The sequence below is a fragment of the Loxodonta africana genome, chromosome 13, assembly GCF_030014295.1.
Source record: "Loxodonta africana isolate mLoxAfr1 chromosome 13, mLoxAfr1.hap2, whole genome shotgun sequence".
NCBI classification, from domain to species: domain Eukaryota; kingdom Metazoa; phylum Chordata; class Mammalia; order Proboscidea; family Elephantidae; genus Loxodonta; species Loxodonta africana.
Genome location: NC_087354.1, coordinates 38545899 through 38617987, shown reverse-complemented (window position 1 = coordinate 38617987; position 72089 = coordinate 38545899). Strand labels below are relative to the sequence as shown.

At 40.2% G+C, this 72089-nt stretch overlaps 1 pseudogene; it reads left to right on the top strand.

The window, feature by feature from the left end:
• Positions 1-33381: 33381 nt before the first annotated feature.
• Positions 33382-68386, top strand: LOC135233035 (NADH-ubiquinone oxidoreductase chain 5-like; annotated as a pseudogene).
• The last annotated feature ends 3703 nt before the right edge of the window (positions 68387-72089 follow it).

Here is a 72089-nt window from a genome sequence, read left to right as displayed (position 1 = left end):
TGCTAAGTGGAAAGACAGGAAGCAGAAAAGGAGATTTTCTATCAATAAATAAGGCATAGATCTTTCACGAGGTAAAGTTAGATTGTCCACATAGCCTTCTCCTCTTCATTGACAGGACTTGGTGAAGAACTTATGTGTAGGCAAAATACAACCTCAATTTCAAAATATATGAGAATCCTAAGGATCAGGAGACTGAGATCTGACATTCTTACTTACCTAAGTCTCAGACTTTTAGTCTGTTTTGAGCGCAAGAGTTATGGTTTGATTCAATTTGGCCGTTCTCAGTTCTAGACAAGCGCCAGGCATGTGGAAAGTGCTGGATAAATGTTAGCTGAATTAATGAACCAATAAAATGAAGGAGAATTGGATGATTCAGGAGTCCCTAGCTAGTCTGTATCATCAGTTAGATACAGACCCTAGTCACAAGAACTGCATCTCAATACAAACTATGGCCTTCATATTACTAAATATAAGGGTTCAGTTCTCTGTCTTCAGCTTGCCCAATCTCTCAGCTGTATTAGACACAGTTGATCACTCCCTCTTCATTGAAACACTTTATTCACTTGGCTTTCAGAAGACCACACCATCTGGTTTTTCTCTCCCCTCATGGGGTGTTCCTTCTCACCTTCCTTTGCTGGATCTTCCTCCTTCTCTTGACCTCTCAGTGGTGACCTACACCAGGGATCATTACTCAGACCTCTTTTCTTCTCCATCTATTCTCTATCCCAGGGCCTAGGTGAGATCACTCACTCTTATGGCTTCAAAAGCCAACCACACACGATGTCTCCAAAATTTCCATGTCCAGCCCTTTCTTCACCTCTCAACTTAGACTTATGTATCCAACTGGCTACTTGACATCTTCAATTAGACATCTAATAGACTGAAACTTAACATGATTAAAGAAGAGCCTTTATTTTCTCTACCTAAAATCTGCTCTTCCTCCATCTCCACTCCAGTAAATGGCAATCTCACCCTTCTGGTTGTTCAGGCCCAAAACCTTAAAGTCACTCTTGACTCCTCTCTTTCTCTCCCATCTAATCCATCAGCAAATCCTATCATGTCTACCGTCAAAATATATTCAGAATCCAACCACTCACTTATTCCTGCTTCCACTGATAGCACCCTGGTTCAAGCCACCACCATCTCTCACCTGGACTATTGAAATAGTCTACTAAGTGGTGGTCTCCCTATTTCCTCCCCAGGCCCCTGAAGTCTGTTTCCATACAGCAGCCAAGTGAACCTTCTGAAACAAACTAAATGATGTCACTTCTCTGCCCTAACCCTCCAAAGATGTCCCAGTAAATTTTAAACAAAATCCAAACCCTCACCATGGTCTACAAGGCCCTGTAAGCTACCTTCTCCATCTTTATCTCCTACCCCCTTAATCATGGCACTCTGATCACACAAGCCTCCTTGCTGTCCTCAGGAAATTATCATGCCAAATTTATAATACAACCCTATATTTAAAAACCATTCATATATGTATATATGCATTTAAAAGTATAGACACAAAATATGAATAATTTTCTGAAGATAGTAGGATTATAGACACTTTGCTTGTGCAAAAAGTATTTCTAATTTACGTATTACTCATGTGTGATTTTAATGTATTGCTTATGTAATAAAATATATAAAAAGCTGTGTATAAAACCTCTTACACCCAATGTAGCAATAGTATTTAGCTACACACAAAATCTAGAAATAAACCATGTGTTTTACCAGCTTCAGGCTCCAAACTTCCCATTGAGTATAGTCTATTCGAGGAGAGTCATCTCCACAGTACCTGGACAAGAGGCCCTTTAATCTAAATATAGGAGTGTTCAGGAATTCAAATGCATACTCAGTTGAAAGAGTGGACGCTACCTGCCTGACCCAGGCCAACCACACCACAGATGAATGAGCTGTTGCAGAAACTCTGATATCTCTACAACGTGTCATTTGATAATGCAGTGTCTTTTGACACAGACCAAGCTACAGAGCTGCCTACAGTGTATAATTAAGGGTTTCAGATGTACTAAGGTTTTCTCCTGCCAAATGCCATTCATCTGTGCTTTACTCTTCCAGCAAATATAACCAAAGTACAATTTGTAAAGCCAGCTCGCTGTGTGAATTATTTTGTCCTGCTGTTCGAAGGCCCTGTGTGGTTTAGAGGAGTAGAGAAATTATTCTAGGATACCTGAGCCACGAAATCCAATCCTAGCATTTGACAGAAGAGGAAACTGGGACCCATAAAAGTGAAGTGACTCACCCAAAGTCACACTCCTGGTTTGTGGAAGAGCAGGGGCTAGACTTCAGGAATCCTGATGCCTCATTCCAGGGTTTTTTGTTTGTTTTTTTTTTCCAGAACTTAGAATGCTATCTTTGGAAAACGAGAGTAACTAGTCACAGACTGAATGTGGGTACAACTAGAAACAGCTTTATTTTTTTTCAACTTGGGTCTTCAATCTCGTCCCACTAGTACTCTTGTGCCTGTCCCTCGATGACATCTTTGACAGTCTCCATAACGGTCTGGTCATGTACAATTTCATGAACCACCTCATTGCAGCAATTAAGACTTTTTCAGATGTTAAAAAAAAAAATCTCATCTGGTCTAATTTCTCCAAAGAAGATATACAAATGGCCAATAAGCACATGAAAAGACGCTCAACTTCACTGTCACCAGGGAACTGCAAATCAAAACCACAATGAGATACCACCTTACATCCACTAGGATGGCTATTATCAAGAAAACAGAAAATAACAAGTGTTATCCGGCGGCGGGGGGTGCCTCAGGCATTGCTGGTGGGAATGTAAGACCAGGCAGATGCTCTGGAAAACAATTTGGCAGTTCCTTCAAAAGTCGAACATGTAACCATGTTACCATGTAACCCAACAATTCCATTCCTAGATATATACCCCAAAGACTCGAAAGCAGGTACTCAGACAGATACTTGGACATCAGTGTTCACTGCAGCATTACTCACAGTTGTCAAAAGGTGGAAACAATGTAGTGTCCATAAACAGAGGAGTGGATACACAAAATAATAGTACACAAATACAATGGAATATTACTCAGCCATAAAGAGAAACGAAGTCCTAATATATGCTATGACATGAATGAACCTTGAAAATATGTTGAGTGAAGTAATGCAGACACAAAAGGACAAATCTTGTACGATCCCACTCATACAAAGTATCTAGAACAGGCAAACGCACAAAGACAAGTTTATTAGTGGTTACCAGGAGCTGGGAGGAGGGGAAAACAAGGAGTTATTACTTAAGGAGCAATGAGTTTCTGTTTGGGGTGATGAAAAGTATCTGGAAATGGATAGTGGCGATGGTTACACAATGTGGTGAGTGTCAATGAATTGAACACTTAAAGATGGCTAAAATGGCATCTATCTTTGGCATACATTTTACCACAATAAAATTTTTCTAAAAATCTCATCTGGTCTAAATCAAGTTTTCAGTCTCACGTCCAGCTCAAAGTTCCTCCTCTCTTCCTGCTTTAGGCCTGACCCACAGCTTAGTCCTGCACTTGGGAAGGGGACAGTTGGCTTTTCACTCCCCCCTCCCCTTTCTCCCCCTGCTTCTTGTTTCCCAGGGTCTTTGGTGTGCTTGGAGTGGGAGGCAGGGGCAAGAACTGGAGCAAGATTGGTTAAAGTCTTTGTACATGATTATATATAGACCTCCCTTGGCTGACAGAGTTCTCTGGATTGCAAGTAACCAAATGATGCTCTTCAGTGGGATACAGTTATAGGTTCTCAAGAAGCCTATGGGAGTCTCCACACTGCCTGGATCCCTCTCTGTTGGCTGGGAGGAAACAATCCTCTACTAGTCCCTCTAAGGAGAGGTAGGGGCAAGCCACTGCACTTTCCCTCACACTCTCCCTTGTTAATTAACTCTCCTTGAATATCCAGTCTTTTTCTTCACACAAGTTATAGGTGGGTGATGAGGTGATGTTTGCCAGACCAGTTTAGCTACCTTTGTATAAGTTTTGACGTGGTTGTGCCTGGATGTTTCTCTTTAGAAGGTGAGGATATGTGCAGCCAAGTGTCTTCACAAAAAAGGAGTCCTGGTGGTGAAGTGGTTAATTGCTTGGCTGCTAACTGAAAAGACGGTGGTTTGAACCCACCAGCTGCTCTGTAGGAGAAAGATGTGGCAGTCTGCTTCCGTAAAGATTACAGCCTTTGAAACACTATAAATGGGGCAGTTCTACTCTGTCCTATAGGGTCGTTGGAAACACTGGTGGCGTAGTGGTTAAGAGCTACGCCTGCTAACCAAAAGGTCAGCAGTTTGAATCCACCAGGCGCTCCTTGGAAACCCTATGGGGCAGTTCTACTCTGTCCTATAGGGTCACTGTGAGTTGATGGCAATGGGTTTGTATAGGGTCATTACGAGTTGGAATCAACTACAAGGCAACAGGTTTGGTTTTGGTTGGTTTTTGTCTTCACAAAATATCCCTTTCAATACCCTGTTATAATAGGAATTCTAAATGATTTTTTTGTAGACAGGAGGTACTTCTTATTTTTGGAAAGTCTTGAAATTATACAAGGAAGAAGTGGCTGCTGGGAAGATCCTGTGGGGAGAAAGGGACCACTGAGAGAAGGAGAGGTTGCTTCCAAACACAAACCTCCTCACCCTATGGAATGTCAGAGATCCTGAGGGAAAGGCTCCGAAGGCACTGCTTCCCTGGAGCCAACTGGATTGGACATGTGTGGTAGAGGACAGAGAAAGCCAAAATCCTGGCTCTGCCTATCACCTACTAGGTGGTGTTGACTTTCTTCTTTCTGGGACTCGGGTTGCCCATCTGTAAGATAGGAGGGTGGCGAATATTTGTCAGTTTTGGCTGCCTAGCATTGAAGGATCCCCCCTATTTGGAGAAATTCCAAGATAGCCTCTTCCCACCCTCCATTATGGTACTCTAAGAGGGTGGTGACGTGTATTCTATTTCCCTGCCCCTCCCATGCAGCTACAGCATGGACATGTGATCCAGGCTCAGCCAAGGACTTTGAATCCTTAATAAGAATGCAAAGGTCTAGCCAAGGTCAGGGTAACACTGGTCCAAGGACCTATCAGTGAATGACTGGGAGCAGTCAAGCTCAGAGCACAGCAGGAGCACCCACTGCCCAGTGCCCCTTTAGCTGTGCCTAGCCACCCTGCTTATATTCTGAGCCTGGCTCTCTAGCCATACTGATTCTGAAGAAATGCCCTGTTCTTCTGTCATAGATATTTTAGTTTGACTCACAACCCTCATTTCAACCTCTTTCCTCTTATCTCCCACTGATCTACATGCCAGAAAGGAAAATACTAGAATTCCCAGGCTCCTTTTTATTAAGCAGTGGTCCCATGATACAACTCTGATCAATGAAATAAAGGAATAAGTCCCTTCCCCAGTATAAAGACAAAACCTAGAAAGGAAAGGCTTTTACACTTCATCTCTGTCCTTTGTTCCTGCCTGGAACACAGATGAAATGCCTGGAGGTGGAGCACCCAGCCCTAACTATGAGGAACAAAAACCTAAACAGAATCTCAGTTTCTAACGACATCCCTGAGCAGCATGACAAGCTCTGGACTCTGCTTCTAGATTTGTTAGATAAATAAAAATAAGTTATCTATTTAAGCCACTGTTCCTTAGATTTTCTGTTACGCTCAGATAAATATATTCTTTCTGAATATACCTTCCAAAAAACTCAATAAAAGCTAACTGAGGATGGTATTTACATTTGTAAAGTATTTTGGAGCTCATCAACTGTCCTAATTGCTTAAGTTTGTCAGGGTAAGTTTCTGACCCTGACTGGTACCACAAGCACTCCAGATCTCCTCCCCTTCTGATATCTTGTCCTTTTAAGAGGAAAATTCCCCTTACTATGCAAACCCATAAAAAATAGCACCCACAAAAAAAGAAGAGCAATCCTCTTGCTCTCAGTCGTAACTTGAGATGGTAAGCCACTGAGCCCTGTCTCCTCCCTAAAGGCAAGGCCAACTCTCCTACCTGAGGTCACCTAGCCTAGTGCTACCTCATAGAAGTAACTATTGGCTTACACCATCAACTTCAGAATTTTCAGAGGCAGATTCTTGCTAACCAGGGAAAATCTGAACTGAATAATAGTTACATTTGTAAAACATTTTGTTGTTTGGAAACAGAAACTGTCTTTTTGTACTGCATCTTGTGCCTTCATAATAATCCTGAGATCAACAAGGAAGGGATAAGGACCCTGTTGCTTACAGAAGGATGTTACCACAGATTCTAGATATAATACGTAATATCAGAAAAGAGAGCTATAGGACCAGAAGCAGTGCGGAAAGGAGCCCGTATACTGAACTGTGTTCTGTGGAACCTAGGAACACAGAACATAGACCAGGAACATAGAACATAGTAGCTTGACCTCCAGCAAGTCGTTTCTCTCTTGGATCCAGTTTCCTTACCTGCACGATGAGGATGCTAGACATGATCTTTGGAGTTCCTTCCAGCTCTGAGCACAAACCTGGCACACTGAAGATGCTCACAATTGTTTAATTCTAGAATATTGGATTGAAAATACCTTGGGGGTCTTCAGTGTACACTTTCCCCTTCCAGAGGCAATTAAGTCAAAGGTGATCTCTGGCCAAAACAGGTCTCGCCCAAGATTGGAGCCTTAACATTTTCTGCAAAGTACTGCTTTCACCCGCCACTTTCAGCCTTTGGGTATGGCATGCAATTTCTGCTATTGCATTTAGAAAGAAAAAATGGTGACTGTCAACTGAAAGGTGGGCTCTAAATCACAGCTATATTTCCTAAGAGCCACGAAGATGACTGAAAAAATTATGGCCTTTCACCAGGGCACAAAGTACCTTGTCATTCTCACTTCACTGTGAAGCACCCGAAAATATTGTCTTAGGGTGCCTTTGTGGCCAGAAGCAGCTTCTGGTGGGAACAGTGAGGCCAAATATCACCTCCTCTAATGATAATCAACTAAGACTTCCCCAGGAATATTATTTTTGGTTTAATATACTTATTGTCAAAGGCCTACAAGTATTTTGGCCACTTAAATACAATTCCAACCAAAATATTCCAAGAATGATTGTAACACTCCCAGAATGCATGGTTGCATCCAGTCACAAGATCTTTAAGGGAGTAAGATTGTCTGAATTTCTTTAACTATTTGTTTACATCCTCCTTATTTAGGATATAGTCCATAATCGCTTATAGACACTACATTTTCCCTCTGAAATGTTAGAAATTTTAAACCCAAATTTACCTTTCATGTCTATTATAATCTTCACTTGCCCCAAACTATCCAAGTTCTGGTATTGCATAAACTGGGAAGATGCTGAGTTTTCTGGATCCTTAGAGCTGTGGTTCTTATTGAAGAATGATTTTATCCCCCGGGGGATATTTGGTAATGACTGAAGACATTTTTGGTTATCACAACTTGGTGGGGTGGGGGGCAAACTACTGGTATCTAGTGGGTAGAGGCCAGGGATGCTGCTAAACATCCTACAATGCATAGGACAGTCTCCACCACAAAGAATTAGCCACCTAAAATATCAATAGTGCTGTTGTTAGGTGCTGTTGCTGTATAGGACAGAGTAGAACTGCCCTATAGGGTTTTCAAGGAGTGGCTGGTGGATTTGAACTGCTGATCTTTTGTTTAGCAGCTGAGCTCTTAACCACGGTGCCACCAGGGCTCTGTCAATAATGCTAAGGTTGAGAAACCCTGCTATAGAATCTCAAGATGCAAAGAACACGGCCCTTAATGGCTTCCAGGGTTAGAAAGGTTATACGGGTAGCACAACTCTATGACTCTTCATGATCTCAGAGACACAGTAGATACTGAGGAAAATGTCGGCTGCCTTTGCTATGCCAACTCTGAATACTAGTAATGGAAATAATTTCTTTTTTTTTTTAAGAAGGCAGCCCCTTCCTTTGATCTTCATTGAACTTCAATGTCCTCTTCACCCAGATCTACAGTGAAAGTAGGACTAGAACATATTGGTACAGGAGCAGGCCTCAGACAAGGTCTGAAAGATGTACAGGTTTGATACTCACACCCCTCAGAGCTCACTTTACTTGGGAGAGATGGCAGAAGGATAGAAAAAATTTCCAAACACTTTTAAAAGAATCCTAACAACTTCATAGATCGGTAAGATTTCAAGCTACTTTTAAAAAGCATTGAATTAGTCTCTCTGCTCTTATTATTCTAATTATTTCTACTCACCCCGCCTCATTTCAAAAAGACTCTGAGGTGACTAACTCTCCCCGTGGTGCTGACTCAATTTTCCCATGTCGCGCTTATAGCAGATATGGGTTCTAGAACTGACAGGTATAAGTTTCAAGTTAAGAGGAAAAAGGATTTTGGAAGGACCAAGGAAAAGTAATATTTGGGTAGTTAACACATATAAGTTAAATTCCTACTATGTGTAAAAGCATTGTGTTAAACACTGAAGGAGATAGTTTTTAAAAGTGTAAATCACAGCTGGCATCTTTAAGTAATTTATAATCTGCTTGAGCGAGATAGGCTCTGTGCCCAAAGGAGGATGTCTTATATTACAAGGCAGTCTGGGCTGGTGCCTCCTGGGCGGGTGAAGCCCTTAGCATCCTTCATCTCTTCTGGCCAGGGAAAGAGGGCAGAGCAGAAATAGATGAAGGTGATCCGCCATCGGGGACTGCAGGAACAAAGGCTCGGAAGTGGGCACACGCTAGGAATAGCCAAGGGAAGTAAGGAAAACAGGGTTAGGTCATAGAGGCCCCGACTGGCAGAGGAGGATTTAGGGTTTTATCATAAGGAGCATCTGACGGTATCTTGAACCTCTTCCCCAACAGCCCTGTTGTCGTTAGTCGCCCTTAAGTCAGCTCTGACTCATGGCAACCCTATGTATAACAGAACTAAACGTTGCTCAGTCCTGTGCCACCTTCATGATCGTTGGTAACTGGACAATGTTCTGTTGTGATCCGTAGGTTTTTCACTGACTAGTCTTTGGAAGTAGATCGCCAGGCCCTTCTTCCTAGTTTGTCTAGTCTGGAAGCTCCATTGAAACCTGTTCACCATGGGTAACCTTGCTGGTGTTTGAAATACCAATGACGTACCTTCCCACATCACAGCAACATGCAGGTCACCACGGTATGACAACCCTATGATGTAGCTACTATTCTTCTCCTCATTTTACTGATGAGGAAACTGAGGCACAGGGGGGCTAAATAACTTACTCAAAGACACACAGTTAGCCAGTGCTACAGCCAGGATTCAAACCCTGGGCAGGGCCCACACTCTTAAATCACTTCATCAGACCACTCCTTGATAGCACAGAAGAGCTAGAGCAGAGGAGAGACCAGAGATGGGTCTCTGTTAGGAAGGAATTGCCAACAGAGAGCATTTCAAGGAGTTGAAGAAGTCAGTAGGGTCAGATGTTGCTGAGCCATCAGGAATGAAACCCGAGAAACGGCCACTGGATTTGTGATTCGGCAATCACAGGTGACCTTTAAGAGTTCTGTTTCAGTAGATCGGTGGGGATGGGAATTCTTTGTAGGGCATCAAGAGGGGAGTGGCGGCAGATAGAACAACAGGCAAAAATTGACCGTAAAAGGAGGGTGAAAGATGGAAGGGAAATTTCCAAGCTTTTCTTTTGACACTATTCCCAAAATAATGGAACATTTTCTTTAGTTGTGGAATTGCATTGTGTTTTGCCCTGTTCTTTTGTTTCAGAGGGTGAAACTAGCACATTTTTGTTTTTATGGTTAAAGGAGAATTATCAAGTGTCATAGAAATTGTTTTGGTTTTTTAAAATGCTACATCGAACTCAGGTGAAATATAAAGATTTAACTATTTCAAGGGAAACCACTGTGGGGAGGAAGTTACTTTACCTTATACGCTGCATCGGCTCATATAAATGGCAGTTTGGTAATCTACCAAGGACTGGGTAGGACAGTGTAAGGGAATCACTGATAAAATAACTCCCTTTTGATGTGTTTTGAGCCAAGGGAGGACACTGTATGCGGTACGGCTTGAGACTGAAATCCAGAGAACAGCTGCCTGATCTCGGTTTGGACTTTCAAAAACCTGGGCTGCAAAGGGCAAAAATACTGATTAATATTCTTTGTTTAAATGAGCTTTGGGAACTGGAGTTATCAGCTCCGTCCTAGCTTTTGAGTACCTTCTGTTACAAATCAAAAGCAGTTTTAAGGGAAGCTGCTTTTTTCTGAAGGCAGAATTCCTCTTACGGCAGGTAACTCAGACTGCCTAGGGCAGTGACGGCTCAGCAGTAGAATCTTCGTCTTCCATCCTAGAGAGCCGGGTTAGACTCCAGGCCAACGCACCTTGCAGGCAGCTACCGCCTGGCTATCCATGGAATCCTGCATGTCGCTATGATGCTAAACAGGTTTCAGTGGTGCTTCCCAACTAAGACAGACTAAGAAGAAAGGCCTGGGGATCTACTTTAGAAATTGTGCCAAAGAAAATTCTATGGATCACAACAGTTCTAGCCCCAACTGATCATGGGGATGGTGCAGGACTGGGCAGGGGTTCATTCTGTTGTGCACGGGGTTGCCATGAGGTGGGGGCTAACTTGATGGCAGCCAACAACAACAACATGGCAGCAATTAGAGCCACAGAAGAGGAAGGGGAGAGGGAGGAGGGAGAGAAAGATGAGAAGAAGAAGGAAGAGGAGGAGGAAGCTTCCCTGAGGCTGAGGAGTAGTTTTGGCAAGACTTCTTCCCAAAACCAATAACGCTCTCTAACATCCCAGGGTACTCAATTCTAATATGTTCTAAGGCTGAATAAGACCCTGAAATGCCAATCATTTTGGTCCAGTCCAAGAACTACTGCAAGCAATAGATGTCTGAAAAGTAACTGGGGGTCTGGGGCTGCTTTTAGGTCCTGGGTGGCACAAACAGCTTGCACTTGGTTACTAACTGAAAGCCTGGTGGTTCAAATCCACCCAACTGTGCCATGGAAGAAAGGCCTGGCAATTTATTTCTGTAAGTCATAGCCATTAAAAACCCTATGGAGTACAGTCCTACTCTGACACATGTGGGCTCGTCATGAGTTGGAATTGACTTGATGGCAATGGGTTTGAGGCTCTGTTGGTCGGAGAAGGCTCAGGTTGTGATGTTGTTGATGTGTGTTTCTTGCTGAGACTTCGCAGACACGTGGAATAACTGTTTGGCAATGAGCTCTCACATCTAGTTCAAATAGGGAAGCAATAAGTTAATGCTGGTGGTACAGAGTTTAAGCTGCCTTTGTGAAGAGCTGGAGTGAGTGTTCATAGATTCCTTTCTAGGGAAAGAGTGGCTCAGGCCATTGGGAAAATGGATAGAGTCTGAAGTGTCCTTCTTTGGAGGTCCTAAAAAACATTATGTACCCCAAAGAGGAACCCACACAGGTCTTTTCTCCATCCCAGATCATCTCCCCATCCCTCTTGCTGTCTTGTCTCACACCCCACCTGCGGGTGACTTTCCTTTCATTTTTACAGGAGCTAACTGGGAGGTTCCTCTCTCCAACACCAGTTCAAGAGTAAGACAGGCTCTCTCCTATTCTTCTCCACTTTCCTTGCTGTTCCCCAAACACACATATAAGCCCTTTGCATTTTAGGGGTTTCACCACTCACTACAGGGAGCAGTAAGGGCAACAAAAACAAAAAGTATGGGGAGGCTGGAAAGAGTCAAGAAGATTCTTCTCTGAGTCAACAGTCTTGAACCACAAAAGAAGTTCATGGTCGGTTTACTTTGAAATACTTGCTTTTCATCAGTCTCTTTTTCACTCCTTGGTGACAGCCTTAGCAAAGGTTTTAATTTTATTTAAAAAGTGATTCACAACCCATGAGTTAATCCATCCCCTTTGCCACAGTGACTTGCTGTCCCCACTCTGTGTGGATCTGTCCTTTCCACAGCACCAGGCGGTGAACAAAATAGACAAACTCCCTGTCCTCTGGAGCTTTCATTCTCACTGGGGAGAGGGATAGTAAACAAAATAGCTAAGTTATATAGTCTGCTAGATGGATAGCTGCCACCAAGTTGACACCAACTCATGGCGACCTTGCATACAACAGAATAAAATGTCGCCCGGTTCTGCGCCATCCTCCCAACCGCCAACGTGTTCAAGTCCATCCATCGTTTAGGCTACTGTTGCAATATAGTATGCTAAAACAAAAAACTCAGTGCCATCGAGTCAATTCTGACTCATAGTGACCCTATAGGACAGAGCAGAACTGCCACACAGGGTTTCCAAGGAGTGCCTGGTGAATTCGAACTACCAACCTTTTGGTTAACAGCTGTAGCACTTAACCACTACACTACCAGGGTTTGCAACATAGTATGCTAGACGGTGATAAGTACGATGAATAAAAGAGAAGCAGCGAGGCAAGGCGTGTAGTTTTAAAGGAGTGGCCAGGGAAGGCCTCACTCAAGAAGTGATGTTTGAGCAAGCTTTAAAGGAGGTGAGGGAGCAAAGCAGGCAGAAACGTGCAGGAAGAGCATTCCAGGAGAGGGACCGGCTACTGCTGAAGGCCTGAGGCGGGAAAACAGCAAGGAAGCTAGGGTGTGTAAAGCAGAACAGGACAGGTGGCCAGAGGACTATGGGGCAGAGCACCATTTTCTACCCACAATCACAGCGGTAACAGAGAAAGAGTCTAGCATTTGAGCCACATCAACCTGGCTTTGAACATCAGCTCGACTCCTTACATCATGTATCTTGGGCCCCCCCTCCTCATGTGTAAGTAGCTGACACAACAGGTGACTGACTGCAGGGGGTTGAAGGAGATATGGAATGTGAAACTGCCTACCATGGAACATGGCTCATGCCAGTTCTTATCCAACAAACATCAGTTCCCTTCCACTTCCCTGGTTATACGGCTCCTCTCATTTAGCGCTCACTGAGGCAGAATAAAAAGTGCCCAGAAGTATGTGTGGGTCCCTGGGTGGTGGAAACAGTTGACGTGCTTGGCTGTGAACTGAAAGGTTGGAGGATTGAGTCCAGCTCAGAAACACCTTGGAAGAAAGGCCTGGCAATCTACTTCTGAAAAAATTAGCCACTGAAAACCCTATGGAGCACATTTCTACTCTGACACACATGGGGTCACCATGAGTCAGAATTCACTTGACAGTAACTGGTTTTTGATTGTTTGTTTGTTATGTTTTTAAAAAGTATGCCATTCAAGGCCCTCCAACATGTCCAGGATATATTACCAAATGTAAGAAAACAAACCACAAAACTATGCATTTATTAAATGTTTTAGTATCTGCATTGAAAAATCTGGAGGAATCCGTACTAAATTGTTAATGGTGAGCACTGCTGAGGAGTGAGATTATCAAAGACTTTGACCATTGGCCTTCTATACCTCTGTACTGTTTGACATTTCCCAGTGAACAGGTATTATAACCACAAATAGAAATCACAACATAGGCTAGTGTTGATGTAGGAGAGGTGATTTCCTGGCCCTACCCCACATCAGTAACATCAGTTCTGAGTAGCCTCCATCCCACTGCCCAACCAAGGCCCGCCTGGTGTGTTCCAACTTTAGGAGCTCTTATGTCTTCTATGTAGCGCTGGTGGCACAGTGGTTAACAGCTCAGCTGCTAACCAGAAAGTCAGAGGTTTGAATCTACCAACTGTTCCTTGGAAACCCTATGGGGAAGTTCCACTCTGTTCTACAGAGTTGCTATGAGTTGGAATTGACTTGATGGCAACAGGTTTGGTTTTGTTTGGTTTATCTCTTCTCCTTGGGGAAAGCAAAACAAAAACAACTAAAGCCATTGTTGTTGACTACAATTCATGGCAACCCCATCTGTGCAGAGTAGAACTGTGTTCCATGGGGTTTTCTTGGCAGTGACCTTTTGGAAGCAGATTGCCAGGCCTTTCTTCCAAGGTACCTCTGAGTGGGTTTGAACCGCCAACCTTTAGGTTAGTAGCTGAGCACTTAACAATGTGCACCACCCAGGGGCTCTATATCTGGGAAAACTTGTGTGCAAAAAGGGCCAAAGGGAGCTATGGGTTTCTCAGATGAGACCTGGACCACAGGAGAAGGTCACATGATGGGTATGTCTGGTCAGCATCTGTGAACTCTGATTAGTTCAGTATGGAAAGGGGACAGATTAATTTGTAGGTTGTGAACAACTTTTTAAATAAAATTAAAATTTCTGTTAAGGCTGCCACCAAGGAGAGAAAAAGAGACCAATGAAAATCAAATATTTCAAAGTAAGCTGATTGAGAATTTCTTTTGTGAATCAAGATTGTTGACAATGAAAAAAACCTCATTATAAAGAATACTAAATAAGAGGTACTATAAAGACAATTCACATTTCAAAACTAAGTAGCTTACAGGGTCAAGGAAAGATAAATATACCAGTTGCCAGTGTCTTTCTCAATAATGTATTCAAATGTGCATTACAACTCGACACGGCTACGTATGTTAATTACAGAGTTCAGGAAAAATTTACCCTCTCCTTCCCCTCACCAAAGAAACAGAAAAAAACCTTGGTGGGGAAAAAAAATTATGTTCATTGAGGGCTTTTCCCAGTTTAAATACATATACATTTCAAGGGGGAAAAAAAATGTAGTCCAGAAATTCTCACATTCCCTGAATTGGCCTTTGAGCCAAAAAGGGTGCTTAGCTCTGCACTAAATGAAATCTTGCTTCAATGGGAGCGAGCTGACTGGTCGACTTCTTGGATGCTTTTCCATTATGAGATTCCTGATTGAAAAAGGGAATGACGCTCCCCATAAGAACACCCATTTCCTCCCCAGAAATGAATCGAGAACCTCTCCCTGTGTTCTGCTTCTTCACCAGAAACATCAGGACTCACCTAGAGGTTATCTGGTCATAGACTGGAAATCCCCAGGGCAGAAAGACTCCATCTCAGCATTTCCATAAGCACTGGGGAATGTGTCCTTCCAAACTCAAAGTCTTTTTTGTGAGACGAGACTGCTACACAAATTGGTTTACTCTCTACAGAACACAGTATAATGAAAAAGTACTTTTAAATACTCATACAGCCTTAGGAAGAAAACAGAGCTTGTAAGGTCTACAAGTGATAGTCTTTGTATTTCCTACCTAATATGATTCATCAATTTGTAACTAAAAGCTGCATTTTCCATGGGATATAATTTCCAAATAATTCCTCATACTTACCTATATCTTTGTCACCACCATCTCAAATATGTGACCTGAGTAAAAAAGCTAATAGCCCCATTGGGTGACTTTTCTATTGATGTAACTCCAGCAATTTCTACTAAATTCACAAGACTGCTAGGACTGTGTAGCAATATCCAACAGCAAACCCGTTGCCACAGAGTAGATTCTGACTCATAGTGACCCTATAGGACAGGGTAGAACTGCCCTACAGGGTTTCCGAGGCTGTACTTTTACAGAAGCAGACTGTCGCATCTTTCTCGCACACAGTGGCTGGTGGGTTCGAATTGCCGACCTTTGGGTTAGCAGCCAAGTGCTTAACCACTGCACCACCAGGGCTCCTTGCAACATTCAATACTTGTATTATAATAATGCATTTGCCAAAAAAAAAAAAAAGATTAAATACATGTACACAGTGGAATGTACAAATTCTAAAAACTTTGAATGAATAACTGTTACCATCATAGAGAGACTGGATGACAGTCCCTGGCTGCTACGGATTCCTTCACCCTGCTCAGGTGCTCCCATGTCAAGTGTGATAGACAATGTTGTTCTCGTGACTAGCAGTGAGACCGAAGGACAGTGTGCGGGGCAGCAAGATGACTGGGGTGGGATGCAATAAAGAAAAATATCAGTGATTTATTCTATCTAATGCTTACATGTTTTAAAGGTTTAAATGTGGAGGGAAATAACCTTTTGCATTTAACTGCTTGTTTGGGAATGTTCAACAGAAGCCCCCATTTTTTTTATAGGCTCAGTACCCAGTGCCGTTGAGTATAGGCTCAGTGTCACCTCAAAAAATTCCACACCCACTCCTTCTAAAGCAACAATTTCTCCTATTGGAAAGCCACAAAGGTTGGTGTGGAATCTATGAAACAGAAAATAGAATCCAAGCCTGTGAGCTCATGTATAAGCTTGATCTTAATGAAAATGCAGACCCCCTACCCTTGGCAATCAGACTTGAATTTGCATCCTAACCCCGTCCCTGACTGTGTGACCTTGGACAAGTTAGCTAACCTTTCTAAGTCTTAGCGTCTTCGTCTTCAACATGGAGATAATTGGTTTGTTGTGAGGATTAAATGAAATCATGCACGAATAGCTTCCAGCTCAGTACCTGGCACTTAAGATACGGGTCCTTCTCACTATTAGATGTGGCATTCTGACTGCATTTTAGAAGTGATTACAGTCTGCTGCCATATTTGATCATCTTGTGACGAACATTTTCATTCTACACTTCTGTTACTATTATTTTACAATATTTTGAAAAAAATGAAAAGAAAGGTAAGTAGTTACGTACATCCCACTCTCGGATTGTTGCTCAAAAGCAAGGTGAAAAGCCAGAGAAACATACACTGAAGAGAAATTCAGTCTTTAGGATATGACGTTATAGGTGTATGGAATAAAAACAAATCATGAAATTTCAACCTACAATATAGGGCCATCAAATCATAAAAAAAAAAGTAGGTTCTATTTCAAAAGAAACAAGCAGCATTAAGGACGCTAGAAGGAACTAATATGGGCCTATTCTTATCTCAGTATTGGCGAATGTTCAACAGGATTGGTGGGCTAGATTACCGGGGGTGGGGGAGGGGGCGTTTATGGGGTCTGATTTCCAACAGGTGGCCAGCTTTAGTCATCTTTAGATGCAAAACCTTAATGAGTTTGAGTACGCAAGTCTTGGGGATTCTATTCAAGGCCTCCTCTTGGCAATCAAGGGGAACAATTTTCTGGGTTTAAGCCTCCCTGGCAAGTTAGCAAGCAGGCAACTGTCTGCTGTAGCTTGCACCTGTCCCCTGAACGGTATCTGGCCTGACAGTGAAAACCCACCATCCTTTCCTGACAGCGCATCCTGCCGCTGTGGCGCCTCCGGGCAAATGGGGGAAGCCCACTAGAAAGTGGTCATGACCAACCAAGCCACAAATCCCCAGGGTGTGGGATTTCCATTTCAAAATCACGTCTAAAATCCCAAAAATAGGCGCTTGCTTGACATACTGCAATGGGATTCCCCCCAGCAGCAACCCCCCCCTCCCAGCTTGCATGTTTTATTAATAAATGCAAGATGGCACACGGAGGCAAAGGATGGGAGGTAAGGCATCTGCAGCTGGACCCGAACCAGGGCAGTTTGCAAAAAATAAGAAGCATGTGACAAGAAGGTCCCCAGTCTGGAGCTGCAGTCCTGGACTGCCCCAAGCACCTAGGCTTGCTCCCCCGGCCGGCGGGGATGAAGGTCAGCGCTAAGATCCCAGCCCTCCCGGGCACGCACCCCGCAAACCTTGACCGCCCGCCCCGGCCACCGGACCTGGGCACCGAGGCGGGGGAAGCCCCAGCCGCGGCCGGCTGAGAGCACACATACCTGCTGCCGGGCTCGGGACTCGCTCCGCTCTGCAGCGGCGCCGGCAGCGGCTCGCGCTCCCGGGGCTCCCCTCTCCGCCCCCCGCCCCCTCGAGGCCCCGCCGCTCCCTCCCCTCCGCCCACCGCGCTTGGGGGCGCGCGCGCGGCCTCGTGCCGGCAGCTCGCCCGGGCCCGCGCCTGCGCCCTCACCTCCCGCCGCCCGCGAGCGCGCCCCGGCGGCTGTGGCGGGGTGGCGCCGCTGTCTAGGAAACGGCCCGCGGGCCGGGGACGGGGGCCCTGGGCCGGGGCTTGTGCCCGAGGCGGGGACCCGCCCTTGTGGCGAAGGGAGCGTCTGCGGTGCCGGCAGGCGGGGCGGAGAAGCAACAAGTGCGGACGCTGACGGGGCCCCTGAAGGAAGCCAAGGGCCCCGCGGGGAGTTTCGTCCTATCGAGACGAGGAGCCTCCTTTCGCGTTGGTGCAGCGCTTTGCAGTTTCCAGAGCTCTTTTCTGGTTGTTCTTTTCGTCCGCTCACAGCTCCCTGTGACGGAACAAACGGCAGCAGGCGTTGCCCTCTGCGCTTTGCCGCACGAGGAAGCAGCTCAGCGACCTGCCCACCGTTTACCTGTCCGCGAGGGGAAGACACCTCGTCCTGACCCAGGTGGTGGCAGACCTAGACAGCCCGGGCTCCCAGGTCTACTGCTGGGAGGAAACACCTGTCCCTGCCTTCGTCTGACCGTCTCAGCTCAGGATCCTTCTAGGGCACAGTCTTTCACAACCTTTTTTTTTTTTTTTTCCCTTCATTATGTCCCTCCTTAAGGAGCCTTTTCGAGCCCTGGTGGCGCGGTGGTTATCAGCTCCACTGCGAACGAAAAGGTTGCAGTAGCTGCTCCTCGGAAAGCCTATGTGGCAGTTTTACTCCGTCCTATACGGTCGCCATGAGTCGGAATCGAAGGCAACGAGTTTTTTTTGTTTTTTGGGTTTTTTTTTTGGTTAAGGAGCTTTTTCAGATTTTCTTTTCCCTAACCCTGCCCCATCAAATTCCAATAGCACATATGTACTCTATAGCTGATTATAAACTGTTGCTTTATACATAAAAAGCGTAAGCTTTCTTTCGCCCCGTTCAGAAGAATTTTTGCCCCTTGGAGCTGATACCGCCCTCCGTTGAGAATGCACATTCTAGGACCACCGTTCCCACAGCGACTTGCCCACAGTTTAGTAACTTTCTTTCGCCCTCCTTTCAAAAGCGATTTTTGCCCCCTTGGAGGTGATATCGCCCGCCATTGAGAAGGTATATTTTGGGACCACCGTTCCCACAACAACTTGCCCCCAGTTTTCTAACTAGAAGGTGAGTTAGTGGAGTTACTGTGAGGAATCTGGATGCATCCACACATATTCTGTGTAGGCAAAAAAAAAAAAAAAAAATCATGTATATAATATATACAGCTTTTTCTAAAGTCCACAGATGCTGCTGTGAGCAACGGAGTACAGTCATTTGAGCAGCTACTGGATTCATAGTAGCTCTTGTCATCTGTAGTCTTCATGCTAAAAATTATAGCCATTTTCCTATGAGAGCCTGATATTTTTATGTTAAAATACTTGAAAAGATTGGAAACCCTCTTTTCTAGGACACTAAGTTCCAGGACAGCCTTCGGCTCTGCAGATTCAACATACATTTGGTTTTCAGATCTCATACCTTGTAAAAATACTTTTGTTTGGTTAAGCCCACTTGGCCCCCCAGGAATGCCCTTTCTCATTCTTGCCTCCCTCTCCTCCCACCTCACCTTTTCTAGCTGAATGATGAAAATGGTGGAGTTGAAAGACTTCAAAACCTAGATCATGGAATTGTCCCATGGGCTTGCATCATGGTCATGCTTTTCTTAGGTACAATAATGTGTAGATAGGGAATGAGAACCTAATTTTGGCAAACCTGGAAGTAAAATTTCTTCAGGCCCTCCGTCATCTTTCAATGTTTCTCAACCAACTCGAATCTCCGATAGTGAAATTTCAGAGGAAACATCTTTTACAGGTGATTTTTATAGAACCTACCTTTGTTGCCAGAGAATTTTTCTTCTTGAACGTTTCTAAAAGGAAAAAATCTGGACTGGAAGGGAGAAAGTGGGAAAAGTTCACGAAAGCTTGATGGAGGATGGGGTGGAGGGGTAAGGGTTGTGTTGACAGGTGGTAGCAACATTTCAGCTGCAGTTCATTTGGAAACAGCCTTGATGTAGCTTGCCGAAGTTGTTATCCACCCCACTGTCCCCCGACTTAGAACTCTTTTAGTTACCACGGAGTTGATTCTGACCCAAACGCTACACACCATTTAGTTAAAACCATTGAAAAATATCCATTTTCGATGCTAGCTAGTATTAGAGGAAGAGGAGATGGAACATGACTTTGGTTTACCTGGAATCTTTGCATTCTAATAAAGTGTTTGGATTCAGGTGCAAAACTACTTTAAGGGAACTCTTTTTCTACAAGGGCAGTCTATAAAGACTCTCCAGAGACAGAAATCTACGTGGAAATTACATGCTAATATAGTTTACCTCTATCTTTTAAGTGTGCTACTTTTTTTTAATGTGAGTTCATGGAAATTGCAGGTGCAACCATTTTATGTTACGTGAAGTCAAAAATCCCCAACAGGTATACTTTGTCAGCTCCATACTGCCCCCTGGTGGTGTACTACTTCATAGCGCATAAAAAACCAAAACCAAACGCTGCTGTCAGTTGATTCTAACTCACAGGGACCCTGTAGGACAGAGAACTGCCTCATAGGATTTTCAAGGCTGTAGATCTTTAGGACGCATATTGCCACATCTTCCTCCTACCGAGTGGAGCGGCCAACCTTTCGATCAGCAGCCGAGCTCTTTAACCACTGCACCACCAGGGCTCCTTTCACAGCACATGCCCATACTAAAATCTTCCCCGTCCTTGGTAGATTCACTGGGGTGTTGAAAACCTAAATCAGAAGTCTAGGCAAGATGCCATTCTGCTTCCTCCAAACTTGGCCTACTCTTGCTTTCAAACACCCGGAGACTAGTAACACCCAGAGGAGGATTAAGCCTAGAGGCTGATCAATCTAGGGGAACTGGGAAGATCGCTGGCAAGACTCTGGCTTTGGCTTGGAGCATTGTACTTAAACTTGCTTGGCCCATAACAATCACTTGGGGACACTTGTTTAAAATCTGATTCCAGAGCCTCACCTAAAACCCACTGAAATCCAATCTCTGGGGGAGCAGCCTATGATTTTTATTTTTAACTGCTCCAGGTGATTTTTATCAATAAGATTATTTGACAAAAACTAGAGCTATCAACAGTACAGGTGCTGCTTCTGTAGACTGTAGGTTACTGAGAAGAGGGAGGTTTGTAGGTGAGAAGCTATATAGCAGGAAAAGCAGGAGTGGAAGAAATTAACTGTGGATTTAAGCCTCATGTATGTCACTTTCTTGCCAGATATACCTGTCTCTAATGTGGCTATAAATTGGCATGGTATCCCATACCCAAATGCCCTTTCAGGTAAGTGAGATTTTCTTTTAATTAAAAAGACTGTGTTTTCAAGCATACCGTGATCACATAATGAGAAAACTTGTGCATGTATGCAGCCGCAAGATTATGGGAAGACAGATTAGAGATTACGTTGATCCTGTGACTGTCTGAAAACGATTGGTATCAGGGTTAAAAAACGTTTTTCTCTTGAGATAGCCACTTATAAAAACAGCGTATGTGAATCTCATTCCACATAATTTGTGAAAACTTAAATAATACCAAGACACCTTAAATTGTTAATGTTTGTGTAAATGTTAATATTGTGAAAGCTCTTCCAAATGGTAGTTTATAACACAAGCTTGCTTAGCTGGAGCAAACAGGGAGAAAGCCAATCTGAGTTGGGGAAAAGCCTGAAAAATAGAGCATATGTGGCTCTTTGTGACATTTATTTTAAAATTTATACACGATAACTGCTAATGTAGCTTTTTCTTTTTTTTTAATCCTGCTGAGCTGGCTTTGCAGGAGAAAGATGTAGCAGTCTGGGTCTGTAAACATTTACAGCCCTGGAAACCCTATGGGGCAGTTCTACTCTGCCCTACAGGGTTGCTTAATCAACTCGACGGCAGTGGGTTTGGTTTGAGAGCTGGCTTTAATGACTAAATATGATTGATTTGTTATTAGCAACATTCATGTGCACACAGTCTAGGGGATAAAACACAAAGCACGGCTCAATGCACTCAGTCATCACTCAAATTCCTTTTAAAAAGATTTTCCCTAAGTAGGTTACACACGGAAACCCCGGTAGCGTAATGGTTAAGTGCTGCGGCTACTAACCACCAGGTCAGCAGTTCAAATCTGCCAGGCGCTCCTTGGAAACCCTATGGGGCAGTTCTACTCTGTCCTATGGGGTCGCTGTGAGTCAGAATCGACTCGACGGCAGTGGGGTTGGTTGGTTGGTTTAGGTTAAACATGCTTAACGCAGCCAACGCATCTTCAACAATACTACTTCAATGGCAGATTTCACCTCAAGGAGTGGCAGACAATGGCGGGACAGTAGGAGCAGTCACCTTGGGTGTAGGCAAAATCATTCTCATTGTCTGCAGAGAATTTAAAAAGTATAATAACCCCACTACAAGTTTGCTTTTTATTACCAGTGATTTTTATGTACCAGTAGTTCCAAACAATGCCAGTGATAAAATACTTCACCCCTGAAAATTATCTCTTGTTGGTCTAAGTTCTAAACAATTTCTGTAGCTATTAAGTTTTACAAATACATATATCTGTATATGCTTCAAATTAATACATTTTTATTATCCTTTAGTAAACACTGTATTCTACGTGGAAGTTAATTTAGAGTACTCCCAGTTATATGGTTAGTCTTCAGTAATATCTGTATAGGTGTTTTTCCAAGCATTCAGACGCAGTTCACGTCTGCAATGCTTTTGCTCCATATTTCTGTGTTTAGAGAAATTACAGATGTTTAACAACCATGATAGTACAGAGGCGAGAAGGATGAAGAAACAGGACTTGATTATGGGCAGTCCCTGTGTTACAAGCATGATCCCTTCCTATGTGTGTCTTTAAGAATTTGTAGGTAAGTTGGAAGAGGTGCATACGATTCTTATGTAGGCTTACTTTAGTTCGAGAAAAGGCTCGAAGCCTGCATGTGGAACAAGGAAAGGTGACTGTGATGAAGAATTTGTTGTGAACAGGGGTTGGTTCGTGGCATGGTGGTTAAAAGCTACAGCTGCTAACCAAAAGGTTGGCAGTTTGAATCCACCAGGTGCTCCTTGGAAACTCTATGCGGCAGTTCTACTCTGTCCTATAGGGTCGCTATGAGTCAGAATCAACTTGTCAGTGGGTTCGTGAAATCATTTCAAAGTGAGGGCAGATTTTCATAACATTAAAGGGCAGGCAAGTACAAGTTGTCCATAAACCTGTAAGTTAGACGTTCCTAACCCAGGGACTTACTGTACATCCGTGCTATCCTTCAATCATTCGTTCTGTGTGTCTACTTGGAGTTTTTATTTGTGAAAATTTCAGAGTGAAACAAAATGCAAACTTTGAAGTATAAGATTTTAATTTGGTATGTGCAAATTTTAATTCATATCTGAACTGTTACTGAATGTAAATATCTAACTTAGAAATTCTTTTTATAATTGGCATTGTTCACTTCGAAATTAAAGAACAAGTCAAGAAAGCAAAAGGTGTGATATTATTACACCTTCTGTTACAAACCAAAGGAGCCCTGGTGGCTCAGTGTTTAAAGTGATCAACTGCTAATCAAAAGGCAAGCAGTTCAAAAGCACCTGGGGCTCTGAGGGAGAAAGATGTGGCAGCCTGCTTCCATAGAGATTTACAACCTTGGAAACCCTATGGGGTTGCTGTGGGTTGGAACTGACTCGTGAGCAGTGGGTTTGGTTCTGGGTTACAAATTAATATGTAGACATAAGTTTTTTCCTTTTTTTTTTCTTTCCCAGAAATGCATTAATGTAATTAATCCCATGACTTTTTTCCTTTTTTGTGCTATAGTATTTTTTTATTATATTGGTATACAGGCATTCCCTGGGTTACGAACAAGATCTGCTCCTAATTGTACCTTTAAGTCAAGTCTATAAGCCAGTAACAGGTGCCTATGGTTCTTATTTAGCCTTACTTTAGTGCAAGATGGAAACCCTGGTGGCGCAGTGGTTAAGTGCTACGGCTGCTAACCAAGAGGTCAGCAATTCAAACCCACCAGGCTCTCCTTGGAAACTCTTATCTGGCAGTTCTACTCTGTCCTATAGGGTCGCTATGAATCGGAATCGACTCAACGGCAGTGGGTTTGGTTTGGTTTTGGTTTTAGTGCAAGACAGGAGCCCTGGTGGCACAGTAGTTAAGAGCTTGGCTGCTACCAAAAGGTCGGGAGTTCGAATTCACCAGCTGCTCCTTGGAAATCCTATGGGCAATTCTACTCTGCCCTATAGGGCCGCTATGAGTTGGAATTGATTAGATGGCAGCGGGTTTTGTTTTTTTTGTTCTAGTGCAAGATACAAAATGATTTAAAAGCTGCATATGCAGCAAGTGAAGGTGATCATAATGAATTTGTGAGTAGGGGTTGGTTCAGTTGTTTCAAAGTGAGCGCAAATTCCCATAACATTAAAGGGCAAGCACAGGTTGTTTGTAAGTCAGACCTTCATAGCCAGGGGCTGCCTGCCTGTTTAAGCAAAGTTGAATAAAAGAATTCTGTGTTTCTTCCCTATTATTATTTGTTTCATTTCACGATTATTACTGAAAATTATCACATAGAAGAGAAAGTGTTAAAAAAAAAAAAAAAAGATCATTCTGGGTGTCAAATATTCTAGTATGTCACTGGGACCAAATGATCATAACCTAAATGGCATCCAAGTTAATTGAGTGTTATTATGTATTTAATAATTGAAATTTTGCATGTACTTCATGAGGAAACCATTCATTCAGCTACATAATTCATGTGCCAAAATAGAATATCAGTAATGACATATATTTGAAAAACACAACTATGATCCAATCTTCCAATTCTAACATAATTAGGCTATTTTAAAACCTAGCAAGTACATATCCTTTCCTTACTGATATAAACCTAGTAATTGTTGACATAATCAAGTGCTTACAACGTGCCAGAAACTATTCCATGTGCTTTGTATGTATCAATTTTTTCATAACGACCCTATGGAAAGGTAAATTATCATCAATCTCATTTTACAGGTAAGGAAAATGTGGCAAAGAGGGGTTAAGTAACTTGCTCAAGATCACACGTCTAGTAAGTGGAGGGACCAAGATTCAGATCTGGGCAGTACAACTCAGAGACCTCAGGTTCCACCTTGGTACATTCTACCTCATATATATACACAAAGTTGAGCCTCAAAAAGTTTGAAGAAACACTGTACAGGGAAAAGCATCCTGGATTCCAGGGTTCCATTTCTAACTTGTTTTGTAACATTAGACATTCTCTGAATTTCTTTCTAGCTCTATTTATGATCTGATTATTTTTGTGTAAGGAAGAAAAATAGGCTGTTCCCTTATCAAACAGACTAAATATGAACCAGAAAAATAACCAGCATGATCTAATTTGAAGGTGTGCATAAATTTTTGATGTTTTGTAGCTGCAAAATTACCCTATTCCTGAACCTTTCACGTTCATTATTTGTATGACTACAGAAAGGCCATAAACTTTGGAGGAATTAATTGCTGCATTCCCATAACCAGCTTGATGTAAAAACTTTATTATTCAGTATATGCCACTTTTATATCATTAAGGTATTCTGAAATATCGCCTTGATCTTCTTTTTAGTGCCATATAAAGTAAAGCTCTTGAGAAAATGAACTTTTAAAGTGGAATATAGATCATATTATATACGTTTTTTTTTTCCTTCTGTCCCATGAAGGTTACCACCTTATTGATATGACAGTCTTTTTTAAGCCTATTTATGTCAACATAATGAAACTTTTTCTCGTAGGAAACATAACACAGAAAGTAGCTTTCATAATAAAAGAAATGTAATTCCTTGTCCTACCCCAAAAATTCCGTTTGTATGGTGTGAAAGAGCTTTTTTTCTTTCTTTCTTTTCCTAAATCATCTTAACATCGTTTCTGTCTTAACCCAACTTCTTCTAGCTTTGTATTTGAAAGTAATAACAATAAATAGTTCTCCTGGGCTTAGGAAAAGAAAAAAAAAATGTTGGGGAAGGCGGAGAAATTAAACATGTTAACACAGTGAAGCTTCTGCTTCCCCTTACTGTGAACTCCTCTGAGGTATCACTGAGTAAAGAAAAAGCTCATATAAAATTTGCAAGCAGATATTACTTTTCTTCTTTCATTGATAAAATTGTTACACAAAATATTTTTCTTTATGGTGAGGACAATTCCTATTAAAGTGGAAGAAACAGAGGTGAGCAATAGAAAGCCAGTTTCCTTGATACTCTGTAGTCTAGGAGAAAAAAAAAAAAAAGCTTTCATCAAAGGACATAGCAGGTAGGTAATTATTCTTTTTTTTAATGTGTCGGGGGCCATATTTGTAGCTCTAATTTGGTAGTTATAACCCTAGACCATCAATTTAATGTAACTAAGAGATAATAAGGGTGGTCTCTGCAATATGGAAAAATTCTATAATTTTTAATTTGCAGAAACCTGGTTTCATTTCTAAAATTTGAGAAACCTGTATGTCTACAACTATGTTTAATTATGTGTTAACTGTTTATAAGAACGTATTAGAAACAACAAAGTGCTCTAAGCCCGTTAAACCTAAGTCCAGTTTTCATGACTTAACAATCTAAGTAGAATTAAAGAAGGGTGAGAAAGTTTTGGAGAACAGGAGTCTGGAGAAAACCCCAACTTGCTTATTGTAGAAACGTGCAGGTGAAGGGTGACAATAATGCTTTCCAAGTAGATGAGATGCTGTCATACCGAGGATGGTACCTGTCCTTTTCCCATCTCCCCAGGGAAAAGGCATCATGAAAGATTTAGAGTAGAAAAATGAAAGAAATTTGAAATTAGAATGTCTAAAATGGAAATGATTTACCTTGGAAAGATATAGATTCATCCTTCCTAGAAAGTCTTCTAAGTAGCCTGATCATCTGTCAGGAATAACTAATAAACACCTGCTAGAAAATTCCTTCAGGAATTTGGTATAGTTTATTTTGAAATGGTGATTTATGTCTAAGGTAGTAGCTAACATACTTTTCCTGCTAAAATTCTTTTTTTATTATAAACATATATATAACACAACATGTGCCAAGTTAACATTTTTCATATGTACAATTTTGTGACATCAATGACATTAATCATGTTGTACAACCATTACCGATATCCCTTGACAAATTACCATCACCATAAACAGAAACTCAGGCTTCAACAGTGACTTCCCTTCCCCTCTCCCTCCCACCTCTGATGACCACTAATAAACTCTGTTCTCTATACATTTGCCTAGTCTAGTTATTTCATGGGTGAGATTATATAATATTTGTCCTCTTGTGATTGATTTACTTCATTCAGTATAACGTTTCCAAGGTTCATCCATGTTACAGCATGTATCCAAACTTCATTTCTCTTTACAGGTGAGTAACTTTCCACTGTATGTATATACCACTTTTTTTTTTCATCCATCTGTTGACGGACATTTAGGTTGTTTCCACCTTTCGGCAACTGTGATAGTGCTGCAGTGGATATTGGTGTATACTAACGATTTAATTTTTAATAATATAATATAGAAACGTACACAACTTGACTTTTAAAATATTATGGAAAATTATAAAGTTATTTTGAGTACAGACGTATTCATGTATTTTATTCAGTTTAATCTATTGTTGACAATGTAACTATCATTAGCATGTATCTTATTTATCCAGTGCCGCTGTAACAAATACCACAAGTGGGTGGCTTTAACAAATTTGTTTTCTCACAGTTAGGAGGCTAAAAGTCTCAATTCAGGGCACTGACTCTAGGGGAAGGCTTTCTCTCTGTGTCGGATCTGGGGCCAAGGTCCTTGTCTCTTTTCGACTTCTGTTGCTAGTTCCTTGGCAATCTTCAGGTAGCATGTATCTTCCCTTCTATTTCTGCTTCCTTCTCTGTGCCTAATCTATTCTTTTTATATCTCAGAGGTGACTGATTTAAGGTACACCCTACACTGATACAATTTCATTAACATAACAAAGGAAGTCTTATTCCCAAATGGGATTACATCCACAGGTATAGGGGTTTAGTATTTATAACACGTATTTTGGGAGAACACAATTCAATCCATAACATGTTTAGTTTTTCTAGTTTATATAATACTCTCCAAAAATATCTTTGATAATGACAGAAATTAAATTGTGGACCCTAATGAATCACCTCTACTGAAAATAAGAGGATGGGAGGATTAAATTTAGAGAGAAATATGTGGGATTATTTATTTTATTTTTGTGTTGAGAATATATACAGCAAAACATATACCAATTCAACAGTTTCTATGTGTACTATTTAGTGACACTGATTATATTCTTTGAGTTGTGCAACCATTCTCACCCTCTTTTCTGAGTTGTTCCTCCCCATTAACATAAATTCACTGCCCCCTAAGGTTCCTATCTTTTTGTTGTTGTTGTTATGCCTTAAGTGGAACTTTACAGAGCAAATTAGTTTCTCATTCAACAATTTATATACAAATTATTTTGTGACATTGGTTGAAGTCCCTGCAATGTGTTGTTACTGGGGTCTCAGGTCTCACTCAGCATGGCCAGAGACATGAAAACAGGTGAAAGTGAAAGAAGGCACTTTATTCGGTTGGCCAAGCAAAGGAGCACATCAGGACTTGTATCTCCATGATGGCTCCCTGAACAATGGCTGAAACAGTATTGATTAGCAGAATGGTCCTGGAGGGAAAAAGCAAGGTTGTTGACTGGTCTGGCCTGAAAAAGGCATTCTTGGGGCGATTTGGGGCGATTCTGTCACTTGCTCAGTCCAAAAGGGAGGGGTGGTCCCTCAAATGGGATCTTAGGCTCAGACCCTTCACTTCTGAAAGTCTTCCCCCAATCTTGGGACACTAAAGTTTGGTTCCTTCTAGTGGGAGAAAAGTCCCAGGGTCACCCAGAGGATGGGGTTGTTGGTTCTGTACATGTTAGGCAGGCCAGATTTAGTCTTAACTGGTTCTATGGTCTTCGACCAGAGCCTTGTTTTTCCTATCTTGGGCAGGAAGTTTGCCAACTGCCTAAAAAACATCTGGAAAGCCAGTTAGAAGGGGAAGTGGTTCATGCTACTCTACTTACAAGTTGGGGATTGGTAATGATGCCCTGAGGACTGTCAGCTTCATTGTCTACACACTGCCCTTCCACACCTCAATTCCCTACTTCCGCCAGTCCATTTTTCCCATGCCTTCCTGCCTTCTTGTCATTGCTTTTGGGCAGGTGCTGCCCTTTTGGTCTCGTATATATGATTGAACCAAAAAGCAAGTTCCTCATATGTGTTATTGTTTGTTTTATAAACCTGTCTAATCTTTGGCTGAAGGATGAGCTTTGAGAGTGGCTTCGGTTCTGAGTTAAAAGAGTGTCCAGGGGCCATGGTCCCAGGGGTTATTCCAGTCTCTGTCAGATCAGTAAGTCTGGTGTGTTTGTTTTGTGAATTTGAATTTTGTTCCACGTTTTTCTCCTGCTACTGGAGACCCTCTATTGTGATCCTTGTAAGAGTGGTTGGTGGTGGTAGCCAGGCATCATGTAGTTCTTCTAGGCTCGGGCTGGTGGAGGCTGTGCTACTTGTGGTCCATGAGTCCTTTGGACTAATATTTCCCTTGTGTCTTTGGTTTTCTTTCTTCTCCTTTGCTCCAGATGGGGTGGGACCAGTAGATGTATCTTAGATGGCTGTTGGCGAGCTTTTAAGACCCCAGATGCTAGTCATCAAAGTTAGATGTAGAACATTTTCTTTACGAACTCTCTTATGCCAATTGATCTAGATGACCCCTACAACCATGGTCCCCAGCCCTCAGTCTGAGTAACTCAGTCCCTGAGGGTATTTGGATGTATCTATGAAACTTCTTTGACTTTGCTTTGATCAAGTTGTACTGACTTCCCCTATATTGTGTACTGTCTTTCCCTTCACCAAAGGTAACACTTATCTACTGTCTAGTTAATGATTTCCCCTTATGATTTCCCCTTCCCAACCCTCCCCTCCCTCAGTACCATGAAAGATTGTTTCTTTCTGTGTGTAAACCTTTTCTTGAGTGTTCATGATGGTGATCTCATACAGTATTTGTTCTTTTGTGATTGACTGATTTCACTCAGCATAATGCCCTCAGATACATCCATGTTGTGAGATATTTCATGGATTTGTCATTGTTCTTCATCGTTGTATATGTACCATGATTTGTTTATCCATTCATGTGTTGATGGACACTTAGGTTGTTTCCATCTTTTTGCTATTGTGAATAATGCTACAATGAACATGGGGATGCATACGCCTATTCAGGGTTGTATCCTTTTACCATACCTATTCAATTTGTATGCTGAGCAAATAATCCAAGAAATCAGACTATATGAAGAAGAATGGGATATAGGGATTGGAGGAAGGCTCATTACCAACCTGTGATAATGCAGATGACACAACCTTACTCCTGAAAGTGAAGAGGATTTGAAGCACTTATTGATGAAGATCAAAGACAATGGCCTTCAGTATGGATTACACCTCAACATAAAACAGAAATATTCACAACTGGCCCAATAAGCAACATCATGATAAATTGAGAAAAGACTGAAGTTGTCAAGGATTTTATTTTACTTGGACCCACAATCAACACCCAAGGAAGCAGCAGTCAAGAAATCAAAAGACACATTGCATTGAGCAAATCTGCTGCTAAAGACCAAGTGTTAAAAAGCAAAGATGTCACCTTGAAGACTAAAGTGCACCTGACCCAAGCCATGGTGTTTTCAATCGCTTCATATGCATGTGAAAGCTGGATGATGTATAAAAGGAAGACAGAAGAAAAACTGATGCCTTTTGAATTGTGACGTTGGCAAAGAATATTGAATATACCATGAATTGCTAAAAGAATGAACAAATCTGTCTTGGAAGAAGTACAACTAGAACCTCCTTAGAAGCAAGGCCTGGCAAAACTATGTCTCACATACTTTGAACATGTCACCAGGAGGGATCGGCCGGTCACCAGGAGGGATCGGCCGGTCACCAGGAGGGATCGGCCGGTCACCAGGAGGGATCGGCCGGTCACCAGGAGGGATCGGTTGCTGGAAAAGGACATCATGCTTGGTAAAGTAGAAGGTCATCGAAAAAGAGGAAGACCTTCAACAAGATGGACTGACACAGTGGCTGCAACGATGGGCTCAAGCACAAAAACAATTGTCAGGATGGTGTACGATCGGGCAGTGCTTCGTTCTCTCACTCATGGGTCGCTATGAGTTGGAACTGATTCGACGGCACCCAGCGACAACAACATTGTGTATCCTGCTACTCTGCTCAATCTATTAGTTCCGGAAGGTTTCTTGTGGAGTCTTTGGGGTTCTCTATGTATAGTACCATAGCATCTGTGAATAGGGATAGTTTTACTTCTTCCTTTCCAATTTGGATGCCCTTTATATATTTTTCTTGCCTTATTGCTGTAGCTAGAACTTCCAGCACAACATTAAATGGGAGTGGTGATAAAGGGCATCCTTGTCTTGTTCCCATTCTCAGGGGGAATGCTTTCAGTCTCTCTCCATCAAGAATGATGTTAACTGTTGGTTTTGTATAGATGCCATTTATTATGTTAAGGAACTTCCCTTCTATTCCTCTTTTGCTGAGACCTTTTATCAGGAACGGGTGTTGGACTTTATCGTATGCCTTTTCTGCATTAACTGAGATGATCTTGTGATTCCTTTATTTATACGGTGGATTATGTTGATTGATTTTCTTATGTTGAATTATCCTTGAGTACCTGGTATGAATCCCACTTGGTTGTCGTGTATTATTGCTTTGATATAATGCTGAATCCTATTGGCTAGAATTTTAAGAATTTTTGCCTCTATATTCATGAGATACTGGTCTGTAATTTTCTTTCTTTTTTTTTTTTTTTTTGTGGTGTCTTTGCCTGACTTTGGTATTTGGGTTTTGCTGGCTTCATAGAATTAATTCAGGAGTATTCCTATGCTCTGAGATAATTTGAACAGCTGGTCAAGTGGTGGGGTTGGGGGAGCAGCATGGGCCCAGTGTGGTAGCTGGTCTGAGCACTAGGGGTCCTCTAGCTGTGGCAACACATCAGGGGCCAGCAGGAAGAGGGTATATTACAGGGAAGGTGCTCTGTCTCCTGTTAGGAGCTCTGTGAACTTGCCTTCCCATATTCCCTGTCCATAGTCATTGCTGGCTGTGCTCCAAGACGGCAAAGCCGTACCATGTTAGCTGGCACGTGGCCTCTATTCCCTATCTCTCCTCATTCTCTGTTCTCTGTCGGTTTCTTCTGTTCAGTGCTTGACCTAGTTCTTTATCCCTTCGTTCATTGCTTAGAGTTCCAGGATTGATGTTTGTATCTGTTTTACTTAGCTTTTCGGGTCTTTGTTGCAGAGGGATGGCATAGTGTTTCTATTTTATAGCACCATGTTGACTCTACCTCCTATGCAGGATTATTGAAGATGGTTCTCTGAAGTATGAGATGACGTGGAGATTTTCAAACAGCAAATGGACCAAAGCTTGGTAGTTCAAAGTTGTTATTTGGGAGCAAGGAAAAGGCTGTTACTTGCATCTTTCCATTGGTCATAGAAAGTAGGAGAAAGTAAAGACTAAATTATATTGGAGAAAGCACCAGCAAATGTTTTGTGATCCAAGAGAGTACCAGGTTTTTATTAAAGTGAACTGCAGATAAGTAAAAAATTTAGCATGAACAGAGTTTGTCCTTGGGGGTGATGTCAGCAAAAATGGCAAAACTCCAAGGGCCTATCCCTTCACAGAAATAACCAGAAAAACTGGAAAAAACTGTTTGTCTTAGGCTGGGTTCTCTAGAGAAGCAAACCCAGTAAAGCATATAAGTATATATAGAGAGAGATTCATATCAAGAAAATGGCTCACACGGTTGTACAGACTACAATGTCCCATGTCTGTGGATCAGAATAGAGGCTTCTCCTGATTCACGTAGCCGCGGTGCTGACAAACCTAAGATGGGCAGGTCAGACAGCAGGGCTCCTGCTCACCGGTTGCAAAGATCAATGAATCCCAAGACCAGCAGGCAAGACTCTAGGTAAACCGCTAGCTAAATTTCCAAGAACCAGAAGTCAGATGAACAGGAGCCAGCTGCAGGATCCAGAATGAGCAAAAGCCTACAAGCCTTGCCAGAATGTCCACTTATATTCGATGCTGGCCACATGCCCAAGGAAATTCCCTTTCAACTGATTGGCTATTCACACCAGATCACATCATGGAGGTGTTCACATATATCAAATCTCATCATGGAAGTGATCACAACATCGTATGAATGCCAAACTACTGAGAGTCATGGTCCAGCCAAGCTGACACACAACCATCACACTGTTAGAACCAGTTTTATCAGAACTCTGGAAAAAATTGAAATTTTACAGCAACAAAGTGAATGCTTGGTATTTTAACTTATATTTGCCCACCCCCCTTGCTTCACAGTGATTTTAAATATGGCAGCCTGAGTTCCTGGTGTGGATTCCTGGTTGCAGAAGGAGCACAGTGGACCTTGTTCTTGAACAATTATCTTTTGTCTGTCTTGACCTCTCTGGGGACTCCCTGAAGGATTAACACAAAGGACTTACCTTTATTTTGCCTACCTCAGAACTCAGGGCAGAGAAATGGTTATGGAAGGCATTCCTGGAAAACACTGAAAGGCAAATTAAATAAATAAGCCTCTGCTGCCTGGGACAGAGGATATAAGTTGGGGCAAACAACAGACATACAGAAAAGCTGGGGAGGAAATGCTGGGGAGGAAGATACTTTGGAGAATAGGGACTTTGAAAAGCTTCCACATATTCTTGGGAATCTAGAAAACCACACAACATGGCCAGAATGGGATGTATGCTCAGAGAAGACTTGAGAAGACACTATCTCTCAGCTCTGGCTGACCTTCAAGCTCTGCACAAGCAGTAAGTAAAGGCAAAAGCAGAGCTGTAAACGTTGTGACTGAATATTTAAGGTGTGTCCCAACAGACACACAAAGCCTAGCTGTTTTTTTTTTTTTTTTGTCTCCAGGCACTTAAAAATATCTTTGTAAAATCACAAGCTGACCATTAAACAGAACAGACTTTAATGACCACACATGACAAAGATTATAATCCTTATAAAATTAGTTTAGAAAAGTCACTAGACAAACAACTACAACCCATAACAAGTAGTAAATACAAATCCTGGGGAGGGGGAGGAATATTATTTCCAGAGTTACCACATTACAATATTTGAAATGTCTTAACTTTCAACAAAAAATCATGAGCCATACAAAGCAAAAAAGAAATTAACAGAAATTGTCTCTGAAGAAGCTCTGATATTTGTCTTAAATATGCTCAAGGAACTAAAGGAACACATAGACAAAGAACTAAAGAAACCAGCAGAATGATGTCTCAACAAATAGAGAATATCAATAAAGAGTTAGAAATTAAAAAAAAGGAACCAAATACAAATTCTGGAGCTGAAAAGTACAATAACTGAAATAAAAAATTTGCTAGTAGACTTCAACAGTAGGTTTGAGCAGGTAGAAGAAAGAATAGCAAACTTGAAGACAGATTAATTGAGATTATCTAGTCTGAAGAGAAGAAAAATGAACAAAGACCTATGGGACATGGGATATCATAAGGCATACTAACCATATACATAATGGGAGTCCTAGAAGGAAAGGAGAGAAAGGAGCAGAAAGAATACTTGAAAAAATAATGCCCACAAATTTCTCAAATTTGATGTAGGCATGAATCTACACATCCAAGAAACTCAACGAACTCCAAGTAGGATAAACTCAAAAAGACCCACACCAAAACATAAAATAAAAAAAATTGTCCTTAAATGGGTTATTTGGCAGATATGGTTGGGGCAGGGGGAGAAGAATGACTGGAAAGTTGAAGAATTGGGTGGGAAGTGAGTGTGGTTGTGAAGAATTGAGAGTGAAGATGTGAGGGTCAGAGGCAAAAGGAAAAAGAGCCTTGTGCCCGTGGAGGTGAGCAAACAAAACAGAAATGAAAGCAGCACTGGGTAAGAGAAAAGTAGACAAATGGCTGGAGGAAAATCAGGGCCATTAAGAATATTTCTTTGCGATCAAGGAAATATTAGGGATAACTAGTTATGTATACTCAGTAAAATGGAAAGGAGAAGTAATTACACCATTCCTGAGAGAGGCATACCTATACGAAAGGTCACTAGGCTGACCCATTATTTTAAGAGGAATTTCCTAGGACAGTGTTCAGAGACTTATCCTAACTGGATACTGGTTGTCAACTGCAGTTCTAGCTTACAGGGGCATAGGAAATCTCCAGGAAAGCCAGGGTACAAGGGACAACACTGAGGGGGGAGTACCATTAGGAAACTCTATGATATTTCTTTCCTTTACAACTCTGTACAGAAGGTTGTAGCATTTCATAGGAAATTTTTTTTTTTATGTATAATTCAAGATTATTTTTGGTAGCAAAGAATAGAAAGTTTGCTATTACCATGTGGCAATAGCTTAAAAGAGTTTACAAATCATTCACCAGCTAGCTGTGAAACTGTGATTCTTGATGAATTATTATTTTGGAGGAATTTGCATTTTTTCATATTTTGCATGTGAAATAAATCTTTATTATCACATCACTTCCAACTTGGTGATACGCAACCACGCACTATTTAGGTTTTCCAGTTAAAAATAATGAGGATAGCTAACACTTGTTGAATGCTTCTTAAGTTCAAGGTACTTTACATGTATAGATTTATTTTATATTCAAACAATCCTTTGAAGTAGGTACCATTATTCTGCCCCACCCCCACCTCCCGGCCCCCATATTGTAGATGAAGAAACTGGGCACAAAGATTTTTGTGCAATGTCAAACATTCATTATGGGGTGGAATGTTCTCCTGTGGAATTGGGATTTGGACTCTAAAACATTCTGGTTCCAGGGCCTATGCTCTTAACCCCTATTCTCTCTGTCTCATATATATCAAAGGTATGAGTTCAGCGTTGCTTGGAAACTATTATACTTTGAGTGGTTGGTGACTTCAGTATATTTATATGTGGCACAATTTATATCAAAGTAGCTTTTGCCAGCAGCCACACAGCATGAAAATTGACTTGCTTCTATGAACATTGTAAAGAAAGAGGTTCATGCCGGTACACTCTGTGATAAGAAGGACTATTCCCTATAGAGGCCAGCTGTTATTATTCAAAAGACCACATAAGGTGGTATAATCTTAGTGAATTTACCAGGGTCTGACCCTCAGTCCTACAGCCTGAGAAGCCTCATCTGGTCAGTTAGCGTCCCAAGAAGTATTAGTCTAACAACCTCCAGGAGACTGATGCGTAAAACCAGAATGCAAATTTGTTAATTTACAATGAGATAAAACTGTCCCATAAACTAGCTGGTACCAGGATAATCAATGCATTTCCTTCCAGATGGGGGACCTAACTAGGAAACCAAATTATAATCAAAAGATTTCTTGGTGAACAACAAGTAGCTTAAATATTTCTTGGTGTTTTTTTTAAAAACAATATTGATCTATTTCAGAAGATCTGTAAGGATTTCATCAATAATAGCTGTCAGTCTTTAACTTATAAATAGCCTCCACCCTTGTGACCCACCAACAGGGGCTCTGGTGCCACAGAAACAGCTGTTAATAAACACGGGTATTTTAGAGAATCTGTGGGTTCAGAATTGAAGGGAAGAGTCTATGGGAAGTAGAATTGCTAAAGGGTGCTAATTACAAGGATAAGACTAAGAAGGATGGATTTGCCTGAGTGGGGACCTATTTACCTAAAATGTCTTTCCGTAACACTGCCCAAGGGGCTTTTTTTTTCCACTTCAGTTTGTTATGTTCCCAGAAATTTCACCAAATAGACATTGGTTTCTATTTTTCAAACATTCTCTTAAAACTATAAATATCTATGGAAGGCAGATAAACTTAGTGGCCTCCCTAATGTCCGCTCTCCATTGCCTACCTTCATTTTGCTAGAGACAATAATGTACTCAGCTTCAAGCAAAAACCATGACTAGTCGAAGCCAGCCATGATAATCCCATTCCCCTTTGCCAGTGATTATAAAGTGAAATCTCCTGAATTCAGGGAAAGTTCTTGCTTTCCTGATAAAGAGGACATAGATGGCTGGTACACCTCTTTTCCTTTTCTCTGTGCCTTGAATGCAAACATGATGCCAGGAGCTATAGCAGCCATCTTGCAGCCACGAGATAAGTATGAGGCTGAAAAACTAAAAACACAAAGGACCATAGAATAGAAGGATTGAAAGAGCCTGGGACGTTATTGAACCATTCTACTGAAAAACTGAGGGGACAACTGTAACCCTTGTAAAAGGAAAGCATTTGATTAAACCATTGCCTGCTATTCCATGGAAGGTTTATCGTATGTAAACTGGGGCTATAGTTTTAGAAGAAATGATAGGAAACATTTGGAATATTGCTATGTGTTGGTTACTTCTTGTGGCTTCCAGTATGATCCTACAGAAGAGGGGTGAACTCAAATTACTACTCAGGATGAAAGCAGAGAGGAAATGAATATGACTTTGCTGAAGAGTTACTTTGCCTTTATCTTGCCCTGTATGTTGACAAAAGAGCCCTATAAAGTGGAGTTTTGCAGGTATTAAGGGAAGTACCTCCCCACCCAAGGCTATTGTTAGAATTGTCTCAAGTCTATTTTAAGAAGTCAGAGGTCAGCTGCTAAGAGATGAGAATTTCCAGGCCTAAAGATTATTTCTAGAAATGTATTTTTGGCTCTAGTTACTCACACATGGAATTGATCTGAAGCAAACAGACTACAAGCTTGATACTTGGTGTGTGTGTATGTGTGTGTGGTGAAGATATACACAACAAAACATACAGCAGTTTAACAATTTCTACATGTACAATTCAGTGAAATTGATTACGTTCTTCAAGCTGTGTGATCATTTTCACTGTCTTCTTCCAAATTATCCACCACCAGGCACATACATTCAATGCACCCTAAGCAAAAACTCCCCCTTTCTCCCTCCCTTCCATTACTGGTAACCACTAGCAACTTTTGGTTTCTATATATTTGCCTATTTCATATAAGTGAGATCACACAGTATGTGTTCTTTTGTGACTAACATTCGCTCAGCAAGCTTGATACTTCTTTTTTTGAATTGAACTTTAGATGAAGGTTTACAGAACAATCAGTTTCTCATCAAACAGTACACACATTGTTGTATGACACTGGTTAACAACCCCATGACATATCAACATTCTCCCTTCTCAACCCGGGTTCCCTATTACCAGTTTTTCGGCTCCCTCCTACCTTCCAGTTCCTGCCCCAGGGACAGTGCGCCCCTTTAGTCTTGTTTTCTTCCATGGGCCTGTTCAGTCTTTGGCTGAAGGATGAACGTCAGGAGTCACCTCATTACTGAGCCAAAACAGTGTCCAGGGACCATACTCTCAGGGTTTCTCCAGTCTCTGTCAGGCCAGCAACTGCAGTCTTTCTTTTTGGGTTAGAATTTTGTTCTACATTTTTCTCCAGCTCTGTCCGGGACCCTCTATTGTGATCCCTGTCAGAGCAGTCAGTGGTAGCCGGGCACAATCTAGTTGTACTGGACCCAGTCTGGTGGAGGCCATGGTAGATGTGGTCTATTAGTCCTCTGGACTAATCTTTCCCTTGTATCTTTAGTTTTCTTCATTCTTCCTTGCACTCGAAGTGGTGAGACCTGTGGAGTATCCTAGATGGCCGCTCACAGACTTTTAAGACCCCAGGCACTACCCACCAAAGTAGAATGTAGAACATTTTCTTTATAAACTCTATTATGCCAAATGAGCTAGATGTTCCCTGAGACCATGGTCCCCAGAGCCCTCAGCCCAGCAATTTGGTCCCTCAGGAAGTTTGGAAGTGTCTATGGAGCTACGATGGCCCTGCCTTGTACAGGCTGTACTGGCTTCCCCAATATTGTGCACTGTCCTGCCCTTCACCAAGGTTACCGCTTATCTATCGTCTATTAAGTGCTTTTCCATCCCCATCCCTCCCCTCCCTCATATCCATCAAAGATTGTTTCTTTTTGTATGTAAACTTTTTCATGAGTTTTTACAGTAGTAGTCTCCTACAATATTTGCCGTTTTGTGACTGACTTATTTCACTCAGCATAATGTCCTCCAGATGCATCCATGTTATGAGATGCTTCACAGATTCATCATTGTTCTTTAGTGTTGGGTAATACTCTGTTGTGTATATGTACCACACTTTGTTTATCCATTCATCTGTTGATGAGCCTCTAGGTTGTTTCCATTTTTTTGCTATTGTGAACAATGCTGCAATGAACATGGGTGTACATATATCTTTTCGTGTGAACACTCTTATTTCTCTAGGATATATTCCTAGGAGTGGGATTAAACTTGATACTTTTTTGAGGGAATTATGTTCCAAAGCTAGCAAATAGTTGTGATCGTTTTTACCCTCCAAGTAATCCTCTATAGGCTACAAAAGCTGTGTAGCCCCTAGGAAGGACATCAACTTTGAAATCTACCTTAGTTATGGCCACAAAGCTGTAACTAGGAGCTGCCAGGTTAATTAACCAAGGAATTTACTTTATTGCCTACCAGGGAATCTTTGCGATTCCTGTCCAGCAAAATACGATACGATATATATTGTGGATCATTCGCCACTGTGTTCTTCCCATTATTTCCTTTTCTCAACGGGAATTTTTATTTAGGCTACTCTGTTCTTTCTCTTTCACCATTATATATACATACAGGGGTGTGGGTTATAGACAGATAATTTATCTTTAGCTATATAGATGACCAGACAAGAGTTGCCATATTCAGACTTGCCAGAGCAGACAGAAAATCACCCAGAGATCCTGCCTCAAGCTGGATTCCACAACTGGATGAGACATTGGGGTTGTCTTCCTTGAGGAAAGGTTGGATGTGTTCTGTTTAATACATATGTATAGGAAGAAGGTGTGTGTGTGTGTGTGTGTGTGTGTGTGTGTGTACCGGGTTGTGGACTATGGCAGACACTGTTGGTTGGCTAATCTAAGATGCATTCTTTACCTCCCCCATAAAAACTAGAAATCCTGTAGTGCCTGGGGTCTTAAAAGCTTGCAAGTGGCCATTCAAGGTACAATAATTGTCTCTATTCACTTGGAGCAACAGAGGAAGAAGGAGAGTCAGGAATAGCAGGATGTGGAATGAGTGGCTAGTTGCCACAGTGAACAACTGCCCCCTTTGTCATGAGACCAGAACTGGATGGTGCCCAGCTACCATTGTTGAATGTTTTGATCAGAGATTCAATAGAAGAAATCTGATCAAAAGGGGAAAAATACAGAACAGAGTATCAAATTTTCATGGACTCAGACTTTCTGGCACAATGGAGGCTAGATGAACTCCTGAAACTAGTGCTCTGAGATATTCTTTAAACCTTAGGCTGAAAACATCCCCTGAAGTCTTCTTAAAACCAAACAGTAGTTTAGCTTGACTAGTAAAGAATGTCAGCCTTGAGCATCATGTTCTTTTAGGATCTATCTCTGTGGGATTGAATTGATAATAGCAACTTGAAAGGTTAGATAGGAAACTTACAGGGCAGTGAGTTAGTGGAGGAGGACCAACTCAGAAAAAGGAGGTGAGAATTGTACGACTGGAAGAATGTAGTCAATGTCACTGAATACCCCATGTAGAAATTGTTGAATTGGTATATGTTCTGCTGTGTATATTCTCAACAACAGCAATAAAAATTAACTTATATTGGGGGAAAGAAACTAGAAATGCTAAACATTTGACTTTCCAGCCTTTCTTATTGCTACACTGGCCATATAATTGAACTCTAGCCCATGAGCCTGCTGGAGGGGGTTTTGTGGAAGGTTTTTCCTTTTTCTAATAAAAATGGTCAGACAGGGCAGAGATCACCACTGACCTCTTCTTGCCTTGATCTTAGATGTGATGCTTGGAGCTGCAGTTACCAGGTTGGAACCATTAGGCAAAAATAATGAAAATATTGATGGCATCATTGCCTAGTAAACCAGCCTTAGTAATCACCTACCTCAAGACTTCCTGTTTTGTGAGGGAAACGAACACATATTTGCTCATGCTGTTTTGAACTGGATTTTCTTTTACGTATAACCTAAACTGATAAGTTATAAATGTTATTCTTTCATACTACAATGTCTGGGATAAGTACTTTTCTTTTTTGAACATTTTATTGTACTTTAGGTAAAAGTTTACACAGCAAATTAGCTTCCCATTCAATAATTCATACACAAATTGTTCCATGACATTGACTGCAATCTCAGCAGTATGCCAACATTCTCCCTATTTCAACCCTGGGTTCCCTGTTTCCATTTGTCCGGTTTCCCCACCCCTCCCTACCTTCTTGTCTTTGCTTTTGGGCAAATGTTGCCCTTTTTGTCTCATATAGTTGATAGCTCTTAGGAGTATATTCCTTATGGGTATTATTGTTAATTTTATAGGGCAGTTTATTATTTGGCCTGAAAAGTGACCTCTGGGAGTGGCTTCAGTTCCAAGTTAGAAGGGCGTCTTAAGGTAATAGTCTCGGGGATTCCTACAGTATCTATCAGACAAGTAAGTGTGGTCTTTTTTATGAATTTGATTTTTGTTTTATATTTTTTCCCTTTCTAACTGGGACTTCTACGTGTACCTGGTTAGAGCAGTCAGTAGTGGTAGCCGGGCGCTATCTAGTTCTTCTGGTCTAGGCTAGAGGAGGCTGTGATACATCTGGGCCATTACTCTTTTGGACTAATTGCTTCCTTGTGCCTTTGATTTTCTTCATTCTCCTTTGCTCTAGCCGGGAAGAAACCAACAGTTGCATCTTATATGGCTGCTCGCAAGCTTTTAAGAGGGACTTTTCTTTTTAAGTCATGATGTTTTATTGGTAAATAACAGATACATGAAATGAACAAAAGATTTAAACACTTTTCATAATAGGCTGATTCACATGTAAAACTGTGTTACTGAAATGTTACTACTGACAGACATCTTCTCAATATGTGGCGCATTTTACTTTTTGAAATAGAAATATTGGCATAGCTTAGCACTGCGCTTTTAATATAATTAAGGAACACCTTCTGAAATTGTTTTCTCATGCTGAGTTGTATAGTAAGAAATGCTAAAAATTGCTACAACAAAATAAAAATCTTTAGAAAGAAATTGCTGAGTCCAGTAGAATATGTTCAATATAAAGTCTTGGCTTTTGTATAGAATAATCTTTTAGTTCTGCATCACGGACTGCTAGTGAATGTTTATTACTTCCAAGTGATGGTTTACTCTAAGTGCTTTATATCAGAATATGTGCTTTTGCTTCCAATTATTCTCTTAAATATTTTTGCTCATCATTTCAGAAAAAAATTTATTCCAAATTGTTGACTCAAGCATATGAAGTTTAAGATTTTGCTTTTCTATTTTTGCCTTTCTTAAAATTAATTAGTGGTGATAGCCATGTGTGCCAGCTTTTTATATCATAAGGAAATGCTTGTATACCAACCAACGAAAAATATGGGCCTAAGGAGACTAGACATGTTTCTTTGGCTTTATTTTTAGAAAAAACATAGTTTGCCTTCAAGAAAAGCTAGCTTTTTTGTTGTTACTTATTTGCATATTGACAGGATATGATCCAATTTTTTTTTTTTGCTTCACAGAAAATTATTTTAATCTGAAAGGTTTTTTATTGTTGTTTTTAAATTATAAAACCCAAAGCTTTCAAAAAAAATCTGAAAGAGCCCACCACCATAGATTCTATTATTCACCTCATCTAAGTAATATACACCAAGTGATTTTGGTGTGGTGAGATGTATTGATCTCCATTGTGATTTCTTGCATGCTTCAGACATAATAGTACTTTGCTTTCCTTACCTGAGGTACCTTGAATCAGCCTGACAAAAAGGTACTAAGAATGTAAGACTAGCAAAGCTAAAATATAAGTGGGAAATTCTTAAAAGTATCATAAGGATATTTTTAACCAACTGATTGAAAATTCTTTTTGGTCTATTTCTACTGAGATTTGAGCATTCTACAGAAAAGGTTTAAAACAAGGTTTCAAATTTTTGGTGCTTTTATTGATTTAAATACACTGTTATTTTTAAGAATATATTGCTATTAGAAGGAGCCCTCTTAACACAGTGGTTAAGCACCTGGCTGCTTACTGAAAGGTTGCTGGTTCGAACCCACCAGCCACTCCGTGGGAGAAAGATGTGGCAGTCTGCATCCGTAAAGATTACAGCCTTGGAAACCCTGTGGGGCAGTTCTACTCTGTCCTACAGAGTCGCTATGAGTCAAAATTGACTCAAGGGCAATGGGTTTAGGTTTTTTATTATTAGGGGGATGATTGTTATGACTATCACGTTCTTTTTTTTAATTGGTGATTCTCCTCTCTTTTTTTTTTATGGTTGTCCTCTTTTGCTGGCTTCTCTTAAAGTGTTCGTGATAAACAGGTACCCATTTTCTATCTATAGGAAGCAGTATTGATAAGTGGATACCTTCCTCTTCAGCATATTCTCACACCATGCTCTGCTCCAACTGCCCTGGACTTTTAGTACAGATATCCTTATCTGAGCGTTTACTATCCACATTCACACAGTTATGAAATTGCAAGAGTAGCTAAAGTTACAATGAATACTCACTAATGAACAACCCACTTAAAACTCAATTGTCCTTCATACATGTGTTCCTGTCTGGCTTAGAGGCATTGTTGATCCACCTTTTTCTTATTATTAGAAACTTATATAAAACACAAATACAGTACACAGAGATTTCATGGTAAAATTGCAGATCTTGAAAAAATTAAAGATTGATGATGAAAATTATTTTGGTGAACTCAAATCACACACAAAACCAATGACAGATAAGGATCTGGCAAAGTTAGGCCTTAGCACTTGAAGAAAAGAAAAATGACAAAAATGATGACATTCTCAGCTCTTAGAAGAGGCCCTTGAGAAAATCAACAATCTCAAATGTTTTTAAAAATAAAACTTTCTTTATGATTGTGATATGGAAACCAGACATTAGATGAGTCTGTTTATATATAACACAATTTATCAGAAAAATTATGCCCAAACCCCAACTTGATTTGTTCATTTCTCAGCATTACCACCTAGTTGAAACTATAACCAAAATCTCTTAAACATAAGTTAAAATAAACTTACCAAAGTTCTCACCAATTTATATATGAAATTCTGGTCCCTGTTTAAAGTGAACTAAGTTTACATGGCTCTTCTCTAGTATCAGTTATCCTCAGAGAAGGAGGATCATATATACATTCTATACCTAGAATATTTAAGAATTTTATATATTCTACATCTGAGATTTTGAGACTATATTTACATATTCCATTTATCACAGTAAATCCATAAAAATAAATACATATAGTCTATTTACTGTGGCAAATTCCCAAAAATTCCAAGTATAGGATGCTCTCTTGCCTAGTTAACTTGTGCATATTCTCTAGGTCTTGACATCTTCAAGAAAGCATCCTCTGACTAGGTCACAGTTATAATTTTAAATCTGTGTATGATTATTTTATTAATATCTGTCTCTTCCATAATCTCTAAGATCCACAAGGCAAGAACCTTTTTGGATTTGTTCATCATTTTGTATCCCCTGTGCCTAGAACAGTACCTTGTATGCAGTAGGCACTCAAAAATATATTTTGAACCAATGACAAATGGATAGGGTGCCATCTGGTGCAAGGCAGACAGACCTAGGTTTTAAATCTTGGTTCTACGCTTACAACTTGGTCTTGGGCAAATCCACTCAACCTCTCTTAGCCTCAATTTTCCTCTCTGTGAAATGAAGATAATCCCTACATTATAAGATTTTTCTAAAGGACTGTATAATGTATATGAGGGAGCCCTGGTGGCGCAGTGGTTAAGTATTCTGCTGCTAACGAAAAAAAGGCCGGCAGTTCAAACCTACCAGCCATTCCTTGGAAACCCAGTGGGACAGTTCTACCCTGTCCTGCAGGGTCGCTATGAGACAGAATCAGCTCAACGGCAACATTTTTTGTTTGTTTGTTTAATGTATATAAGGAGTCCTGGTGGTATAGTGGTTAAGAGCCTGGCTGCTAACCGAAAGATTGGCAGTTCAAATACACCAGCTGCTCGTTGGAAACCCTATGGGGCAGTTTCTACTCTATCCTAAAGGGTTGCTATGACTGGCATGCAGTAGATAATAAATAGTAGTCATTGTTATTAATTAACATGGATATTAATTTCAATCACATTGGAACATTTTTTTGGCTTTGATTTTATGTTCATAAAAAATTGAGGGAAGAGCTAAGATGGCGGAATAGATAGATGCTTCCATCAAGCCCTCTTTACAACAAAGACCCGAAAAAACAAGTGAAACGAGTATATTTGTGACAAGCTGGGAGCCCTGAGCATCAAAGGCAGGCTTAGACAATGAACTGAGGGGCAGGGGAAGGAAGAGACCGTTCAGAAGAGGAGAGGAGTTACCAGACCTAAATCACGGGGACCCCTCAGGCACCATTCCCAGAGTGGCGGCGGCGGGCTGGCACTAGCCTTCGGCCGCAGTTTCCTCAGGGAGAAGCAGCCAGCCACACATCCCACTCACACCTCCGGGACCTGAGGAGAACGCAGTTTCCTCAAGGAGAAGCAGCAGCCACACAGCCCACTCACACCTCCGGAAACTAAAGAGAAGGGCACTCTCGGCAAAAGCTAAGTACTTGTGTATATTTTACCGTGCTCCCCCGCCACCCCCAAGCCTGCTTCAGCGGCTGAATCCCTAGGCCTGAGATAGACCCTGGTGAGCACCTGGAGCAGTCCTCCTGGCCTTGGGGAAGGAAAAAATTTGCAACTGGGGGGAAAAGATAAGTTGCTAGCTCCATTAACTGGGGGAGCTCAGGACAGAAGCTGCTCCTGTCCAGGCATAAACCATCCGTGGACCTTGAGTACCTTTCCCTTCTGTATGGACCTGTGTGGGCCTATTTCGGGACAACAGACCCTTGTTGGCAAACTCCAACCATTTCAGCTGTGTGGTGGAGAGGTGGCTATTTGATGTCTGACATTGCTTTGCCTATTAAACAAGGTCCTCACCTACCCACAACAGGGACCTAAGGACTGGTGGCTCCACTTGGGTTGCCCAGCCACCCGCAACAGGGGTCCAGGGATAACTGGTACATCCCAGGCCTTACAGCAAAAACTTTGGGTGCCCACAGTCCCTCTGCAGAGCCCACCCACCAGCACGCTCTAGGGAACAGAGACACGCTTTCCTCAGAGACACTTGGGGGTCAGTTCTCAGCCCTCTGCCTTGTAAAGAGCATGACTCCCTGCTGCATTCAGATACGGGTATATACACCAATCACCCCTGCCCCTCTAAAACTGTAGGACAGAGCCTGTACCACACACTTGATATCAGCTACCTGGAAACCTGAGCTGAATTCATACAAGAAAACTGAATGGACTCCTAGACTGATATACCTGATAACAGCTCTAGCCAGCTGGGACAGGACATCAGAGCTCCAAAGGCAAAAATAATCAAGCTAGCTCACTCAAGCAACCCATGGGGTATACCAAAACAAAACAAAGCAAGCAGCTACGACATAGTAAACAAGCATAAACTAATACAATAACTTATAGATGGCTCAGAGACAACAGTCAATATCAAGTCACATAAAGAAACAGGCCATGATCACCTCAACAGGCTCTCAAAACAAAGAATCCAGGGATCTTTTAGATGAAAGTGCATTCCTGGAATTACCAGATGCAGAATACAAAAGTTTAATACACAGAACCCTTCAAGACATCAGGAAGGAAATGAGGCAATACTCACAACAAGCCAAGGAACACACAGATAAAGCAACTGAACAAATCAGAAAGATTATTCAGGGACATAATGTGAAGTTTAATAAGCTGGAAAAATCCATAGACAGCAATCAGAAATTCAGAAGATTAACAATAAAATTACATAATTAGATAACTCAATAGAAAGCTAAAACCTACTGCAAAAAGCTAGAGGAGCAGAACTGAGCAACTAGAAGTTAGAATTTCTGAACTCGAAGATAAATCACTTGGCACTAATATATTTGAAGAAAAATCAGATAAAAGAATTTTAAAAAATGAAGAAACCTTAAGAATCATGTGGGACTCTATCAAGAGAAATAACCTACGAGTGACTGGAGTACCAGAACAGGGAGGGATAACAGAAAATACAGAGAAAACTGTTGAGGATTTGTTGGCAGAAAACTTCCCTGATATTGTGAAGGATGAGAAGATACCTATCCAAGATGCTCATCAAACTCCACATAAGGTAGATCTTAAAAGAAAGTCACCAAGACATATTATAATCAAGCTTGCCAAAACCAAAGATAAAGAGACAATTATAAGAGCAGCAAGGGATAAAAGAAAAGTCACCTAAAAGGGAGAGCCAATAAGAGTAAGCTCAGACTACTCGGCAGAAACCACACAGGCAAGAAGGCAATGGGATGAAATATTTAAAAAACTGAAGGAAAAAAATTGCCTGCCAAGAATCATATATCCATCAAAACTGTCTCTGAAATATGAAGGTGAAATTAAGACATTTCTAGATAAACACAAGTTGAGGGAATTCGTAAAAACCAAACCAAAACTACTAGAAATACTAAAGGGAGTTCTTTGGTTAGAAAATCAATATCGGGTATCGACCAAGACTAGAACACTGGGCAGAGCAACCAGAAGTCAACCCAGACAGGGAAATCCAAAACAAAACAAAGCAAGATTAAAAAAAAAAAAACAGAAGCCCAACGCAGGATAACGGCAATGTTATCATACAAAAGAAGACAACATTAAAATAATAAAGAGGGACTAAGAAATGTAATCATACACCTTCCATATGGAGAGGAAGATACGGCGATACAAAGAAATAAAAGTTACTTATAAATTTAGAAAAATAAGGGTAGATAACAAGGTAACCACGAAGGAAACAAATTATCCTACTCATCAAAATAAAATACAAGGGAAAAATACAGACTCAGCAGAAACAAAATCAACAACAACAAATAGGAGGAAAGGACAATATATAAAGAAAATACACTCAGCACATAAAATCAAGTGGGAAAAAGAAACTGTCAACACATAAAAAAAAAAAAAAGACATCAAAATGATAGCACTAAATTCATACCTATCCATAATTACCCTGAATGTAAATGGACTAAATGCACCAATTAAAGAGACAGAGAGTGGCAGAATGGATTAAAAAAAAGATCTGTCTATATGCTGCCTACAAGAGACACACCTTAGACTTAGAGACACAAACAAACTAAAACTCAAAGGATGGAAAAACTATATCAAGCAAACAACAATCAGAAAAGATCAGGAGTGGCAATATTAATTTCTGACAAAATAGACTTTAAAGTTAAATCCATCATAAAAGATAAGGAAGGACACTATATAATGATTAAAGGGACAATATACCAAGAAGATATAACCATATTAAATATTTATGCACCCAATAACAGGGCTGCAAGATACATGAAACAAACTCTATCAGCATTAAAAAGTGAGATAGACAGCTCCACAATAATAGTAGGAGGCTTTAATACACCACTTTCGGTGAAGGACAGAACATCCAGAAAGAAGCTCAATAAAGACACAGAAGATCTAAATGCCATAATCAACCAACCTGACCTCATAGCCATATACAGAACACCCAACAGCAACCAACTATACTTTCTTTTCTAGTGCACGTGGAACATTCTCTAGAATAGACCTCATATTAGGTCATAAAGCAAGCCTTAGCAGAATCCAAAACACTGACATATTACAAAGCATCTTCTCTGACCATAAGGCCATAAAAGTGGAAATCAATAACAGGAAAAGAAATCAAACACTTGGAAACTGAACAATACCCTGCTCAAAAAAGACTGAATTATAGAAGACATTAAGGATGGAATAAAGAAATTCAGAGAATCCAATGAGAATGAAAACATTTTCTATCAGAACCTTTGGGACACAGCAAAAGCAGCGCTCAGAGACCAATTTATATGAATAAACGCACACATCCAAAAAGAAGAAAGGGCCAAAATCAAAGATATCCCTACGAATTGAACAAATAGAGAGAGAGCAACAAAAGAAACCCACAGGCACCAGAAGAAAACAAATAATAAAAATTAGAGCTGAACTAAATGAAATAGAAAAGAGAAAAACAATAGAAAGAATTAACAAGACCAAAACCTCGTTTTTGAAAAACTCAACAAAATTGATAAACCATTGGCCAAAGTGACAAAAGAAAAACAGGAGAGGAGGCAAATAACCCGAATAAGAAATAAGAGGGGCAATATTACAACAGACCCAACTGAAATTAAAAGAATCATATCAGATTACTAAGAAAAACTATACTCAAATTTGAAAACCTAGAAGAAATGGATGAATTCCTAGAAACACACTACCTACCTAAACTAACACAAACAGAGGTAGAACAACTAAATAGACACATAACAAAAGAAGAGATTGAAAAGGTAATCAAAAAAACTCCCAACAAAAAAAAACCCTGGTCTGGACAGATTCACTGCCGAGTTCTACCAAACTTTCAGAGAAGAGTTCACACCACTACTACTAAAGGTATTTCAGAGCATAGAAAAGGATGGAATACTGCCAAACTCATTTTATGAAGTCACCGTATCCCTGATACCAAAACCAGGTAAAGACACCACGAGAAAATTACAGACCTATATCCCTCATGAATGTAGATGCAAAAATCCTCAACAAAATTCTAGCCAATAGAATTCAACAACATATCAAAAAAATAATTCACCATGACCAAGTGGGATTCATACCAGGTATGCAAGGATGGGTCAACATTAGAAAAACAATTAATGTAACCCACCACATAAATAAAACAGAAGAATCACATGATTTTATCAATTGATGCAGAAAAGGCATTTGACAAAGTTCAACGCTCATTCATGATAAAAACTCTCAGCAAAATACAAATAGAAGGAATATTTCTCAACATAATAAAGGGCATTTATACAAAGTCAACAGCCAACATCACCCTAAATGGAGAGAGCCTGAAAACATTCCCATTGAGATCAGGAACCAGACAAGGATGCCCTTTATCACCACTCTTACTCAACATTGTGCTGGAAGTCCTAGCCAGAGCAATTAGGCTAGATAAAGAAATAAAGGGCATCCAGATTGGCAAGGAAGAAGTCAAAGTATCTCTATTTGCAGATGACATGATCGTATACACAGAAAACCCTATGGAATCCTCCAGAAAACTACTGAAACTAATTGAAGAGTTCAGCAGAGTATTGGGATACAAGATAAACATAAAAAAATCAGTTGGATTCCTCTACACCAACAAAAAGAACATCAAAGAGGAAATCACCAAATCAATGCCATTTACAGTAGCCCCCAAGAACAAAAAATACTTAGGAATAAATCTTACCAGAGATGTAAAAGACTTATACAAGGAAGACTACAGTACATTTCTGCAAGAAACCAAAACAGTCTAACATAAGTGGAAGAACATACCTTGCTCGTGGATAGGAAGACTTAACATAAAAATGTCTATTCTACCAAAAGCAAGTCTATACATTTAATGCAATTCCGATCCAAATCCCAAGGACATTCTTTAATGAGATGGAGAAATAAATCACCAATTTCATATGGAAGGGAAAGAGGCCCCAGATAAATAAGGCATTACTGAAAAAGAAGAACAAAGTGTGAGGCCTTACTTTACCTGATTTTAGAACCTATTACACCGCCACAGTAGTCAAAACAGCCTGGTACTGGTACAACAACAGATACATGGACCAATGGAACAGAATTGAGAATCTAGACATAAATCCATCCAACTGCTCCATATGAGCAGTTGGTATTTGACAAAGGCCCCAAAACAGTTAATTGGGGGAAAAGACAGTCTTTTTAACAAATGGTGCTGGCATAACTGGATATCCATCTGCAAAAAAATGAAACAAGACCCATACCTCACTCCATGCACAAAAACTAACTCAAAATGGATCAAAGGCCTAAATATAAAATCTAAAACCATAAAGATCATGGAAGAAAAAATAGGGACAGAGTTAGGAGCCCTAATACACGGCATAAACAGTATAGAAAACATAAAGAACATAGAAGAAAAACTAGATAACTGGGAGCTCCTAAAAATCAAACACTTATGCTCATTGAAAGACTTCGCCGAAAGAGTAAAAAGACTACCTACAGACTGGGAAAAAGTTTTTAGCTATGACATTTCTGTTGAGTGCCTGATCTCTAAAATCTACGTGATACTGCAAAACCTCAACTGCAAAAAGACAAATAACCCAATTAAAAAATGGGCAAAAGATATGAATAGACACTTCACTGAAGAAGACATTCAGGTAGCTAACAGATATATGAGGAAATGTTCAGAATCATTAGCCATTAGAGAAATGCAGATCAAAACTACAATGAGATTTCATCTCACTCCAACAAGGCTGTCATTTAATCCAAAGAAACACAAAATAATAAATGTTGGAGAGGCTGTGGAGAGACTGGACCACTTCTACACTGCTGGTGGGAATGTCAAATGGTACGACCACTTTGGAAATCGATTTGGCACTTCCTTAAAAAGTTAGAAATAGAACTACCACACAATCCAGCAATCCCACTCCTTGGAATATATCCTAGCGAAATAAGAGCCTTTATACGAACAGATATATGCACACCCATGTTTGCTGCCAGCAGTGTTTACAAAAGTAAAAACATGGAAGCAACCAAGGTGCCCTTCAATGGATGAATGGATAAATAAATTATGGTATATTCACACAATGGAATACTATGCATCGATAGAGAACAGTGATGAATCTGTGAAACATTTCATAACATGGAGGAACCTGGAAGGCATTATGCTGAGTGAAATTAGTCAGTTGCAAAAGGACAAATATTGTATAAGACCACTATTATAAGAACTAGAGAAACAGTTTAAACTTAGAAGAAAACATTCTTTTGTGGTTACGAGAGGGGGAGGGAGGGAGGGTGGGAGAGGGGTATTCACTAATTAGATAGTAGATAAGAACTACTTTAGGTGAAGGGAAAGACAGCACACAGTACAGGGGAGGTCAGCACAGTTGGACTAAACCAAAAGCAAAGAAGTTTCCTGAATAAACTGAATGCTTCCAAGGCCAGTGTAGCAGGGGCAGGGGTCTGGGGACCATGGTTTCAGGGGACATCTACGTCAATTGGCATAATAAAATCTATTAAGAAAACATTCTGCATCCCACTTTAAAGAGTGGCGTCTGGGGTCTTAAACGCTAGCAAGCAGCCATCTAAGATGCATCAATTGGTCTCAACCCGCCTGGATCAAAGGAGAATGAAGAACACCAAGGACACAAGGTGATTACGAGCCCAACAGACAGAAAGGGCCACATGAACCAGAGACTACATCATCCTCAGACCAGAAAAACTAGATGGTGCCCGGCTACACCCGATGACTGCCCTGACTAGGAACACAACAGAGAATCCCTGAGGGAGCAGGAGAGCAGTGGGATGCACACCCCAAATTCTCATAAGACCAGACTTAATGATCTGACTGAGACTGGAAGGACCCCGGTGGTCATGGCCCCCAGGCCTTCTGTTGCCCCAGGACAGGAACCATTCCCAAAGCCAACTCTTCAGACATGGATTGGACTGGACAATGGGTTGGAGAAGGATGCTGGTGAGGAGTGAGCTTCTTGGATCAGGTGGACACTTGAGACTATGTTGGCATCTCCTGCCTGAAGGGGAGATGAGAGGGTGGAGGGGGTTAGAAGCTGGCGAAAAGGACATGAAAAGAGAGAGTGGAGGGAGAGAGCGGGCTGTCTCATTAGGGGGAGAGTAATTGGGAGTGTGTAGCAAGGTATATATGGTTTTTTGTGTGAGAGACTGACTTGATTTGTAAACTTTCACTTAAGGCACAATAAAAATTATTAAAAAAAAAATCGAAAGGGCATAGAGTGACCCTGTGAATAGCAAAATAACATAATTTATGGACTTTCCTGGATCATCGGTTATAGTATCTGTATCTGATTCACATTTTGGGGGATAATGGTTGAATTAATGTTATATATTAAGAGGCAATAGGAGTCCCTGGGTGGTGCAAATGATGGTTAAGCGCTCAACTACTAGCCAATAGGTTGGTGGTTTGAACTCACCCGGAAGTAAGCTGGTTGAAATCTACCAGCTGCTCCTTGGAAACCCTATGGGGCACTCCTGCTGTGTCCTATAGGGTTGTTATGAGTCGGAATTGACTTGATGGCAACATGTTTAATATATATGTACAATATATAATATTTTCTCTCCATCTGAAGCTAGCCTTTTCATTTTTTAATAGTATCTTTGAGCAGAAATTTTTTATTCTAATGATGTCTATGGTACAATTTTTTCTTTTATAGTTAGTACTATTTGTGTCCTAAAAAATCTTTGTCCAGGGTGAAGGTATTCTCCAATGTTTCCTTTCAGAAACTTTATCATTTATTTTAGCACTCACATTTAGGTCTATGATCCATATCGAATTATTATAAGATACAAAGTAGGCAATTAAGGTTAAAGGACTGGTCTGTAACTGGCATAGAAACACTTCTACTCTACTTATCAATCAGAGAAGTCATAAACCAGCCCAGATTCAAGAGGGGGAAGAATAGACTCTACCTGTTAATGAAGGGGTGACATACAGTGACAAAAGGAATTAATAACGGCCATCCTTAGAGATAAGCTACTGTACTAATATGTAGAAATATGATTGATTTTTGAATATCAACTGCCATGGACCGAATTGTGTCCCCCAAAAATATGTGTCAACTTGGTTAGGTCATGATTCCTGGTATTGTGTGGTTGTCTTCCATTTTGTGATTTTCCTATGTGTTATAAATCATAATCTCTGCCTGTGGTTAAAGAGAATTAGAGTAAGGCATAACACCCTTATCAGGTCACATCTCTGATCCAATGAAAAGGGAATTTCCCTGGGGTGTGGCCTGTACCATCTTTTATCTTACAAAAGATAAAAGGAAAGGGAAGGAAGCAGAGAGTTGGGGAACCTCATACCACCAAGAAAGCAGTGCCGGGAGCAGGGTGTATCCTTTGGGCCCAGAGCCCCTGTGAGGAGAAGCACCTAGTCCAGGGGAACATTGATGACAAGGCCGACAGAGAGAGAAAGCCTTTCCCTGGAGCTGACGCCCTAAATTTGGATTTTTATCCTACTTTACTGGGAGGAAATAAACTTGTTTGTTAAAGCCATCCACTTGCGGTATTTCTGTTATAGCAGCACTAGATGAGTGAGACACCAACCTTGTATTCTGTGCTCTTGCTTAATTCACTTATAAGGTCTAGTAGCTTGTTGCAGGTTCTTTTTGGATTTTCTGTCTATACAATATGTCATCTGTAAATGACAGCTTTACTTCTTCCTTTCCAATTTCTGTGCCTTATATTTCTTTTTAATATGCCTTAATATACTGGCTAAGACCTCCAGTATAATGTTAAATAGAAGTGGTGAACATGGACATGCTTGCCTTGTTCCCAGTCTTAGGAAGAAATTTTTCAATATTTCAACATTAAGCGTGATATTAGCTGTAGGTTTTCAGTAGATCGTATTTTTTTTATATGACTGAGGAAGTCCCTCAGGTTTGTGGAGATTATTTTTTTTCAAGAATGGATGTTGAATTTTCTGAGATGCCTTTTCTGCTTCTATTGAGATGACCATGTGTTTCTTCTCCTCAATTTTGTTAATGTGGTGAATTACATTGAATCACAAATGTTAAACCAACCATCTATCACTGTGATTAAATCCCACTGGTCATGATAATATTATCCTTTTCCAATATTGCAGATTCAATTTCCTAATATTTTGTCTGTCAGTTTGTTGTACTGGGGTGGCTTGCGTGTTGCTGTGATGCTGGAAGCTATGCCACTGGTATTTCAGATACCAGTAGGGTCACCCATAAGGACAGGTTTCAGCAGAGCTTTCAGACTAAGACATACTAAAAGGAAGGACCTGGCGATCTACTTCTAAAAAAAAAAAAAAAATTAACCAGTGAAAACCTTATGGATAGCAGAAGAACATTGTCTGATACAGTGCCAGAATTTGAGCCCCTCAAGTTGGAATGCACTCAAAACGTAGCTGGGGAAGAGCTGCCTCCTCAAAGTAGAGTTGGCTTTAATGACATGGATGGAGTAAAGCTTTCAGGACCTTCATTAGCTGATGTGGATTGACTCAAAACCGGACAAAACAGCTGCAAACATCGACTAGTAATCAGAACATGAAATGTATCAAGTATGAATCAAGGAAAATTGGAAATTGTAAAAAAAGAGGTGGAATACTTGAAGATTGATATCCTAGACATTACTGAGGTGAAATGGACTGGTACTGGTCTGCTATGCTGGGAAAGACAGCTTGAAGAGGAATGGCATCATATTCATCATGAAAAAGAGCATTTCAAGATCTATCCTGAAGTACGACGCTGTCAGTGTAGGATAATATCCGTACGCCTAAAAGGAAGACCAGTTAACGTGACTACTATTCAAATTTATGTATGAACTACTTATGCCAAAGATGAAGAAATTGAAGATTTTTTACCAACTTCTGCAGTCTGAAATTAATCAAACATGCAAACAAGATGCACTGATAATTACTGGTGATTGAAATGTGAAAGAAACAAAGGAAAAAGAACAGTATTTGAGAAATATGGCCTTGGTGATAGAAATGATGCTACAGATAGCATGATAGAATTTTGCAAGACCAAGGATTTATTCATTGGAAATACATTTTTCAACAACATAAATGGTGACTATACATGTGGACCCTACCAGATGAAACGCACAGGAATCAAATGGACGACGTGTGTGGAAAGAGACTCAATATTATCAGTCAGATCAAGAACCAGGGGCCGACTGTCGAACAGACGATCAGTTAGTCATATGCAAGTTCAAGGTGAAGTTGAAGAAAATTAAAACAAGTATACAAGAGCTAAAGTATAACCTTGAGTATCCAAAAAAAAAAAAAACCCCACTGCGATCTAGTCAATTTCAACTCATAGTGACCCTAGAGAACAGAGTAGAACTGCCCCATAGGATTTCCAAGGCTGCAAATCTTTATGGAAGCAGACTGACAGATCTTTCTCCCATAAAGCTGCTGGTGGGTTCAAACCACTGACCTTTAGATTAGCAGCCGAGTACTTAACCACTGTATCACCAGGGCCCCTCTATCCCACCTGAATTTAGAGACCATCTCAAGAATAGATTTGACACATTGAACACTAATGACCAAAGACCAGACGGGTTGTGGGATGACATCAAAGACATCACACACGAAGAAAGCAAAAGGTGATTAAAAAGACGGGAAAGACAGAAAAGACCAAAATGGATGTCAGAAGAGACTCTGAAACTTGCTCTTGAACATCGAGTAGCTAAAGCAAAAGGAAGAAATAATGAAATAAAAGAGCTGAACATAAGATTTCAAAGGGCAGCTCTAGAAGACAAAGTATTATGAAATGTGCAAAGACCGGTAGTTAGAAAACCACAGGGAAGAACATCCTCAGCATTTCTCAAGCTGAAAGAACAGAAGAAAAAATTTAAACCTCGAGTTGCAATATGGAAGGAATCTATGGGCAAAATATTGAATGATACAGGAAGCATCAAAAGAAGATGGAAGAAATACAGAGTCACTGTAACAAAAATAATTGGTTGTAGCAAAAATAATTTCAAGAGGTAGCATATGATCAAGAACAGTTGGTACTGAAGTTCAAGCTGTACTGGAGGCACAGGCGAAAACCAAGGCTCTAGGAATTGATGGAATACCAACTGAGGTGTTGCGACACATGAATGCAGTCCTGGAAGTGCTCACTCATCTATGGCAAGAAATTTGGAAGACAGCTAAATGGCCAACCTACTGGAAGAGACTGATATATGGGCCCATTCCAGAGAAAGGTGATCCAACAGAACACGGAAATTTTTGAACAATATCATTAATGTCACATGCAAGTAAAACTTTGCTGAAGATCATTCAAACAGGGTTGTAGCAGTACATCAACAGGGAACTACCAGAAATTCAAGACGGATTCAGAAGAAGACTTGGAATGAGGGATATCATTGCTGATGTCAGATAGATCTTGACTGAAAGCAGAGAGTACAAGAAAGATATTTGCCTGTGTTTTATTGACTACACAAAGGCATTTGACTGTGTGGATCACAACAAATTATGGATACCGTTGTGAAGAGTGGGAATTCCAATAGACCAAGGGGCTGTCGTTTGAACAGAACAAGGAGATACTGCATGTTTTAAAATCAGGAAAGGTGAGTATCAGGATTGTATCCTTTCACCACTTGGACTATGGACAGGTTCCTCATGAGCACAATTAAGTGTTCTGGAATTTGTTATGATCCACACAGTCAAATTTTTTTGCATAGTCAATAAAACACAGGTAAACATCTTTCTGGTATTCTGTGCTTTCAGCCAGGAACCATTTGACATCAGCAATGATATCCCTGGTCCACGTCCTCTTCTAAATCCAGCTTGAATTCCTGGCAGTTCCCTGTTGATGTACTGCTGCAACAGATTTTGAATGATCTTCAGCAAAATTTTACTTGTGTGTGATTGTGTTAGTCATCTAGTGCTGCTATAACAGAAATGCCACAAGTGGATGGCTTCAACAAAGACAAATTTATTCTCTCACAATCTAGTAGCCTAGAAGACTGAATTCAGGGCACTGGCTCCAGGGGAAGGCTTTCTCTCTCTATCGTCTCTGAAGGAAAGTCCTTGTGATGTATCAGTCTTCCCTTGGTCTGGGAGCATCTCAGCACAGGAACCTCAGGTCCAAAGGATGTGCTCTGCTTGCAGCGTTGCTTTCTTGGTGGTATGAGGTCCCCAACTCTGCTTGCTTCCCTTTCCTTTTATCTCTTGAGAGATAAAAGGTGGTGCAGGCCACACCCCAGGGAAATTCCCTTTACATTGGATCAAAGAAGTGACCTGAGCAAGACTGTTACGTCCCACCCTAATCCTTTTAACCACAGGCAGAGATTATGATTTATAACACACAGGAAAATCACAAAATGAAAGACAATCACACATGGCCTGACCAAGTTGACACATATTTTTTTTATTATTATTAACTTTTATTGAGCTTCAAGTGAACGTTTACAAATCAAGTCAGACTGTCACATATAAGTTTATATACATCTTACTCCGTACTCCCACTTGCTCTCCCACTAATGAGTCAGCCCTTCTAGTCTCTCCTTGCATGACAATTTTGCCAGATTCCAACTCTCTCTATCCTCCCATCCCCCCTCCAGACAGGAGATGCCAACACAGTCTCAAGTGTCCACCTGATATAATTAGCTCACTCTTCATCAGCATCTCTCTCCTACCCACTATCCAGTCCCTTTCATGTCTGATGAGTAGTTGACACATATTTTTGAGGGACACAATTCAATCCATTACAGTCATATTAACTGGTCTTCCCTGTAGGTGTATGGATATTATCCTATCACTGACAGCACTGTACTTCGGGAAAGGTCTGGAATGTTCTTTGTGACGATGAATGCAATGCCATTCCTCTTCAAGCTGCCATTTCCAGCATAGTAGACCATACGACTGTCCAATTCAAAATGGCCAATACCAGTCCAATCATGAGGATGAATGGTATATAATTTTCTTTTCTTTTAATATCCTTATCAGGTTTTGATATGAGGTTTATATTAGCCTTAAAAAAAAATTGGAAAATGCTAATTCTTTCTCTGTTCTCAGAAAGAGTTTGTATGAGGTTGTCATTTGTTCCTTAAATCTTGGTATAATTCACCAGTGAAGCCATCTAGGCATGGTGTTTTCTTTGTGGAAAAAGTTTTTTTTAAAAACTGTACTTTAGATGAAGGTTTACAGAACAAACTAGCTTCTCGGTAAACAGTACACATATTGTTTTATGACATTGGTTAACCACCCATGAAATGTCAACACTCTCCCTTCTCGACCTGGGGTTCCTTATTACCAGCTTTCCTTTCCCCTCATGCCTTCTAGTCCTTGCACCTGGGCTGGTGAGCCCCTTTAGTATCGTTTTGTTTTATGGGCCCATCTAATCTTTGACTAAAGGGTGAATCTCGGGAGTGACATAATTACTGATTTAAAAGGGTGTCGGGGGCCATACTTTCAGGGTTTCTCCAGTCTCTGTCAGGCCCGTAAGTCTTGTCTTTTTTTGTGAGTTAGAATTTTGTTCTACGTTCTTCTCCAGCTCTGTCCAGGACCCTCTATTGTGATCCCTGTCAGAGTAGTCGGTGGTGGCCAGGCACCATATAGTTGTACTGGACTCATTCTGGTGGAGGCTGTGGTAGATGTGGTCCATTAGTCCTTTGGACTAATCTTTCCCTTGTTTCTTTAGTTTTCTTCATTCTCCCTTGCTTCTGAAGGGGTGAGACCAGTAGAGTATTTTAGATGGCCCCTCACAGGCTTTTAAGACCCCAGATGCTACTCACCAAAGCAGAATGTAGAACTTTTTTTAATAAACTATGTTATGCCAATTGAGCTAGATGTTCCCTGAGACCATGGTCCCCACAGCCCTCAACCCAACAGTTCAGTCCCTCAGGGAGTTTGGATGTGTCTATGGAGCTTCCATGACCTTGCCTTGGACAAGTAATGCTCGATCCCCAGTACTGTGTACTGTCTTATCCTTCACCAGAGTTACCACTTACCTATTGTGTATTTAGTGGTTTTCCATCCTCACCGCCCCCATAACCATCCAAGATTGTTTCTTTATGTGTGTAAACCTTTTCATAAATTTTTACAGTAGTGGTCTCATACAATATTTGTCCTTTTGTGATTGACTTATTCGATTCAGCATGATGCCCTTCAGTATGGGAAAGTTTTTAATTAGAGATTCAATTTCCTTACCAAATACAAGGGCTATTTAGCTTTCTATTTTTTCTTGTGCCAGTCTCAGAAAGTTGTGATATGATGGGAATTTGCCCTTTTCATCTAAGTTGTTAAATTTAATGGCATGAACTAGTTCATAACAATCTATTGTTTTTTTGTGTCTGAATCAACTGTAGTAATGTTACCTTTTCATTCCTAGTATCAGTAATTTGTATGTTCCTTTTTCTCTGTATTCAGTATTACCAAATATATTTTTTATATAGAGCATTTAGTCCATTTACATTTAATATAATTACTGATATGAAAGGGCTTAAATCTACCATCTTTTTTTTCTTTGTAATTTATTTTATTGCTGTTGAGAATATACACAGCTAAGTCTGCCATCTTGCTATTTGATTTCAATTTGTTCCCTCTGTTCACTATTCTATGATTCCTACTTTCTGATCTCTTTTGGTTAGTTAAGTATTTTTTTAGTATTCTATTTTATCTCCTTTATTAGTGTATCATCAATGTTTTTGATTATAGCAATTCTAGTAGGTACTAGTGATATCTCATTGTGGTTTTAATTTCAGTTTCCCTAATGACTAATGATGTTGAGCACCATTTCATGTACCTATTATTATCCATTTATCTGTCTTCTTTTGTGAAAGGTCTATTCGAATATTTGCCCATTCATTAACTGGGTTGTTTGTTTTCTTACTGTTTGAGTTGCAGAGTTAGTTCTGTATTCTGGATACAAGTCTTTTATCAGATACATGATTTGCAAATATTTCTTCTCATTCTTTGTTTGCCTTTTTTTTTCTTAATGCTGTCTTTTAAACAGAAAGTTTTATATTTTATTTTGTACTTTAGATGAAGGTTCACAGAACAGACCAGCTTCTCATTAAACAGTACACACATTGTTCTATGACACTGGTTAACAACCCCATGACATGTCAACACTCTCCTTTCTTGACCTTGGATTCCCTACCACCCCCTTTCCTGTCCCCTCCTGCCTTCTAGTTTCTGCCCCTGGGCTGCTGTGCCCCATTAGTCTCATTTTATGGGCCTGTCTAATCTTTGACTAAAGGGTGAACCTCAGGAGTGACTTCATTACTGAGCTTAAAGGGTGTCTGGGGGCCATACTCACGGCATTTCTTCAGTCTCCATTAGGTCAATAAGTCTGGTCTTTTTTTGTGAGTTAGAATTTTGTTCTACATTTTCCTACAGCTCTGTCTGAGACCCTCCATTGCGATCCCTGTCAGAGCAGTCAGTGATGGTAGCCGGGGACCATCTAGTTGTACTGGACTCAGTCTGGTGGAGGCTGTGGTAGTTGTGGTCCATTTGTCCTTTGAACCAATCTTTCCCCCATGTAAAAGTTTTTAATTTTGATGAAGTCTAACTTGCCAACTTTTTCCATTTAAGGATTATGTTCTTGGTGCTACATCTAAGAAATCTTTGCCTAACCTGAAGTCACAAAAATTTTCTCCTATATTTTCTTCTGGAAGTTTTATTGCTCTAGCTCTTACATTTAGGTCAATGATCTATTCTGAGTTAATTTCTGTGTATGATGTGAGATAAGAGTCTAAGTTCATTTTTTTGTGCATGGATATTCAAATACCCCAGTACTATCTGTTGAAAAGACTATTCTTCCCTCATTGACTATTTTTGGCACCTTTGTCAAAAATCAATTGTCTATAAATGTAAGAGTCTATTTTCAGTGTACAGGTCTTGACCCATAGGCTCAACACATTCCCCATCAATATTCCAACAGAATTTTTTGGGGTAGTAGTTAACAAGCAAATTCTGGAATTCATATGGAAAAGCGAAGGACCTAGACTAGCCAAAACAGTTTTTAAAAAAGAACAACAATGCTGGGGAGCTTACACTACCTGATTTCAAAATTTATTATAAAGCTGCAGTAATCAAGACAGTGTTATTGTTTTTCCAGGAAGAAAAGATGGAACTGCCAACTTTTGGCCGCTAACTTCAAACGAGAAGTTTCTCTGTTTAATTTCTTGTTATCTTGACTCTAATCCATCTTGGATATCGCAGAGGCATGAACACTACAGGCATTGAAAAATACCAGGAAATTTTCCTGTTGATGAACTTCTATTTTTTTTGAGACAACTAGTAGCAACTAACATTCTTTCTCGTGTTTGGCCGGTAAACCAGAAGGACTTGTAGAACCTGTAAGAACGATACATAAAGGCGTGTCCTGGCCTGTACATTCTTTTGGGCAATTCCAAGTCATTCGATACAAAATTATTTTTTAGAGTTTGTAAAACACAGATTTCCATTAGCATGTGTTTAAGAAGATGAAGACTGAAGTGGCAGTAATTACTCTGCATTATTCATATAAATTAAAATAAAATATTTTATGTATATATAAATATTTTATCAATACAGAATGAGTGATAATCTGTTTCAAGAAAACCCATTGATAATTCTTTAAATATTCTAGTTTTTTCTTTTAGTAAAACTTTAGGAATTATAATTCACTCTCAGTCAACTATCAACAATAAATTTATAACAAAATATTAATTGAACACCTACCATATGTAGAACACTGTGCTGTATCCAGGCTGGGGGGATGTAAAGATGAGTAAGATAACAGTACCTGTTCCAGGAAACCTACAGTCTAGTTAAAGAAAAAAAGCTTATTCATATAGAGACTAAAGAAAAATCCAGATTAGTAAATGAAGAACAAAGGATATCACTGCTGATGTCAGATGGATCCTGGCTGAAAGCAGAGAATACCAGAAAGATGTTTATTTGTATTTTATTGACTACGCAAAGGTATTCAACTGTGTGGATCTTAACAAATTTAGGGGTAGCATTGCAAAGAATGAGAATTCCAGAACACTTAATTGTGCCATGCAGAACGTGTACACAGACTAATGGGCAGTTGTTCGAACAGAACAAGGGGGTACGCGTGTTTTAAAATCAGGAAAGGAGTGCAACAGGGTTGTATCTTTTTACCATGCTTATTTAGCCTGTATGCTGAGCAATTAATCCATGGACTATATGAAAAAGATTGGGGCATCAGGATTGGAGGAAGGCTCATTAACAACCTGTAATATACAGATGACACAACCTTACTTGCTGAAAGTGAAGCAGACTTGAAGCACTTACTGATGAAGATCAAAGACTACAGCCTTCAGTGTGGATTATACCTCAACATTAAGAAAACAAAAATCTTCACAACGGACCAGTAAGCAACATCATGATTAAATAGAGAAAAGACTGAAGTTGTCAAGAATTCCATTTTATTTGGATCCACAATCAACACCCATGGAAGCAGCAGTCAAGAAATGAAAAGATGCATTGCATTGGACAAATCTGCTGCAAAAGACCTCTTTAAAGTGTTGAAAAGCCAAGATGTCACTTTGAGAGGACTAAGGTACGCCTGACCCAAGCCATGGTATTTTCAGTCACCTCATATGCATGTGAAAGCTGGACAATGAATAAGGAAGACCAAAGAACAATGGATACATTTGAATTGTGGTGCTGGTGAAGAACACCAAATATATCATGGACTGCCAGAAGAATGAACAAATCTGTCTTGGAAGAAGTACAGCCAGAATGCTCCTTAGAAGGGAGGATGATGAGACTTTGTCTCACATACTTTGGACATGTTATCAGGAGAGATCAGTCCCTGGAGAAGGACATCATGCTTAATAAAGTAGAGGGTCAGCAAAAAAGAGGAAGACCCTCAGTGAGGTGGATTTCACACAGTGGCTGCAACAGTGTAAACACAGCAATGATTGTGAGGATGGGGCAGGACCTGGAAGTATTTGTTCTGTTGTACACAGGGTCGCTATGAGTCAGAACCTACTTGACAACGCCTAACGACAACAACCACATCAAGTTTTTCCTTCTTACCTTTTCTCTAGGTGATTCATTTCCCTATTTTTCTCACAGTGAATTGTTTGTTTCCCTTTATCAACCTGGTAGTATCATTTGGATCTGCTCTGGTTTCAATCCTAAAAGCTGATTATATAGTTTCTGTAAAACCTATTGCCACTGAGTTGTTCCGACTCATAGCGAACTCTATAGGACAGGGTAGAACTGTCCCATAGGGCTTCCAAAGAGTGGCTGATGGTATTCCATGGTATGCCTACCTTTTGGTTAGCAGCTGAGCTCTTAACCATTGTGCCACCATGGCTCCATTATACAGCAAAGAATACTATAAATTTTGAAGCTTGCTAAAGTTCGAATGCCACTAGTCTATTTCAAATAGAGTGGGATTAATTTTCTTCTTTGTTCTGGAGGCTTTTACTTTCTAAAATCAACTTTATTGAAGTATAATTTACATGCAATAAAATACATTCATTTTATGTGAACACTTCGATGAGTTTTAACAAATGTATACACACCCATATAACCCTATTCACACTCAAGATAGAGCATGCTTATCACTCTCTAAAGTTGGTAATTGTCCATTTGCATTCATTCCACCAACTCAATCCCTAGCTCTAGGCAAGTACTGATTAGTACTGTTTAATAGCGTAGTATAGGTAGGCATCTCTATGTGGTGCAAACAGTTCAGTGTACAACTATTCACTGAATCTTGCAGTTAGTATTTCAAATCCACCGAGAGGCATCTCGGAAGAAAGGCCTGGTGATCTGTTTCCAAAAGGTCACAGTCTTGAAAACTTCATGGAACGCAGTTTTTCTCTGCATACATGGGTTTGCCATGAGTCAGAACTGACTTGACAACAACTGGTTTGTTTCTTGTTTTTAACAGTATAGTAAGGAATCCCTAAGGAGCCCTGGTGGGATGATAGTTAAGCACTCGGCTGCTAACCAAGAGGTTGGTGGTTTGAATCCACCAGCTGCTTTGAGGGGGAAAGATGTGACAGTCTGCTTCTGTAAAGATTACAGCCTTGGAAACCCCATGGGACATTTCTACTCTGTCCTATAGGGCTGCTATGAGTTGGATCGATTCAATGGAAATGGGTTTCGGTTTTTTGGTTTAAGGGGTCCCTGAGTGATGCAAATGGTTTACACTCGACTGCTATCCTAAAGGCTGGCAGTATGTACCCACCCAGTGGTACTGCCGAGAAAGGTCTGGGATTATACTTCTATAAAGATTACAGCCAAGAAAACCCTATGGAACAGTTCTACTTGTAACACATGGGGTCGCCATGAGTCGGAATCAACTTGACAGCAATGGATTTGGTCTTGGTGGTATGGTGTGGTACGGTATAGTTTGCATTTTCTATAACTTTATATCAAGGAACTCATATAGTATGAGGAAACCCTGGTGGCGTAGTGGTTAAGTGCTACGGCTGCTAACCAAAAGGTCGGCAGTTCGAATCCACCAGGCGCTCCTTGGAAACTCTATGGGGCAGTTCTACTCTGTCCCATAGGGTCGCTATGAGTCGGAATCAACTCGATGGCAGTGGGTTTTTTTTTTATATAGTATGCACTGTTTTGTATGTGATTCCTTTCACTAAACACACTGTTTTTGAGATTCAGATGTTGTTGTGTATTTCAGTAGTTTGTTCCTTTTTATTGCTGGTAGTATTCCATTGTAAAAACATACCACAATATGTTAATCTATTTACCTCTTGATGGGCTGGGTTTCTTTCTAGTTGGGGGCTATTATGAATAATGCTACTGTGAACATCATATACATTTTTGTGCAGACGTGTTTTTATTTATCTTACCTTAACATCACTCATCATCCTAATTCTACCCATCATAATAACACCATTGTGAATCTATAAAATAAATTATTTTCCCTACCATACCAAAATAATCGTACCTTACGCCTTCATAATTAGTATAATTCCAGCCCTAATATTTATCCAATCTAACCAAGAAGCTTTAATTTCCAACTGACATTGAATAACAATTCATACCCTAAAACTCTCCCTAAGCTTTAAACTAGACTACTCCTCCCTAGCCTTTGTACCAATCGTGCTTTTTGTCACATGATCTATCATAGAATTTTCACTATGATATGTACACTCAGATCCTTTCATCAATCGTTTTTTCAAATACCTTCTACTATTCCTAATTACTATAATAATCCTAGTAACTGCTAATAATCTATTTCAACTATTTATTGGCTGAGAAGGAGTTGCTATTATATCCTTCATACTAATTAGCTGATGATACGGACAAGTCGATGCTAATACAGCAGCCTTACAAGCAGTACTTTACAACCCTATTGGTGATGTAGGCTTTATCATAATAATAGCCTGATTTCTAGTCCATTCAAACTCCTGAGAACTTCAACAAATTTTCCTAATCAACCCAAAAAAAGATACACTCCCCCTATTAGGTCTTCTTCTAGGCGCAATAGGAAAATGAGCCCAATTCGGACTTCACCCATGACTTCCATCAGCCATAGAAGGTCCTACTCCAGCATCAGCATTACTTCATTCTAGTACAATAGTAATAGCAGGAGTATTCCTCCTCATCCGCTTTCATCCACTAACAGAAAATAACCCCACTATCCAAACCCTAACACTACGTCTAGGAGCTATTACCACCTTATTTACAGCTATATGTGCTCTCACACAGAACGATATCAAAAAAATTATTGCATTTTCCACCTCCAGCTAACTAGGTCTAATAATAGTTACTATCAGGATTAACCAACCACATCTAGCCTTTCTTCATATTTGCACACACGCATTCTTCAAAGCAATACTATTCCTATGTTCTGGCTCTATCATCCATAATTTAAATAATGAGCAAGACATGTGCAAAATAGGAGGACTTTACAAAACTATACCTTTCACTTCAACAGCCATTATTGTCGGCAGCCTAGCACTAACTGGCATGCCATTCTTAATGGGATTCTAGTCTAAAGACCCCATTACTGACGCTACAAATATATCTTACACCAACGCCTGAGCCCTATTAATCACCCTCATCACCATCTCCAAAACAGCAAGTTATAGTACGTAAATCGTAGTCCTCACTTTACCTGGACAACCACGATATCCTACGTTAATTCAAATCAGCGAAGATAACCCTCATCTAACCGACCCCAGCAAACGACTAATACTCGGTAGCATTTTCGCCAGCTTTATTATTTCGATAAATACTACTCCGTTTACAACACCACAAATAACCATGCCTACTCACCTAAAACTTACAGCCCTAGGAATCACCCTGCTAGGATTTACAGTAGCCATAGAACTAAACACTATAACATATAACCTAAAATTTAGTTACGCATCTTACCCATATAAATTTTCAAATATACTAGGATACTACCCAATAATTATCCACCGACTCCCATCTTACCTTAGCCTTAATATAAGTCAAAATTTATCAACAACAATTATAGATCTGATCTGACCAGAAAAAATTATCCCCCCAAATCTGGCATTCATACAAAAAGTAGCTGCCACTTTAGTATCAAACCAAAAAGGCCTTATAAAACTCTATTTCCTATCATTCCTCCTGTCTATAACATTAGGATTATTTATTATCCTTTAACGCTCTCGAGCAATCTCAATTACAACAAAAACACTAATAAATAATGCTCATCCAGCTATCATTAGCAATTAACATCCATGATTATATAATGATGACCCACCAGAACAGTCCTCATGAACAAACTCAATACCCTCCTCATTAAAAACTACCCAACCCTCTAAACCACTAAAATAACCTACCAATTCAAACTCACCACTAAATAGTCACACCATCACAAATACCTCTACTAATAGGCCCACAAACAAAGCACCTAAAATTACAGTATTTGACCCTCAAGCTTCAGGATACTCTTTAGTAGCCATAGCAGCAGTATAACCAAAAACCACTATCATCCCACCTAAACACACTAAAAATATCATCGACCCTAAAAAAGATCCCCCCAAAACTTAGAATAACCCCACATCCTAAACCTCCACTTACAACCAAATTTAAATCCCCATAAACAGGAGAAGGTTTAGAAGAAAAACCAATAAAACCTAGCACAAAAAGTACGCTCATAATAAAAATAGCATATGTTATTATTCTTACATGGACTACAACCATGACTAGTGACCTGAAAAATCATCGTTGTATTTCAACTACAAGAACAACTAATGACCCACATTCGAAAATCTCATTCACTATTTAAAATTATCAACCAATCTTTTATTGAACTCCCCACTCCACCAAATATCTCAACATGATGAAATTTTGGCTCACTCCTAGGAGTATGTTTAATCATTCAAATCCTAACAGGATTGTTCCTACCCACACACCATGTACCTGATACAACAACTGCATTCGCATCCATTACTCATATCTGCCGAGACGTCAATTATGGTTGAATCATCCGATACCTACATGCTAATGGAGCATCTATATTCTTTATTTGCCTATATGTTCATACCAGACGAGGCATTTACTACGGCTCCTATCTCTATTTCGAAACTTGAAATATCAGTATTACCCTATTATTAACCACTATAGCTACCGCCTTTATAGGCTATGTTCTTCCATGAAGACAAATATCATTTTGAGGAGCAACTGTATTCACAAATCTTCTCTCAGCAATTCCTTATATCGGCACAGACTTAGTCGAATGAATCTGAGGGGTTTCTCAGTAGATAAAGCGACTCTAACCCGATTTTTCGCCTTTCACTTTATTCTCTCATTTGCCATAATCACACTAGTAGCAGTACATCTACTTTTTCTTCATGAAACAGGCTCAAATAACCCGATAGGCCTGATCTCAGACTCAGATAAAATTCCATTTCACCCTTACTATACCATTAAAGATCTTCTAGGGTTTTTCATCCTAATCCTATTTCTACTTCTTCTAAGCCCTACTCTCCCTGGATATACTAGGAGACCCTGATAATTATACACCAGCCAATCCACTAAGCACCCCACCCCATATCAAACCCGAGTGGTACTTCCTTTTTGCCTACACCATCCTACGATCTAACCCGAATAAACTAGGGAGGCGTCTGGCCCTACTACTTTCCATCCTAATCTTAGCACTTATACCACTACTTCACACATCCAAGCATCGAAGTATAATACTCTGACCTCTTAGCCAAATTCTATTCTGAATCCTAGTAGTAGATCTACTTACACTTACATGAATCGGCAGCCAACCAGTAGAACACCCATACATCATCATTGGCCAACTGGCCTCAATCCTATACTTCTCTATTGTCCTAGTTCTCCTACCAATTGCAGGAATAGAGAATCATCTCATTAAATAAAGTCCTTATAGTATAATAAATTACAATGGTCTTGTAAACCATAAATGAAAATCCATTTTCTAAGGATATTCAAGGAAGAGGCCTACCGCCTCACCACCAACACCCAAAGCTGAAATTCTCCTTAAACTATTCCCTGCAATATAACAATCCGCTATGTATATCGTGCATTCTACACACGCCCCCATACATAATGGTACACCATACTATCTATGTTTAATCTTACATACACCATACTATGTATAATCGTATATCACATTATTTACCCCATGCTTATAAGCAAGTATATTCGGTCAATGTAGACAGTCACGTAATTCACGAATCCCCTAACACTTATTGAACCCATGGATATTATTTCCCTAGGTAAATCCTAGTTCCACACAGTACATTCAAATCCTTGATCGTACATAGCTCATTACTGAGAAATCTCTAGGCACCATGCATATCATCTCCAATAGATTTTCTTTACTGCCTACCTCCGAGAAACCAGCAACCCGCCCAATTTGTATCCCTCTTCTCGCTCCGGGCCCATCAATTGTGGGGGTTTCTATTCTGAATCTATACCTGGCATCTGGTTCTTTCTTCAGGGCCATCTCACCTAAAATCACTCACTCTTTCCCCTTAAATAAGACATCTCAATAGACTATGACTAATCAGCCCATGATCGTAACATAACTGTGGTGTCATGCATTTGGTATCTTTTTAATTTGGGGGATGCTGTGATTCAGCTATGGCCGTCTGAGACCCTAACACAGTCAAGCAACTTGTAGCTGAGCTTAAATTGAATATTAAGATCTGGCATAAGTAGATATGAGGTGTTATTCAGTCAACGCTCGAGGACATAAAATTTCTTTAAACCTAAATTCCCAGCGCATACGCATACGTATAACCACTATGCAACTATCTAACACAAACCCTCTTACCCCCCTTAATTACTCTTAACTCAATTTCTAGAAGCATATTTTTATCTTGTCAAACCCCAAAAGCAAGATTATACTATAAAAAAAACAGAACTAAAAGCATGAACTAACAAACAGACATAATCAATTACCAACCAATGAGGGTAACTTTTTTTACCCCCAATACTAATGTATCACTTTAAATAATTTATTGTCTTTTCAAAAGCCATGTTCCTAGATTTGAAATTATAAACCCTGAGACCTACTTTCTTAAAATTTTTTACTCTCCTTCGTTAATGTAGCTTAAAATAAAAGCAAGGTGCTGAAAACACCTAGAGGAGTTACCGTAACTCCATAAACATAAAGGTTTGGTCCTAGCCTTCTTATTAATTATTAGGCAATTTACACATGCAAGTATCCGCCTACCAGTGAAAATGCCTTCCAGATCATCACTGATCAAAGACAGCTGGCATCAAGCACACTCTAAAGTTGCTCATAACGCCTTGCTTAGCCACACCCCTACGGGATACAGCAGTAATAAAAATTTAGCTATTAACGAAAGTTAGACTAAGTTATCCTAATTTTTTTAATTTCGTGCCAGCCACCGCGGTCATACAATTAGTCCAAATTAATAAGCACCGGCGTAAAGTGTGTTTTAGAATAAAAACAAAGTTAAACCTTATATAAGCCGTAAAAAGCTCAAGATAAGACAAAAATAATTTACGAAAGTAACTTTAATAACTTTGAATACACGATAGCTTGGACACAAGCTGGGATTAGATACCCCCCTATGCCTAGTCCTAAACCTTGATACCTACTAACAAAGTTATCTGCCAGAGAACTACTAGCTAAAGCTTAAAACTCAAAGGACTTGGCGGTGCTTCATACCCATCTAGAGGAGCCTGTCCCATAATCGATAATCCCCGATACACCTTACCATTACTTGCTAATTCAGCCTGTATACCGCCATCTTCAGCAAACCCTTAAAAAGGTATCAAAGTAAGCCTAATAATAGCCCATAAAAAAGTTAGGTCAAGGCGTAGCTCACGTAATGGTCAATGATGGGCTACATTTTCTATTTTAGAATACATTAACAAATATCATTATGAAACATGATTAAAGGAGGATTTAGCAGTAAATTAAGAATAGAGAGCTTAATTGAACTAGGCCATGAAGTACGCACACACCGCCCGTCACCCTCAAGCATTTCTAATCAAATAATTATACTATAGATTTAAATAAATATAAGAGGAGACAAGTCATAACAAGGTAAGCATACTGGAAAGTGTGCTTGGATAATCCAAAGCGTAGCTTAACAAAAGCGTCTGGCTTACACCCAGAAGATTTCACCTTATACTGACCACTTTGAACCAAATCTAGCCCTGCCATCTCTACACCCAATTCTCACTCTATATTAAACTAAAACATTTATCTACCAATAAAAGTATAGCAGATAGAAATTTTATTCAGGCGCAATAGAGACAGTACCATAAGGGAATGATGAAAGATAATTTTATAGTACAAAATAGCAAGGATTAACCCCTCTACCTTTTGCATAATAAATTGACTAGAAAAATCTGAGATACAGAACCGTAGCCAGAAACCGCGAAACCAGACGAGCTATCTGCAAGCAATCTGTAGGACTAACTCATCTATGTGGCAAAATAGTAAGAAGACTTACAGACAGAGGTGAAATGCCAATGGAGCCTGGTGATAGCTGGTTGTCCAGAATAGAATCTTAGTTCTACCTAAAATTTACCAAAAAAAAAACGAAATAATTCTAATGTAAATTTTAGAGCTATTCAAAAGGGGTACAGCTCTTTTGATCAAGGATACAACCTTAACTAGAGAGTAAATTAATAGTAACTTCATAGTTGGCCTAAAAGCAGCCATCAATTAAGAAAGCATTAAAGCTCAAAAACCAATCAAATAAAAAATACCGAAATTAATTAATAATCTCCTAGACATAATACTGGACTAATCTATATAAACAAACGAAATAATGTTAATATAAGTAACAAGAATTATTTCTCCCTGCACAAGCTTATATCAGACCGGATACCCACTGATAGTTAACAGCCAAATAATCAAATACAAAAATAAAACCTCTATTATACCCACGGTTAATCCAACACAGGTGTGCTTTAAGGGAAAGATTAAAAGAAGTAAAAGGAACTTGGCAAATACTAAACCCCGCCTGTTTACCAAAAACATCACCTTGAGCATTACTAGTATTCCAGGCACTGTCTGCCCAGAGACTAAACGTTAAATGGCCGCGGTACTCTGACCGTGCAAAGGTAGCATAATCATTTGTTCCTTAAATAGGGACTTGTATGAATGGCCACACGAGGGTTTAACTGTCTCTTACTTCCAATCAGGGAAATTGACCTTCTCGTGAAGAGGCGAGAATAAACATATAAGACGAGAAGACCCTATGGAGCTTAAATTAACTAATTCAGCTACTACACTATTAATCTATAAGACACAACCATACAGTATAACGAATTAGCAATTTTGGTTGGGGTAACCTCGGAGAAGAAAAAAACCTCCGAATGATACTTTAATCTAGACTTCACCAGTCAAAATTTATAAATCATTTATTGACCCAATATTTGATCAACAGGATTAAGTTACCCTAGGGATAACAGCGCAATCCTATTTTAGAGTCCCTATCGACAACAGGGTTTACGACCTCGATGTTGGA